Source organism: Halichoerus grypus, chromosome 7 (genome assembly GCF_964656455.1).
Source record: "Halichoerus grypus chromosome 7, mHalGry1.hap1.1, whole genome shotgun sequence".
Taxonomy (NCBI): domain Eukaryota; kingdom Metazoa; phylum Chordata; class Mammalia; order Carnivora; family Phocidae; genus Halichoerus; species Halichoerus grypus.
Window position 1 is genome coordinate 151,650,715 of NC_135718.1, and position 70,390 is coordinate 151,721,104.

The 70,390-nt window shown below is 51.1% G+C and overlaps 2 protein-coding genes across 3 annotated transcripts; both read right to left on the bottom strand.

Annotated features, from left to right (window-relative positions):
- Nucleotides 1-379: 379 nt before the first annotated feature.
- On the bottom strand, nucleotides 380-8,813 carry SLAMF8 (SLAM family member 8). Of its 2 annotated transcripts, XM_036091439.2 has the most exons (5): nucleotides 8,452-8,813; nucleotides 5,693-6,019; nucleotides 2,190-2,495; nucleotides 2,004-2,108; nucleotides 380-1,143 (listed from the first exon to the last, which is right to left on the bottom strand). In XM_036091439.2, exons 1-5 carry the CDS (start codon nucleotides 8,594-8,596, stop codon nucleotides 1,079-1,081), a joined length of 948 nt encoding a protein of 315 aa, XP_035947332.2. In that variant the 5' UTR covers nucleotides 8,597-8,813; the 3' UTR covers nucleotides 380-1,078. The 2 variants fall into 2 exon arrangements, with proteins under 2 accessions (XP_035947332.2, XP_035947333.1); XM_036091440.2 differs by lacking the exon at nucleotides 2,004-2,108 and having other exon boundaries at nucleotides 8,452-8,812.
- A 42,271-nt stretch (nucleotides 8,814-51,084) lies between these two features.
- Nucleotides 51,085-52,144, bottom strand: DUSP23 (dual specificity phosphatase 23). Its single transcript, XM_036091425.2, has 2 exons — nucleotides 51,824-52,144; nucleotides 51,085-51,493 (listed from the first exon to the last, which is right to left on the bottom strand). The coding sequence occupies exons 1-2, from the start codon at nucleotides 52,088-52,090 to the stop codon at nucleotides 51,308-51,310; spliced, it is 453 nt and encodes a 150-aa protein (XP_035947318.1). The 5' UTR covers nucleotides 52,091-52,144; the 3' UTR covers nucleotides 51,085-51,307.
- Nucleotides 52,145-70,390: the final 18,246 nt, after the last annotated feature.

The window sequence follows — 70,390 nt, forward strand, 5'->3', positions numbered from 1 at the left end:
GCCACCACTCGGATCCTCCCCATTCCATTCTCCCCCACCACACTCCCTCTGTTTTGAGCCAGCCAGCCATGAACTCAGATGACCTGACAGTCCTTCACGCTGGAAAGAGAATCCCCTGTCCCCCGTCTCTCACCTTCATCTGTTTCTAGATCTTTTCTTATGATAATGCCTCGGACATCAGGAAACATCAGGGTCTCAAACTACAGGGCCTGGGCTGGGGCCAGAGCTGGAAGTGCGTGATTCAGAGTTTCTCTGTTAGTTCAAATGTCTGATGTCTTTTACATTCTGGGACCCAGACTGGAGGCAATCCTTTGGTGCCAGTTAGTCGATACTTGCATTGGTCTGCTAGGGCTGCCATAACAAGACACCACAGAATGAGTGGCTTAAACAACAGAAATTTATTTTCTCATAGTCTTGGATGCTAAAAGCACAAGACCAAGGTGTCAGCAGGTTTAGTTTCTTCTGAGGCCTCTCTCCTTGGCTTGTAGATGTCTTCTCTCTCTCTGTGTCCTTCCATGACCTTTTCTCTGTGGGTGAATCCCTGGTGTCTCTCCCTCTTTTATAAGGACACAAGTCATATGGGATTAGGGCCCATCCCAATGACCTCATGTAATTTTAATTTTCTCTTTGAAGTCCTTTTTCCAAATACAGTCATATTCTGAGATATTGGGGGTTAGGACTTCAACCAATGGACTTGGAGGAGACAGATTCTGTCTACAACAATACTTCATGAGCAGTGGTGGGGGTGGTGGGGTTGGTGAATGCCCTGGACCATCAAAGTCCCTGTGGATCCTGGAGAACTTCCAGCATCTTTGAGGGGATGGTCTGTTATCTTGCCCCAAGCAGAGCCAGGAGCGGGGGAGGGGGAATGTGGAAGGTTGTGCTAGTGTTTTCTGTCTGGTGGCTCCCAGCACAACAGCTGTCTCGGCTGCTCCTGGAGGTGGGACAGGAGTCTCATGGGAAGTACGAGGGCTGTGGTGGTTTCCAGACACCAACTATGTTCCAGAGCATCATGTGCTTGGGCAGTGGGCTTCCTGATGGTCCAGGCAGCAGTTTATATCCTCCTCCATGGCAGACCCTACACAACGGGGTTCTCTGTCTCTGGAGCCACTCTGTCAATACAGACGTCCTTCTGCTTTTTCCCTGGCAAAGAGATCAGAAAGGTTACTCCTCTGATGTTTGGAATCTTAGCATCCTTGGCTAGACCTGAAGCCATCCCAGAAAGCCTGGGGTGGACATCCCCACAAAGCCCAGGTCTGTGGGGTGTTTCTATCAGGGGCAGGGCATCCTGGGGTCGAGGCAGGGGCTGAGCTAGAGGGATGGCCCAGAATCCAGCCACACCTCTGAGTTTCTCCTGCTCTCTTCTCCTTGAGAAGGAGGCCTTATCAGCCCCTAGCGAGAAAGGTGCTTCCCTCAGAGAGCATTTCCTAGGAATGCTAGGCAAGAAGGGGTTGGGATTCATCTAGACTTCCACTCAGCAAACGTTTATCCATACCAGTGCTGTCCCAGGAACCATTGCTAGATGCCCGGTGGTAAGGCAGTCTTTGCCTTAAGGGGCCGAGAATTCAGTGGGAGAGTAAGTGCAGTGAGCACCGTGACTAGGATAAGCAATGGAGATTAAAGGAAGTACACCCACCCCACCCAGGCCAGGGGAGGAGATCAGCAAGGCTTCCTGGAGCAGGTGCACCTGGGAGATTGTGGAGGAGATAGTCACACGAAGAAGGGGGACTGGGTGGGAAACCAAGGAAAGTGTGGTCCAGATAGGGAGAGTGGCACGTGCAAAGGACTGAAGAGTTATATAAGACAAGAGTTTGTTTGAAGAACTGCAAATGAAGCTTCACATAGTTCAGTCTGATTGGAGACCAGAGTATGAGTCAGGAGATGAGGTGCAGAGGTAAGGAGGGCAGACCATCCGAGGCCTAAAAGAGAGGAGGTCCAACCCTGCTCTCCTCCGCAGTAGGTCCCCCTCCTCCACACACCTCTGGCACCTGCAGGACTCCTACCTGAGCAGTAGTAGTGCCAGGTAGAGAGGAGACCAGCCAGGGTCAGGAGTAGGGAGATGGGCACGACCACCAGCAGCACATCTTTGTAGGAGGACTGTCCTGGGGCTGGACATGCAGGGGGCAGGGTCAGAGGGGGGTTTGATGCTTAACAATCCCTCAACCACTGACCCCTGGCCCTTGCCATACCTGCCTTGCGATGGCAGCTCTCCCAAGGGGTGACGGTGGCCAAGTCCCAGCTGACAGGGTTAGAGACAATGCAGGAATACGCCACACTCTTGTCTCCTGGTCCCAGTGAAACCCTCAGCACCTGTCCATCCGTGAACAGGCCGCTTGGTTCAATACCAAAGTCAATGGTCCCCTCCCGTCGCCAGCTATAGGTTATGTCACTGATGTTGGGGGCCCGACAGGACAGGAACACCTGGCAGGTCTTGGGTGGCTGAGCGTCCCCTGATACAGCGATGAATACTTGTACCACGGGTCTGGGCACTGCATCTAGGCAAGAACAGTAGAGCAGGCATGGGTTATAGTGATGCTGGGCAGGGCATACCGTGCCAGCCCTGGGATCCATGCAGGGTTAGAGGTCACCTCTGACTAGCCCACTCTTGCTCCAGAACCTAGTCTGGTTTCCCATTGCCCACAGGACAGAAGCTGAATTCCTTAGTCTGGTATTCAAAATCCTTCATGAAATAGTTGATGTCAACCTCTGTAATTGTAACCTCCTGCTGGTCTTACTCACCTACCCTCATTAATTTCCAGTTCTCCCAAGCATGTCATGCTTTTCCACATCCTGCATGCTTTCATATGGCCCAGCTGTGCATGTATGCCTTTCTCTTCTCTTCCTCCTAGGGAACTCCTACCAGCCCTTCAAGACCCAGCTTGAGCACATTGCTTACTGTTCTGATTATGAAGCCTTCCCTGACACTATAGGCTCTGAAGACTCCTCCTGTCTGTCCTTTGTCATAGCACTTTCCTCATGACATATCAGTCAGACAGGTGATAGGCTCCTATTAAATCAGGCAAGAAAACAAACACATTCTGGACTATTAGAGTTTATAGTTTGGTGAAGACAGGTACTGATAACTGACTGAATAATTAAGGAAATAATTACAAGGGTCCAAGCTCCTGTGGAGACCAGGGGGTGGGGGTTCTGTTCTGTTATCTTCATAACCTAGCTCTCTAGGTGCTCAGCCACTTGGACCAGTGAACACAGTGGAGTCCCGGCATCCCAGGCGGTGGCTCTCCTTTCTTGTATAGGTTGATGAGTCAATCCCGAGTCTCTGTGGCAATGGGGACCAGCAGGAGAGCATTCTGGTGACAACGGGAGGGCTCTGTCTCTGACAGCATTCCAGAGTCAAGCAGAGTAAAACCTCATTAATGCCAGCTCAGTCTGGTGGGATTTGTGATATGGAAAAGGAAAGATTTGCTGGGCACACTAATAGTATAAACAAAGATTACCGTGTGTGTATGTTGGGGGGGGGGGATATTTACACTACTTAAGAGGACAAGCTGCTTTCAAACACTATCAGGCACAGTAGAAACACCCATTGACATTTCTAGTAACTGATCTGCTAATTCAAATCATTCTTATCTATTGTCAAAGCAGAGCTCCCAAGGACGGCTGCTTGGCAGCGTTGTGCAATTAGTTCTAATCATGCTATGTATTTGGAAGCAATAAAACAGCAATTTCCTTAAAATCTGTAATTCAGATGCTGAGAACAAGGCATTTTAGAGCTTAGTGGTGTGGGTGCTGCGTGCATTATCACAGTCAATGTCCTCATTTCACATGTGCAGCAGCTGAGACTCAGAATAGGAAGAGGCTCCAGGGCTGCCTGTATGGTTGTGTAGGTTATTCACTGTGCAAGGGCCCTGGGCTAAGGGGACAACCAGTGAGGGTAGGGCTGCTGAAATCCAGCCCACACTCTGCCTGCCAAGCTGTGCAACTCGTTCAGGGCTGCGTGCATCCAGGACACACGTCTAATGGTGCACTGGCACCCCGAATGGCTCACAGACTGGCTGTCCCTGGGTTGGTGGTGGTGGTGGGAGGTCCCCTCTCCTTCCCAATTTATTGCCTTTCTCTCCCTCACTGTCTTCCTCTTCCCAGCTGTCACTCCTACTTTTCATTCTTAACATTGGACCTTTTTCTCCCCACTGCCCTATCAAATTTCTGAGGTTTTACTGAAATAGTGATTTGAGGTACCTCACATGCCTTTTCCAAGACATTAGGCAGATGAACGAGAGCTAAAAGGCTATTTTTTTTCCTAGATCAGCAGAAATATGGTGGAGGGGGAGGCAGTAGAGGTGGAGATAGAGGTGATGATGGTGGTAGAGGTGATTGTGGAGGCAACAATGGTTGAGGAGGTGATGGTGGAGGAGGTGGAGGTGGTGGTGGAGGTGATGGTGGACAAGGTGGAGCTGATGGTGGAGGAGGTAGAGGTGGTGGAGGTGATGGTGGAGGTGGTGACTGTCGAGAAGGTGGAGGTAGTGGAGGAGGTGGAGGTGATGGTGGAGAAGGTAAAGGTGATGGTGGAGGAGGTGGTGGTGGTGGAGGTGAAGGTGGTGGTAGTGATTGTGGAGGAGGTGGACGTGGTGGAGGTGAAGGTAGTGGTAGTGATTGTGGAGGAGATGGAGGTGGTAGTGGAGAAGGTGGAGGTGATGGTGGAGGAAGTGGAGGTGATGGTGGAGGTGGAGGTGGTGGTGGATGTGATGGTGGAGGTGATGATTGTGGAGGAGGTGATGGCGGAGGTGGTGGTGGAGGTGGTAGTGGAGGTGATGGTGGAGGTGGTGGTGGAGGTGATGGTGGAGGAGGTGGAGGTGGTGGTAGTGGAGGTGATGGTGGAGGTGGTGGTGGAGGTGAAGGTGGAGGAGGTGACTGGAGGGGGTGGAGGTGAAGTTACCAGAAAGAAGGGCCAGTGCCCAGTGAAGCCAGCCGCCCCAGCTGAGGTGCCGAGTGGGGCTGTGTGAATGATCTTGCCAAACCACGGGGAGCAGAAGACCTGCCCAGCTGAGCCCCACCACCCCGCAGGTGGTGAGAATTAAAATGGCTGTTTTCGGGCAGTAAGTTTTGGGGTGGTTTGTTTTGCAACAATGAATAATTGAGAGAACCCATGAATGTCATATAGTTAAAAATCTCTAAATACGTCTAAAAGAACTCTTTAAAACAATATGAAATCAACATTCCATGCTTCAATTATACTTCAATTTTTAATAAAAAAATTGTGTCATAGTTTGATTGGCAGTATTTTTTTCCTTGTTAATGTTTTGTCAAATAATGGCACATCTTATAATCTTAGAATTTTGGAGTGTGGGCCAGACCTCTGTCTCTGATGCTTTCCCAAACGCAGTGCATCTTGCCTCTGTGGGCAGCTACGTGTAATATTACTGACGATGCCCATTTTATAAATGAGAAAGGTGAGTGCTAGGGAGGCTTCGCATTGTGTCCAAGGCCACCGAGCCCAGAAAAGACCCCGCTGGCGTTCAGGCAAGGACTGTGGGGCGGCAAAGCCGGGCTGCCTCACACAGGAGCACACCTGCCTGGGAGCACCTGGGGAGCTTTCTCAGATGTGTCCCGAATCAGCTGCGAGGTCAGAGGCCAGAGGTCTCTGGAACCCTGTCCTCCCCAGCTCCTGGGACACAGGACCCCTTTCCAGCGCTTTGTGGGCAGCCGGAGAGCCGGTGTGGGGCGCACTCACCGTACACCTTGAGCTGCAGGAGCTGGGTCCGGGCCCGACCGCCCGTGTCCACCAGCAGCACAGAGAAGTTGCCGCTATCTCCGGGCTCCAGAGGCTGGAGCTCCAGGCTGAGGTTGCTGTGGAGCTGGGCTCGGCCCAGGAAGCGGGAGCGGTACAGAGTCTCTGTGGAGCCCCGGAAAAACGTGGCCAGGAGCTCCTCCGAAGGCCAGAGAGATCTCCAGATGGCCTCTCGGACTTGGAAGCCGGCAGGGCGCTCTGCTGCCAGCAGCACAGAGCCCCCGACCTGGCCGTGCACTTGGGCGCTGGAGGCTCTGGGGGGAAGCAGTGCTGCAAGAAGAGAACCCCATCACTGCCGGCCCCAAGCTCCTCGCCCGTCCCCCGCCACCGCTTACGCACCCAGCTAAGCTGCTGCGAAGCGCGCTGGGGCCCCTCTCCCCACACTCCCTCCACCCACGCTGAGCAAGGTGCACTGTGCAGGGGGCTGGGAATAAAAGCCTAAGGGGGAGAATCCTGTCTCTGCGCTCGGGAGCTCACAGAGGAAGTCCGACTCTAAGCAAGTGATTAAAGCATATTAAGTGAAGTGCCACGATGGTGAAAAAGATACCCTGGGAGAACACAGGTAGGGTGATGGCCTTGGGAGGCTCCGGGAAGAAATGGTTAAGCTGAGAGCAGAAGGAGGAGTGGGGATCGGCCAGGCCGGGTGGAGGAGGGCTGTGTGGAGCAGGGCTGGGGAAGTGGCACGGGCGAGGGAACACGGCGTTCGGAGGCCTGGGGGGCGGGCGGGAGCGCGTGGTTCTCGTGGTTCTCGGAACTGAAAGTCGCTCTCTACAGGGGAGTAAGAAACTGTACTGTGGAGCTGGTGGGAGCCCGGTCCTGCCGCCTGAAAGCACGCGTGGGCTTTACCCTTAGAGCTCTGGGAGGCCTCGCACAGGGTTCAGTAAGAGAGTAAGAGGATGAGATGCTGGTTAGAAAGACGTGCCGGCAGGGGTGTGGGGGATGCACTGGAGTGGGCAGGGCCCAGGCCTGCAGAGTGAGGGGGGGGAAGAAGGAGGAGTTGAGAGCGACTCCGGTGTGTAATCAGTGGGGTCGGTCCGAGGTGCAGTCTAGGGAGCGAAGGCGAAGGGCATCGAGGGTATCAGGGACCCACAGAGTGCCATTCTCCGTGATCCCGAGGAGCCCGGGGTGGGGAGAAGCAGGCTGGGAGGTGGGGAGATGCTGAGTTTGAGGGCTGTGGGCGGTACCTTAGCGGGAGGGAGCCCTGACTCCTTTGCTGGCTAATTGCTGCTCATCCTTGGAGACCCACTGCCTCCCCTGACCTCCCCCTCTGTCGGGGGGCGGGCGGTGTCCGCACTGTTTCTCCGTGTGGCCCAGCAGCCTGGGGTGCTTTGTTCCTCGGCCGGGATGGCCCGGGGATGAGTCAGGGGCTGCCACGCGAGACCACAAGTTCCTCTTGTGTTCTTCGTACCCCCACGCCCATGCTATATTTAGGAGGAGCATGGAGGAGAGGCTCAGCGCATTGTACTGAGTGAAGGGAGGCCCCGAGGACTCCCCTGGCACCTGGCACTGTGGGGCTCAGGGACACAGAGCAGCATAGCCTGTGTGGGACATGCCCGAGCGCCGGGCGTGGGCTTGACGAGCCCTGTTCTGGGGGGGTCACTCAGCCAGCCCCCTGCCCATCTCACTGCCGTCTGCAGCCCTAATCATCAGGCCTTGCTGCACAGCCTACTGCGGGTGGAGGCCCAGCCTACACAGAGGATGGCGCTGGATGCCAGTCAGGCCCCTCGGGTCTCTCCTGCCCCAACTCGGCCGCAAACCCAAGCTGTGACTTCAGCACAGCACCCTGGTCCCGTCCGTGGTCTTACCCCCAAAACAAGAGGGTGCACCCAATCGGTGGTACTCATCTGGTTTACCATTAAGGGGCCTTCAGAAAAATCCCTTTTTGCCTTCCACGTCCAGGGACTTGAAAGATTTGTGCACCACACAGATTCCTTTTTCTTTGGGAGGGATTTCCTGCCCGTGGTTAGACAGGTTAGAATCCTCAAGGCCTTTGGAGCCCTCGAGGCCAGGAGCCCAGGAGGGGCACACTGGATAAAGTCATCTCCAAGTCCCTCTGAGTTCCTGGTGGGAACCTAGGTGGCTTCGTCTTTGCCAGGCCCCGACTCCTGCCCCCTGGCCTTGCAGGGCTGACCCCGGGCATGTGGGCTGCCTGCTCACCACGGAGGGAAGTGTCGCCCTTCCCACAGCACACCCTTCCCACATGCCAAGTCCATGTGCTCTGTTTGGCTTGCTCCCCCCTCTCCACCCTCCCCAACATCCCCCTCCCTTACACACACCTGCAGGGAGCAGCCTCGGCTTCCCCCAGGCTGATGGAAAGGCCTCCTTCCTTGTACGAGCCTGCTCGCCCTGCCCTCCTTCTCCCCAGATTGTACTAGGATTCCCTCACCCTTCTCACAACCCTGTTTTTCCAAACCACAGGTACCACCAGCCTTTGTAACTGCCCGGGGCCATGGAACAGCTCGTGTGTCATAGACAGGGACGCTGCCACGGCTACCACTTCCTTCCTCCCAAGGACCCCGCAGAGCTTGGCTCTGTCCTGCCTTCAAGGTTGCCCGAGAACTTGCTTCAGTCTTCCCTGTCCCTCCTCAGACCCTGGGTTCTCCCTTGGGTTGCGGGCCCCTGCCCAGGCGGCTGGCGAGCGAGGGGCCCTGCAGAGGGACCTCCAGCTCTCTGAGGACGGGCCACACACCGGCCCCCCTTACCTTCCCAGAGAAGCAGGCTCCACAGGGACCACATGCCCATCCTTCTCCAGAGAGGCCAGCAGACTCCTTCAACAGCCCAAATCCAGAACATCTGGGGGCAAGTTGATACACGGGAGGAGCCTGTGGTACTTCTGGGAAGTCCCATGTTCAGAAGGAGGAATCTTGACTCAGAACAAGATGCCCCGAAAGTGAAAATATCCAGAGTAAAGTGGAAGTTGGCTCCCAGCCTGGCTGGGCTTTGTCAGGAGTGGCTTCTTGTAAGTCAGCCTCTTTCATGTGCCCGTGGTGGGCCAATGCCATCCGCCAGAGGCAGGTGCCCCAGCACAAGCCCACATCCTCCGGTTGGACCGGCCAGCCTTCCCCGTATCCCACCGCCCCACGGCTGGCTGCTCTTCCTGCTGTAGCCACGGGGAGCCCTCTAGACTGCGATTCCCTTTGTTACTTCTCTAAAATTCTTCCGCACCTCCTGCCGCCCTCGAAAAAGAGACAAAACGCTCAGCTTGGTGTACAAGGCACTCCTAAGTTCGACTCCAGGCTGCTGGTCCGAGCTGGCCTCCCCAGTCCGCTCTCTGGCCATGCCAAGCAGGACCGCCCCTCCGGGGAGCACCCCCTGCACCCCACGCGCTGTGCGGCAGGCACGCTGCTCCCATCGGCCCTCCGGACTGGGCGCGCTGCAGCCGGCCGGCTCCCCCTCAAGCCGTCCCGAGCCCAGTGCCGGCGGGCTCTCTGCCCTCAGCACGCTGTCTTGCCACGGTTTTCTCGTCTCCATGGACTGGTTGCCGGCAAGGTCTTCACCTACTCGTTTCTGTGCTCCCCTCGGTGCTCGGCACACCGTGGGTGTCTCCTAAACATTTGTAAATGAGGGCATGAATTCTAGACGTGCTCACAGCTCTTCTCCGCGAGGGTCTTATTGATTTGAACCCAGAGCAAGGTTAGCACCTTGCAGAGGTCACGAGTGAGAGCTGGGACTGGAGCCTCGCCCCGGGGAGCCTGGGCCACTTTGTCAGTGCTGCCCCTCCTCATCCTGAGTCTCTTCTCACTTCCAGTTACACGGGTTCTTGAGTCAGGGGAGGCCCTGCGGGAAGATGAAGAGAACCCCCGAGAGCCACGCCGGGCTCATGGTGTCTCATCCCGCAGAACTCCTGACCTCAGCTTGGGACTCGGCCAAGAGCGGGGCAGGCATGGCGGCAGGAGAGCAGGAGGGTTCTGGGACAGGGTTCCTGCCCTCCAGTGGCTTGCAGCCGAAGTGTAGAAACAGGAAATGCCCAGAACGAAGGTCCACTACAGACAGGCAGAGCTCTGTGCGATGGGCAGCGGGGCCTTCTCGCTGCAGAGGGTGTGGGGATCCACATCTGTGGATGTGGGTGGGGGACACTTCCCTAAAAGTGGGCTTTGAGCTGCACCTTGATGGTAGGCATGATTTGGATAGGCAGAGAAAAGGGGAGAGCCAGAGGCTGGGGGCAGGCTCTGAGCATGAAGTAGAGCCAAATGCGTAGAGCCAGATGGGGTGGGGGGGTCCCAGGTGGGCTCCCGGGATGATGAAGGAGCAAGGGGAGGAGCCTGTTAGGGCTGCAGTGGTAGGAATGGAAAGGGAGTGTGAGGGTCAGATCACAGAGGCCTTGAACACTGGCTTAGGGATTAGGCTTTTGTTCTGGGGGCAGCAGTTCTTGGCCTTGCTGGACTCAAAGCCTTGGAAACTCTGGTTCAGTGGGGCTGGGACGGGACCCGGGAATCTAGTTTGACCAGCACTCTGCTCCAGGTGATCTGCAGCTGGTGGGCCGAGGGAAGGCTCTGAGAAGGTCTGCTCGGAGGGAGGGGTTGTGGCCCGTCCTAAGCCCAGGGTAGCTGGCTGGTGGAAGGACAGCGTGTGGGGCAGGTTGGCAGAGAAAGAAGAGGCAGGAAAGCCTGGGTAGCAGCTGTTGGGATGGTCCTGACTGGAATAGGAAGGAAATATCCAGAGTAGAGAGGAAGGGACAGAGCAGAGTCAGGGGACAGAACTTGGGAGCCACCTGGCCTTACGGCAGAGAGGCCAAGGGAGGGGACTCATTTATGACTCCACTGTGAGTTCCGTCCTTCTTGCATCAGGGGTTTATTGAGCATCTACTTACGTGCCAGGGGCTGGGAACACAGAGATGAAAGGCTTGGCCCTGCCCTCAAGGAGGCTGCAGTTTGGGTGAGGAGACGGGATGTGTAACCCGATAATTACAGTCAGCGAGGCAAGAGCGGTGCGTGTAAGGGTTTATTTAGGATGGGGTCTGGCGCAGAGTCAGCATTAAAAAAACATCTTAACCGTTGCTCCTAAGTGGCCAGAGAGGGAAGAGAGGAGAGCAGGTCAACGCAGAGCAGGGGGGTCGGGTGTGAACAGCCCCCTCCATCTGTCCCAGACTGGCCCCTACACGTCTGCACCCTGCCTATAGCCAAGGACAGGCTTCCCAAGCGGGGGAGCCCTCCAAGCCCGCCTAGAGGTGGACAGTGTGGGACTGGGAGGGTGTGGGATGCAGGAGCTGGGCCCTTGTGGGAACGTGGGGGATAGAGACTCGGAATTCCCACCGAGCAGACTGTGGGCAGTCACACTCCCTCTTAGCAGATTGGACCTACGTAGGCGTCCATCCAAGCAGGAACCGAGTTGCCCTCTTCCCAGGCTCCCCACCCCGCCCCCCATGCCCTTTTGCTAGAGGGGAATTTCAGGGAAGCTGAGGAAGGGGGAGGAGGAGGTTGGTGAGGGTCAGCAGACGTCCCACCTCCCCAGAGGGAAGAACTCCAGGCTGTGTGGCAACTGGAGAGAGACAAGCGGGGGCAGCCCCGGATGGGTGAAGTCTGTAGAGGCGGGCTCCCCCCACTGCTGACCACTGGTTCGGACCAGGCTAATTAGCCCGCAGGGGACAGCGTGCTGGAGACACTGCGCTGGGAGTTCAAAGGCACCACGCCCACATTCCTTAATTAAGAGAGCAGAGGGGCCGCAGGAACCTCCTGGGAGCCAGGGAGTGGCTGTGGCTCGGGGCTGGCTGTAGCTCCGACCGCACCTCTCCCCCTCTCCCCTAGCCCACCGTCCCTGCGGGCAGGGGTGGGGGACAGATGTCCCCGGTGGCCACGCAGGCTGCCCCAGACCCATTCGGGGCCAGTGGAATCTGGGTGTCCTGCCCACTCACACTTGTCCTCGATTCTTGGACTGGCCTGGGGACAGAATAGGGCCACACCAGAAGAGAGGAGAGATGGAGGACAGAAAAAAGTGGGAAGGTGTTTGGGGGAGAGAAGGAAAGTGGGCGGAGCTCCCGACAGGAAGGAGGGGCGTTCAGCGGACTTTCTGGGAGGGAAGGGGGCACCTCTGAAGGGTGGTGTGGGATGCGGGCTGACAGGCCAGGTACAACCCCATCTAAGCCCCATCTTTTTTTTTTTTTTTTTTTTAAAGATTTTATTTATTTATTTGACAGAGAGAGACACAGCGAGAGAGGGAGCACAAGCAGGGGGAGTGAGAGAGGGAGAAGCAGGCTTCCCGCCGAGCAGGGAGCCCGATGCGGGGCTCGATCCCAGGACCCTGGGATCATGACCTGAGCCGAAGGCAGACGCTTAACGACTGAGCCACCCCGGCGCCCTCTAAGCCCCATCTTTATGTCTACCTTCACCTCCTTGGTTCGTGTAGAGTGGACCACCCACCTGCATGATCTGTCCGCTGACACCATGGCACCGGCTGGGCCCGGAGGCTGCCCTGGGTGGGGCAGTCCGTGCACAACCCCCGCCCCCCGTCAGTCAGCTCGGGCAGCAGAGGCAGTGCCCGACCTCCCCTGAGATGACACTCTCACGCCTGCACCCACGGCCCAGAGCATGAGGGCCCCTTTAATATTTGTGCCTACAGCAGCTGCCGTGCCCCGCCCTCGTTCTGGCTTTGCTGGGGACGTGGGGACCGAGTGGAATCTTTGATCTTTGATGCGCGAGAGCAAGGTGCACGCGGCAGGAGAGGGGAAGCAGGAGAGAAGAAAGAGCCCTGTAGAAACTGGCTGGGACGGTCGGAGCCTTCTTCTTTTTAGGGTCTGCTTTTGAGGCAAAGACATAGTTTCCCAGGGAGCTGAAGGCAGGCTGCAGAAAAAAGAGACAAAGCCGTGACCATGCGGAGGTAGCCAGGGAGGAACTGGAATCTCACTCACTCCCGCAGCCAGCATTTGCTGGATCCCCGTCCTGTGCACCTTCCCGCGGTGAGCAGGTGTAGTGAGCACTCAGCATGGGAAGCCTGCGAGCGCAGGGCTTGTGCTGGTGCCCATGACGCCGATCTGTACCCCAGGCAGAAAGAATTCCCAGACAAGTAGGAAGACGTAGGCTGATCTTTCAAAGGGCTTGACAGACGGACCCCTCTGAGGACGGCGCAGAGGGACGCGCGCTGAAGACGCAGGCAGGCAGACCGGCCTAGGCCCTGCCGGCCGCAGCCCCTTTCAGTGCGGGCCCGGATGGGAACCCGTGTTTGGGGCACGAAGCATCCCGGTATTGGATGAAAAGGCCTGGGTCTTCCCTGACCCGTGCGCCCCATCTGTCGTTCCTGTCATCGCAGTCCCGTACAAACACGAAGGACGCAGAGCTACTTAGCGGATGCTGGTTTAGGTAAAAATGTCAAAGACCTTATTTTATAGCCAAATCTAAAATAAACCTGGAATTGAAAGCAATCCCAGTATCCGTAAGCTGCCTGGCTCAGGGAAGGGTCACGCTCCATTTTTAGTGTTTGTCTCTAAAATGTTGAGCCACATATAAAGCAAGGATGGGCGTCCAGTGGCACCTCTGGATGCGGCTGTCCTACGGATGGTCAGACCCAAGGGGGTCAGCAGAGGGCAGCCGCGAGGCCCCGTTCCCACTCCCTCTCCCGGGAGGGACAGCCGCACGCGGCCTCAGCTCTCAACCGCGCATGGAGCCCTTTCCTCCCTGCTTACCCAGGAGGTGATGTGACCCCACAGAGCCCTGGTCCCTATGTCCCCAGGCCCTGGGCCCGACCCCATCCTAAGGAGTGTCTGCATTTAGCTCTGACTTGGAGAGAAAACTAACAGTGCAGAGCCTTGTGGGCCGTTCTGCAGACTTCCTTGGCGTCTGCAGGGTCTGTCCCTGGAGGCCCGGGAGAGTCCCAGTCTCCTCGCCACCAGCGTCCTCCAGGACCAGCAGCGGGTTCCTGCTCTGAGCACTGGCAGGGAGCCTGGGGGCCACCTGTGCTGCTGTCAGTCCAGCCAGGGAGAGTCTGGGGTCTCCTCTGAAGCCTCTGCTTTCTCTATGTGCTTTTCGGGGATTTTCTTTTTCTTCAATTTTCTTAGTAATTGTTCATTTTTAAAAATCCCAGCTCATTCTTCTCTAAACTAATGGGGAGGGATGTTTTCGGCTGTGCAAATAGAAGTGGGGGTGGGGAGGGATTCTGGGGAAGGAGCAAAGTACAGGAGAGAAGAGCCACAGGTGTGTGTGTGTGTGTGCGCGAGTGTGAGTGTGTGAGTGTGAGTGTGTGTGTGTAGGATAGGGCTTCTCACCTGTGTCAAAGGAAATGTTTCTCTTTATTTTGAATCCATTGTGGACTTATACTTCTGTAGAATACGATAAAAGCAATTTACTAAAAAAAGAAATAAAAGAGACATCCAAAATATAAGCCCTATTTTTTATGATTGTATTACTCTGTCAGATTGCTATAAAAGTTTCTAAGTTCTTGCTTTTCACCGTTCCACTTATCCTGCCCTGCACTGGTAAACACCATCCACAGACAGGCTCCAGTGTCACTGGTGTGGGGCAGGGGGCGGGTGGTGTGAATGCTCAGGGAGGAGCTGGTCCATGGGGATGACCGGCAGCGCCAGCTCCTTCCCGCTCCCCATCATCAGTGTCTCCTTCATGAGCTGTCCTGTCTTTGACTTGACTCTCTACAAGGGGCCAGACTGTTTATAGAGGGCGTGGCAAGGCTTGGCTTCTGCAGGTGCTTCCTGATTGACCAGCAAGGACCCTGGGCTTCTAGATGACCTGGCATGTGCTTCCCAGCCTGGCAGATGAAGAAGTGAAGGGGAGGGGCCCTGATGTCTTCTGGACACGGACTGGACCAGTGATGAGAGAGATGGGGAGGAAGCCGAAGAGGCTGGGGAAGAGGAAGGTCAGGTGGGGGATGGCCCGGAGGAGAGAAGGCCCCGGGGAAGCCGGGAAATGCTAGTGAGGGTTGTCTTAGCAGTTCTCTGGGCCCTCTGTCCTATCCAGTGATGTTCCCAAAGGCGAGTGGACGGAGGTACTCCCACGAAGTGTCTTTTGGAGGCAGACCAGGCTTTCTAAACTTTAATGTGCATACCAACAGCTTACAGATCTTACTTAAATGCAGATCAGGATTCAGCACGTCTGGGTCTGAGTCTGAGTGGATGCATTTCTATTAAGCTCAAGGATGAATGCTGGCTGTGGGCAGCTCAGGGGCACCTGGGCGGGAGCTCTGGGTGGGCAGGACGTGGGCCTCTTCCCAGGACAGGTGGGTGGGGTCGGTGACGTCCAGCAGCGTGACTGGGACCTCTCTCTGTGATTCAGGAGCAGGGGCCTGCAGGGAACCAGGGCTGGGAGGCAGAGCAGGGAGAACTAATCCTCGTAGTTACTAGGACTAAATCCTCAGCATCAAGGAGTATGGACTCAACAAACCAAACCAAACCAACCTTGAGGCACTCTGAGTCAGCAGCATTGGTGAATAGTATGAAACAAACTGATACGCTTCTATGAACAAATAGATTCTACAAGCGTGTATCTTGGTAAACACATGAGGGGTAACCGAGTCTTCTGATATACTCTACAAATGGGGTTTTTGGGCAAGCCTCAGTTTCAGCAACTTTGGTAACCTGGTCGCCGGAAGGGGTCTGAGCAGAAATGGGTTGCATAGAAGGCCGGGCTCTCAGTGCCTGGGAGGGGGGCTCTGGCTCTGGGGTTGAGAATTCTGTGCTATTATCTGGGCCAGGCCTTTCCCCCCAATTCTTGGTCTGCCCGAGCCACTGAGAGGTCCTTAGCCCTGTGGTCACTCAGCGGCCTCAGTGGCAGCTTGGAAGCTGGAAATGCTCTACCAGAGCTGCCCAGGGGCTAGCTCTCTCCTTCAGGGAGAGGCCAAGCCCATGCACGGGGACTGAGGGCCACCTTAGAAAGTCCTTACAAATGTTGGAGAGAAGGCGCTCCAACCCTTCCACTCATGTGCAAGAAAACATCTGTGGCTTCCGTGTCCGGCCCACTGCTTGGAACTCACGTGTGAACGGGGATGCCCCTGCCCACATGTTCCTGTTCTTCCACTCAGAGGGCAGCCCAGAGATCATTTAGGTGTTCCTCGAGTCTCCTCGGAACCCTGGCCGGGACGCCGGGCTCCCTCACTGCTGGGCTCAGGGATTGGGGACCTGCAGAAGGGACTGGGGTCTCTGCTAGCCTCCTGGGGAGCACTGGAGGCCTCGGGTGGGTGGTGTTGGGGGAATGCCCCAACACCTCCTCGAAGTTACCAAGGGGACTCTGTGGCTCCTGCTTCTTGTATTCGATCCCCTGGCTGGAACCTCACCAAGTTTTGAGTGTTTCACGTCGGTGTAGATGACAGAAGTGTCCTGTGGGAGAGTCAGGTCAGGATGAGGAGGCAGATGCAACACAGAGGGGGAGGGAAGAGCAGGGGTCCAACTCACCCAGGCCCCCGAGGCTGACTCAGCAGGCCCGGCTGTGGGGGAAAGAGAAACACTCGGGTCAGGCTGTCTGGCTCACCCGTGCACCTGCTGTCCCCCTCCCCCAGCCCAGGGAGCACTGTTCCCCCCTTCACTTCTCAGGACGCTCACCTGCCATCTGAACACAGGTGGGCCCAGGAACCAGGAGGCCTGGGTCTGCGCAGCTCAACCAGAGCCCAGCTGTGTGACTGCAGGCCTTTTAGCCCTGGGACCTCAGCTTCCCCAGCCAGGGAGAAAGGAGGCGGTGGTAACGGTGACTGCCTCACAGGGATGACGGTGAGAAGCAAGAGAAACGAACGTGTCCAAGACATCAGACAGCTACCATGCACCGGGCAGTCCTTCAGGTGCGAGGATTGTATTTATTATATTAGTCTCACACCAATCCTGCCAAGTAGGGACGACTAATTCCTTCTCAAATTGGGATGAGAAAACGGAAGCTCAGAGCGGCTAGTACTCCCGAGGGTCATATCCATAAGAAGGGGAACTGTAGGCAAATATCAAATCTTTGCAAACGTGAAGCATTCTCCCAAGGATAACAGATCCAGCATCCCCTTCCTGTGCATCTTGGAACACAATGGCCTCTCCTGCCTTTGGGTTTCAGACCCCTTCGCCCTCCCCTCAGTGAAAGCCTGCGTCTTGCAAGCAGGAGCTGGGAGCAGGCTGCCTCGCCCCGAATCATGCCTTTGCCTTGTTGCCGTGCTAGGATTAAAACAGCCACATTTCCTTATTTTGTCCAGGAAAACCACATATTTAGAGTTGGCTTCTTTTTTCTTTCTGGTGTTTAAGTTCTCATTGTAACTTTCCTCTGGAAGGAACCGTGCCTGGATGTGTTTTCCTACCTGCCCACCAATGCTTGGGTCCTGGGGAAAGTGGCCCTGAGCTCAGGAGACTCGCTGTTTGTCCACTTCCCGTATTGCCCTTCATGGCAGAAACCCCAGGCTGGTTCAAACCCATCTTACAGACCAGGAATAGAAATCTCAGCAAAACAAAAACAAAAAGCTTCCTGTTTGTGAACACCTATGACACAGCAGACAATCTTTAAGGTGTCTAGAACCTATGTTCTATCCCTAGTGACTTATGATAGTCTTGCAAAGTAGGCATTATCTGCACTTTATAGATTAGGCTCAGAGAGCTTAAATAACTTGCCCAGTCGCTCAGTGGGTATATAGAGTCAGGTTTTCAACTCAGGTCTGACTGACTCAGAAACTCATACTCTTCCCACGACGCCAGGTTGACCCCTCTCCGTGGGAGAGAGGACTAGCCTTTCCCCGTCCCTGCCATCTGATTCTGGTATCTGTGGTTGGAGCTCATGGTCTTCTTGGCTCCTCTCAGAGCTGGGACTGTCCTGCTGAGACTTATACTGTGGGACAAAGACAAACTGCATCATTCCTTTCTCTCTTTTCTTTGTTCCTCCACAGTGCTCAGAAAAAGGCAAAAAAACTCTCTAGGTAGGGTGGCAGCAGTGGTGGTGTGGTGGAGATGATGTTGAAGATAGTCATTATGGTGGAGATAGTGGTGGTGGTGGTGTTGATGTTGGTGTTGTTGTTGTTGCTGGTGGTGGTGGTGGTGGTGTTGGTATTGGTGGTATTGGTATTGTTGGTGGTGTTGGTGTTGTTGTTGTTGGTGGTGTTGGTGTTGGTGGTGTTGGTGGAGGTGGAGGTGTTGGTGGTGTTGGTGTTGGTGGTGTTGGTGGTATTGGTGTTGTTGATGTTGGTGTTGGTGTTGGTGGTGGAGGTGTTGGTGTTGGTGGTGGTGTTGGTGGTGTTGGTGGTGTTGGTATTGGTGGTATTGGTGTTGTTGATGTTGTTGTTGTTGGTGGTGTTGTGGTTGGTGGTGTTGGTATTGGTGGTATTGGTGTTGTTGTTGTTGTTGTTGTTGGTATTGGTGGTATTGTTGTTGTTGGTGGTGTTGGTGGTGGTGGTGTTGGTGGAGGTGGAGGTGGTGGTGGTGTTGGTGGTGTTGGTGTTGGTGGTGTTGGTGGTGTTGGTGGTATTGGTGTTGTTGATGTTGTTGGTGTTGGTGTTGGTGTTGGTGGTGGAGGTGGTGGTGTTGGTGTTGTTGGTGGTGTTGGTGGTGTTGGTATTGGTGGTATTGGTGTTGTTGATGTTGTTGTTGTTGTTGTTGGTGGTGGTGGTGGAGGTGATGGTGGTGGTGGTGTTGGTGGTGTTGGTGGTGGTGTTGGTGGTGTTGGTATTGGTGGTATTGGTGGTGTTGATGTTGTTGCTGTTGTTGTTGTTGTTGGTGGTGGTGGTGTTGGTGGTGGTGGTGGTGGTGGTGGAGGTGGTGGTGGTCATAGAGATGATAACAATAGTTGTTGTGGTAAAATGGTAATGTTAACGGTAGTCAACTACCTCAAGCCAGGCCCAAAACTTCCCTTTTACATTAGCAAACACGTCAAGTTTGGTTCGAGATCACTCACCTTCACTCTCCTTTGGGACTATATTCACTGAAGAGTAAATATCATCTTCCTCATTGTCATTCGGCTAAGTGACTGAAAAAAGGAATGAGGCTTGAATAGGACCCACCTGCTCTCCCACCTCAAGACATCAGTGTCCTGAAGACACCTCTGGAGGGAAGCCAATCAGGGGCTCTGTCATGGTGGTAACTGGGAGTGGGAGGCAGTCATTACTGTGGGATATCCATCTTGGTGGAAGCTGCCTGCCCCCATAGCAGATTCTAGCAGCTTCGCCAGCCCTGACTTTGTTTAAACTAGGGGTTGGCAAACTTCTTCTATAAAAAAAAAGTCAATATTTTAGGCTTTGCTGGCCATACGGTCTCAGCTCTGTAGCGCGAAAACAGCCATACACAATACATATATAATGTTCTTTACAAAAGTACTTGGTGGACTAGATTTGGCCCATGGGCCAGAGTTTGCCAACCGTTGGTCTAAACCCTCCTTACCCTCCCTCTGGAGGCCGGCCTTCCCTCCTACTTCCCTGTCCCTCCACCAGCTTCAGAATACTGGCCCCTCACACTCTCCCCAGAAGCCATCTACTTCCTTCCCCAATGACTGGTTCCCAAGACTTGGGGCTCACAGGGCTTCCTTCTCTTCGTTCCCCCTCAGACTCCTTTCTCGGTCTTCAGCGACAGGCCATACATGGTCCTGCTGCAAGTCCTTACCATTGCCATACAGTGGGTGCTGCTCTCCACCTGGGGCTGGGGCGGATTCTGGGTTGGAAGGGGCCCTAGGAAATACAAAGGCATCCTTCAGAGAGCAGGCTGGGCAGTGGGGGTAGAGAGTCTGAGAGAAAGAAAGTCAGTGGAGGCTGCTGGAGGTCTGAGGCTGGTTTGTTTATGAGGGCTAATTCACAAGTCTGGACACGGTTAATTTTTACAGGATGTTTCCTTTGAAAAATACCCTAGAGGGTAGAATGGCCCCATGGGAATCACAAACTAGGAGAAGCAGGGTCAGAAAGGAGGGGTCACACTCCTGCATGGAGAGGGCCCAGACTCACCAGTCAGGCTGCATTTCAGAAAAAGGAAAAGCTAATAACTTTGGCCACACACTATGTGCCAGACACTCAGGGAATTCAAATACAATGTCTACTTCACAGCTCAGTGCCTAACCCAGCGACCAGCACATAGCTGGATGGCAAAAAAAGCCTCTCTTCCTAACTCTTTGGTGTCTGATATTCTTTGCGATCATCTTGCAAAGGTTGATACTATGATACCATAGTATCATATGTAGATGAGGTGTCTGAGGCTGGGAGAGGGGACTTCTCCAAGGTCACACAAGGTAAGTGGTAGGGACAGACTTTTAATCCAGGTTTATGTGCTTTTTCTCCATTAGCATGCTGCCTCTGTGAAAGCAGGTGCTCCCAGAACTTTAAAATTTATCTCCTAGGATAGGGATTGGGTCACATGGATTTTAGAACACTTGGTTCATGCCTGGTGCCCAAGAAATGTTTATTATCTCTGATAGCAAGAAGGCACCAGAATCACTGGCAGGATTGGTGGAAATAGTGCTTCCTATAAAACCAAGAATGCATTTATGGAGACTCCAAGAGGCTCCCAGTTATTAAATATCCCCTAGTGCTCATTCGTCAGGGCTGTGTTTTTGAGTCTCCATTCACTGAAGAGCTCCGGGAATTTGACGGACCTCTGTTTTATGTGGGGTGTGAACACTGTTAAACAAACCACAGTGGGCACACCTAGGCAAGTGCTACTTTGGAAGCGGGCCCCTTGCATGACTAACATAGTGCCAGTGACACCATCCCTGGCCAAAATGGTTTGCAAATTGCCTTCAGAGATACAGCTGTCAAATACCTTTGGTGGTGGCACGTTTTTTGTTTGTTGAGGGAGTGGACATGCTATCTGGAGATGGTTAAGGGTCTTCCAGAGCTGGGTGTGAGGAACGAAGCTGTTGATCTACTGTTTTTCTTGTGAAGTTTTGGAATTAGGCCTGTGTGACATTCTCAAGGTTTTGCACCTCTGAGTTTCTGAGATAAGAGGACCAAGACCGCCACCAGGAGCCCTATTTTCCCAAGAGACAGGTTCCTTAATACAATGGAGCCCAGCTGTTCCCAGGTTGGCAGTGGTGGTTGGGTGGGGGGCGTGTGGGCTGCTCAGCGGCAGGGCCTCCACAAGAAGAGGGGTGTTCTTTCGTTCCCCGTGAGAGGTTTCTTCCTCTTGAGGATCCTTCACCAGCGGCTGCTCCTCCGCCATCTTGTCGGGGGCTGGGAGGGAGACAGCTGTGCTGTGTTGCTTTGTCTTTAATGCTCTGACCCAGAAGTGAGGGCCTATGTTACTGAGGCCAGGTAAATGGCTGGGCCGTTAGAAGGAAGCTTTATTGTAGATGCAGGGATGCTAGAAGTCACACATCTTCAGTTCCTGGTTTGCTACTCCAGCTGCCTCCCCATCTAGCTCTGGACCGGCCTCCATCTTTCTCCTACTGTACAGGTTACTTAAAGCAAGGTAGCCTGCATGGAACCTCGACTCGAGACTAGAGGGAAGATTTGTTGGACAAAGACTGCTAAAAAGGGAGAGGAAGTTGGAGGCTGGCCCAAGCCCTAGCTGGGGTGCTGGTAAGGCAGGGGAGTGGGTCCAGGGCTGGGGAGAGGCCCTTTCAGGTATCCTGGCTGGCGCTCAGGGAGGAACACTCTGATTGCATGACTGGGTGGGCTTTCTCACAGAGTAGTCTGGCCCAGCTCCCGAAAAACTCACCACAAATTCTTTAACAGAGGGTGGTGCCAACTTGAATTAGAAAACCTAGCTTTGGTGGTCTGTGAGAGCAATCAATTTTTCCCTTGGCAAGTGGAAAATAAGAATAATATTCTTATTTATAATGATATCTTATTCTTATTCCTCTCCCCCCTGGGGTGGGGGGAGGAGGTGGGGCTGATTTGAGTCTCTGTAGGTGGGTTTGAAGGACTAGGAATAAACTGGTACCAAAAAGCTTTGGCATGGGAAGCCCTTCTCTTAAATGTGGCCTGAGGTGAAGAAGGGTTAGAATAGGAGTAAGTGTGGAGCCACCCAAGGTAATTGCAGTGAGAGCCCCCATTCCTGCTTCATCGTTGTGACCGGACGGGAGAGGAGGAGGGTCTGGAATCTGCATAGACTAGAGGGAGAATGTACCGAGACCCCAGCAGATGCCAGCCCAACACGTTAGGTATCAGGTAGATGTCATCTCCTTAGCTGAAACCCTCACAATAACCCCAAGTGGGAGATACTTGATGACTCCTAGAGTGAACAGGCCCAAGGTCACAGAATTAGGAGACAGTGTTGGGAGCAGGCCATTGCTTGGTCATCTCCGCCATGTTTCCTTTCTGATGAGTGAGCCTCCACTGAGCACTCCCTCAGGCCCAGCACTGGACAAGACGGGTGCGTGCTCATGAGCACGCAGATGCTCACTGGGGTTCCCATTCCTTCTTTCTCCTCTGCTTAGCAGAGCTCTGGTCTGACAGAGTGTTGGCAGCTTGGGGTTTTCTTGGCATATTCATCAGCCAGATTGTCTTTCAAACACAAAGGACTCTGATGTGCATTGAGTTTGGCTGGTAAGAATTCCCCTGTTTGTGCCTCTGTTTAGGCCCAAGTGTGTGGTTGTGTGTTTGTGTGCATCTCCGGGCGACTATGGGCATATGAGACAGTGTGTGTGTGTGTGTGTGTGTGTGTGTGTGTGTGTGTGTGTTTTGGAAGCTGTAAGTGTCCCTCCATGGGCTCCTTTGTGTGACGTGTAAAGAGAAGTCCCTCCTCCCACCCAGACCCTGAAGAGGAGCAGCTGGTCCCCTCAGATGCTGGCTCTCCAAAGGCTGGGCAGTGCCTGGCATAGGGATTCGGCCACTAAGAAAGTCAAAAAGTTCACTGACCAGTTTTTTCCAGGGTCTGAAGTAAGCCGCAAGTGCAGTGGCGAAGATCAGCACACCAAGCAAGCTCGCAGATAGACAAGGAACCAGCCAGGGGCTGCTGGTGAGGGTAGGCAAGCCCCGAGGACCTAGGGGGTGAAGTAGGGGTGACCATGAGTGTTGAGGATGAAATTCAGAAATGTACCCCAGACGGGTACAGAGGAGGCAGAATGGCTGGCATCAGGGGGAACCATGTGGCCTAAAGGAGCCTTGTAGATGGAATCAGGGATGGTCCAGAAGATACCAGCACGGACGGGCAACACCACTGATGACCATGTACAGTACCCCCGCCCCCTATGGATCTCATGCTTTCCCTCCAGGTTCAGTGGGCAGATAGCCCAAGCAGGGTCCATCTCACTCATGCAGTGCAAGGTGTGGGTGGGGGGTACACAGAGGGGTGAGAGCTGACCCCTGCCAGCTTGCTGGGGCTCCGAGCCCATGTGGGGGACAAGACGTACCATCCAGGGACAGTGTCTTGGGCTCACTTGTCTCTTTGGAGACATTGTTCTTGGCCTGGCAGGAGTGGCTACCAGCATCCTGTTCTGACGTCACAGTGAAGGGGAAGGAGGCGGCTCTTCCATGGGGAGCACAGTGGTTCCCCAGGATCTTCTCGTCAGGTAGAATGAGTACAGGATTGGAGGGGAGCCATTCTGGGTCTCACAGAGGAGCTCCACCACATCCCCCACAGCAAGGCCAGTGGACCTGGGTCTCAGGGTGAGCAGAGGCTGGGACACAGGACCTGGGGCAGCACGTGGGGCGGGAGGCTCACCTACACCACCCAGGCTCCTGGCCCCTCCTCCCCTAGGGACCCCTCCCCACAGGCCCAGGGGTCCCATTACCTGAAGCCCATATCCCTGGGGAGTGTCTCCCCTTCTTCCCCACTTACCTTGCACCCTCACTTTCAGCTGGGGGCTCTGTTTCTGGACTCTGCTACCCTCAGGGGTGGCCTGGCACCAGTAAAGCCCAGCGGCTCCCACCCGGCTTCTGGGAGGCAGAGCTCTGAGTGGGGGCCCCAGTTCTGCAAGGTGCGGCCATCTTTGTGGAAGGAGAAGAGGAGCCTCGAGGCCGACCTCTGGGGGTGTAGCTCCGTCTGGCATCTCAGGGTCAGCGGGCTCCCCTCACGGAGCTCAGGAGAAGGGACAGCGCTCAGCACTGGAGGTGGGAACAGCTCTGGGGAGAAGCAGGCCCAGGCTCAGGGGCGACTCCTGAACCCTGAGTCCCCAGAGGCGGGGGTCTAAGCTAGGGCACATCCCAGGCCACAGCCCTGTGCCCCATGACAGACACTGTCATTGTCCCCCAGGACTCACCTCTCATCCCATGACTACACCCTAGCCCCTCTGGAATCCTGAGCCAGAGCCCGAGGGCCTTATAGGGCATCTGGTCCCCAGAAGGGAAGGGTCTGGCCCAGGGTCTCTGGGACTGAGTGGCCAGGCTGGTTCAGGGTAATTCCGCGGCCCAGGGCATCCCCCCTCCTTCCCCGGGCTCCGGATGTACCCCACGGGGGCAGGGCATTTGGACAGCATGGTGGACATCTCAGGGCTCTGTGGTCGGCCCGGCATCAGGGGCAGCGAGAGGGAGGGCTGCTGACCTCTAGAGACCAGATCCCTGAGCAGCACCGTAGTCCCCACCACCCCCCGACCCCCCGAAGCTGGTGACTCACCTTGGACTTGAACCGTGGTCATCTCTGACCTTTGTGCGCCCAGGTGCGGGATGAAGGTCACCTTCCCAGTGCAGCTGTACTGGCCGCTGCTTTCCAGTGTTGCTGTCCCCATGGGCAGAAACCATTTGGCCTTCGGGTCATGGAGTAATTTCCTGTCTTTGTAGAACTGGACCTGGGACAGGGCTGTGTTCTTCCATCCTTGGCACTGCAGAGTCAGGATGTCGCCCTCAAACACGGGGTCTGGCAAGGTTCGGAGGTACAACCAGCCTGTGAGACACAGGACCGGGGTCACCCTGGAGCCGCACGTCCCATCAGCCCATTTTCTCCCTCCGTCCCCCAGCCTCAGGCCTCCCCTGGGGATGGAGGCTCCTGGGCAGCACCTGCGTGGCCGCCCCGTCCCCCAGGCCTTCGTGCCAGACCAGGGCTGGTCCTATGCTTTCCTTTCCCCTCCTTCCTCTTCCCTGCCTCTTCTCTCTAGTCCACTCCCCTCCCCTCCCCTGCTCTCCTCATGCCTTCTCTCTGGTCTTCTCTTGTACCTCCTCCTCGGCTCCTTTCCAGCTGCCCTTCCAACATCGCCAAGCTTGGGTCGAGTTGAATTCCTTCCATCGTCGTTCTACCTCCTTCCCCTTGACCCAATTCTCACCCCCCAGATGGGCTACTTACCCCCTGCTCCCCCAGGGCAACTCTATGCAGCTTCCACATCTGAGGACAACTGCACGCGGCCTACCAGCCAGAAGCCGGGGGGAGGGTGTGGGGAGTGTCCCCCCCTTCCCCGGGCTCGCTCCTTCTGCTTTCCTTATCAACCTTCTCCTGGCCCAGCCCCCATTCCCACCCCCCTACAGGGAGTTTCATTCCCACCACCGTCCTGGGGAGGGATCTGTCCTGTCTGTCCTCATTCCTAAAATGCATTCTGTCTGTCCTCATTCCTAAAATGCACTCTACGGCCTGACGTGGACAAGAGACAAGCTCCTGGGGGCCCAGCACCATCTGCAGGGCAGTCCCAGGCTGGGCCTGTCCCCAGACCATACTTCTTTGACAAGCCAGACACCAGTGGTCCCAGACAGCCTCAGGAGCCAGGCCTGATAGCTGAGAGCAATGAGGAGGAATGGGTGGGGAGCCCCAGCATAGCCTGCCTTTGCCTGGGTCTCTCTGGATCCTTAGGACCCGCCCCCTCCCCTGGAGGCTCACGCAGAACTGAATGTTGAGCCTTGCTTTTACTGCTGCTCTTTCTGAGAGCATGAAGCGTGGGCTTGAATTCTGCCCAGCACCCCCTCATCCCACCCTGGCACCACAGAACATGTCCTTGGCGGTCAAGATGTTCATAGGCCAGCATTTTTCCTACTGGACAGAAAGCCCCATGAAGGTCAGGATGGGCTGGAAGGTAGAGGTAGTGGAGGGACAAAGCTGCCTTCTCTGAACATACAGGGGGCGGGAGGGAGTCCAGGGCCTTGGTCAGTGGGGAATATAGGAGCTTCAGAGACACTCTGAGAGGAGACAGAGGCTGGTGCCAGCTATGAGGGAATAAGATGAGGCCCAGAGCCATTTGCTGGGACTTGAATCACCTAGAAATAGCCTCAGCCTGAGCCCAGTGGGGTCCCAGGTCTCATTTCTGCCTGGGCATCAGCCAGGACTCCTGAGGAATGGACCTAGTCTGCGGCTCTGAAGATGTTTCCAGGGGACCCAACAGCCCATCAATCAATCTTTGGCCCAGAGACATATTTGGAATTGGAAAAGACATAGAAAAGACTCACCAGTTTGCCCAACACAGGGAACTGTAAGAGAACAGAGTGATAGAATTAGGGTAAGTAGCAGAAAGAACTTTTTCACAAGGAGGCCTGTCATCTCAGGAATGTGTGCTCATACCCATTCAATAAACCAACCACCCAACCCCCTGGGCACCTACTCATCCAGCCCCCCAGCCACTCAGCCACCCAACCACCTAGCCACATAACCACCCAGCTACCCAACCACCCAGCCACCCAGCCACTGAGCTACTCAACCAGCCACCTAGCCATCCAGCCCCCAGCCACCAAGCTACTCAGCCACTCAACCATCCAGCCACCAACCACCCAGCCACCCAGCCACCGAGCTACTCAGCCAGCTACCTAGCCACCCAGCTCCCCAGCCACCAAGCTACTCAGCCACTCAACCATCCAGCCACCCAACCACCCAGCCCCCCAGCCTCAGCCCCCCAGCCCCCTAGCCACCCAGCCCCTCAGCTCCCCAACTGCCAGCTCCTAGCCCCCCAGCCCCCCAGCCCCCCAGCCCCCCAGCCAGTCAGCCTCCTAGCCACCCAACCACCAAGCCACCAAGCTACTCAGCCACTCAACCATCCAGCTACCCAAATGCCCAGCCCCCCAGCCACTCAGCCCCCAGCCACTCAGCCCCTCAGCTCCCCAGCCCCCCAGTCGCCCCAGGCCCTCAGCACCCTCAGCCACTCAGCTTTTATGTTGGACCCACTGCCTAGAATACTCTGCCCTATCTCAGTTCAAATGTCACACCCTTAGGTCTTTCTGGGACCCCCAATTGAAATAATTCTCAATCACTATTACAACACCCCACTGTATTATCATCAGAACACTTGTCTCTATTTGAAGTTATCTTATTCTTTAAACTGCCTACTTGTTCTCACCTGTCTCCCTCTGTGTAGAATGTAAGCTCTGCAAGAGCGGGGACTCTGCTTGTCTTGTTCACGGTCACGTCACCTACGCCTAGGATCTGTGCCACGAACAGTCTGTGTTCAACAAGCCTCTGTTGAGTGAACACTTGCAGGCTTTCCTTTGTGCCCAGCCATGTGGGGCAGGGCACACGAAGTAGGAGACAGAAGAGTGGACCCTTGCACGGGTGGGTCCGAGCTCCTGTCTGCACCTGCAGAACTCAGAGAGCAAAGGGAGACCATGCAGTCTGGCAGCCCGATCTGTCTATAGAGCTCTGGAGGGTCCAGCATGGAAGTGACTGATGAAGGAGGTGAAGAATCACTAAAGGCTGAGGGACCTGGCCTGCCATTTCGATCGGTGAGGGGATGACAAACAGGCCAGTGCATCACACTGGTCTGTTTGCAGTACCTTTATATGCGCCCCTGATGCTCCTATCTATCATCTATCTATCTATCTGTCTATCTATCTATCTATCTATCTATCTATCTATCTATCATCTATCATCTATCTATCATCTATCTACCTATCATCATTTTATTATTATTTTTTAAGATTTTATTTTTAAGTAATCTCTATACCTAATGTGGGGCTTGAACTCACAACCCCGAGATCAAGAGTCACATGCTCTACTGACCGAGCCAGCCAGGTGCCCCAAAATATTTTTATGTAATTGACCTAATCATGCTTTTTGCTTTATTGCTTTTTTCTTTTTATTTAAGTAAGCTCTACACCTAAAATGGGGTTTGAACTCATGACCCTGAGATCAAGAGTCCACATGCTCTACTGACTGAGCCACGTTGGCTCAGAGCAGAATATTTATTTTTATTTAATCAAAAATAAAATTTTTAAGTAGACTTCATGCCCAGTGTGGGGCCTGAACTCATGACTGTGAGATTGAGAGTCACATGCTCCCCTGACTAAGCCAGCCAGGTGCTCTTAATGCTTTTTTTAAAAAAATTTTTAATTTTTTAAAAGATTTTATTTATTTATTTGAGAGAGAGAGAATGAGAAAGAGAGAGAGAGAGAGCACATGAGACGGGGGAGGGTCAGAGGGAGAAGCAGACTCCCCGCTGAGCAGGGAGCCCGATGTGGGGCTCGATCCCAGGACCCCGGGATCATGACCTGAGCCGAAGGTAGTTGCTTAAACAACTGAGCCACCCAGCTGCCTGCCCCTAATGCTTTTAAATGAATGAATGTTAGAGGAGCAAAAGTGGCCTGGGAAGAGAGGCCAAGCCACAATATGATGATAGATGAGGTTAGACAGGTATGAGTAGCCCAAGGGATGGAGGGGCACAGCCGGACACGAAGTGGTGGAGAGTGTTCTAGACCTTGGGACAAAGGGTGAAGCAATGAGTGTCATAGGGCCAAACACAGTTGGGCCAGCTGTCCTCAGGCCTTACTGTGTCCTTCACACTGACCGGTCCTAGGTGCTGTGCAGACATGGAGAAATGTGGGAGTGGCCTTGGGAGGGGTGGGTGAAGACCCTCTCACCAGGGGCTTGAGATGCGGCTGTTTGACATGTTGATTCACATGCTGTCACCCTCGTTGTCCACACAGCCTGGGACCCAGACGGAGGCTTTCAGCTTCACTTCTCTGCTCAGCTTGGGCTAACTCAACCACAGGCTCTCAGTGTGTGCAGAATGATGAGTCTTTCTTGCCATTTCTCCATCTCCCCCTGCCCCATCTAAACACATCTTCTCCTCTGAGCTTGGTGTAGTGGGAAGCATGCAGGGTTTGGAATCACATGACCTGACCTTGACTCATGAATCCGTCTCTTTGTGTGAACTTGGATATACTGTTTGAATCCCAATAGCCTTCAATTCCTGATTCTGCCTATACAATAAGAAGCGTGACAGTCATTTCTTCCTTACAGAGCGGTTGCGTATAGCGACCCACTCCCTGGAAATGTGGTTACTGCATTCACTGAAAGGAGAAAGAAGGCCTGACCTCAGGGTGACTAAAACCTTGCAACGTAGTGATGCCCTTCTTCCTTTCCCCTGTTTACCGGAAAAACACCTCTGCAGCTTCAAAGTGGTGAGTCTGCAGGGCTGAGGGCACAGAAGCCTACGAGAGAGAAGGCATCCAGAGAGCAGGGGGACACTTCAGATGAGCTCGTGTCCCCAGGCCCCGATGACCTGCTGTCCAGCACTGTGACACCTGGGAGCTGTGCCTGCAGAAGCAGTGTCTGTGATGAAGCCGGCTGGCCGCGGGGGGTGCAGCGGGGCGGGGGCTGCGTTACAGCCCTTCCTACAAAGGGGACCGTGGACCCCAGTTTGCTACAGGCTGAAGATGAGCTGGTGACACAGCCATTGCATAAGCCACACAACAGAGTCCCGGACAATGGAGGCGGCAGCCCGGTCGACCTTGGTGCTGGTCAGGCCGTGGTGGGGGGGAGGGGAAGGCCCAGCTTCTGGCCCACTGACCAGGTGCATCGAGACCAAGCAGACCAGGATGACGAACAGGGCCGAGAAACCATTCCCCACCCGAGGCGTCAGGGGATACTTATCTGAGAAAGACACAGCAAAGTAGGGACCCAGTGGTCTTCAAATATTCAGTGGGTGGAGCTTAAAAGAGGGGGAGAGACTTCAGGCAGAAGTGGGACTATTTCATGGGAATGAGAGAGACCAGGGAGGCAGGTTTCAGCAAAGCATGAAGGACTAGCTCATAACTGAGCTCTAGCACATTGGAGCATGCTGCTTTGCCAAGCTGTGCCTTCCATGGTGCTAGGGAGTGGTGGTGTTGTGGGAGCTCTGAGATACTTGTCATAGGCGGTGTGTATGTCTACAGAAGTTGGGTTCCAGTCCTGGCACAGAAGAAAATTAAGGTTCATCTCCTAAACTTCAAATACACCTTTAGTGTATAGCCGTGTACCAGCATGTTCAGCGTCAGGGCCCCTGGCCTCTTGAATCTCTGATAGTCAATAATAGTAATAGGCACCATTTGTTGTGTGAACATACCCCACCAGGAACTTGAAATGAATTTTATTTTCCAGTCTTACTTGATTAGAACCCAACCACAGCCCTGCTGGAGGTATTGTGGTGGGATGGAGAAAGCACCAATGGACTTGGGTTTGCACCTCCGTTTTGCTCTTGCTAGCAGGGTAATTCTATGCAAGTTTCATAACCTTTTTGAACCTCAGTATCCTCAATTGTTTAATAGGGATAGAAAAATACCCACCCTATGATTCTAAAGGTTAGATGAGATATATTACGCACTACAAAGCAGGCCTCCAGTGCTTTCTTCTTTGTCTCTGCCCACATCTAAGAGGAAATACCCTAACTCTGCACTTAGGGTAACTGTTCCTCCACATCTAGCCTCCACATCTGGTTTTCTGGGGTCCCCAAGCATCAAGTGTGACTCTGCCCAGACTTGTTCCTTCTAAGTGTAAAAAGTAATAGTGGCTGAGACTGAGTTGAGTCTGGGGCATCTAGTGACCCTCTCCCCACTCCCATAATTCTCTACTATTGAAGGAGCAGGCTTTCCATCGCTGGCATGGGTGACTGGCCCCTGGGGAGGTGGGTCAAGGAGAGAGATATAGATCAGGGAGAATGGATTTGATCCTTCAGACCTTCCCCAAGGACCAGTCAGACCCAAAACAGACCCTCCTCCTCCTTCCTGACAGAGAAAGGATGTAGGCAGAAGGGGGATGGCCAGTTTGTAAAGGGCTTTGGACACTCAGAGCAAAGCCTCTTGACCAGATGAGAAGCCTGGTCATGGTTGACTGCTTCTAAGAAAACACTGAGGCTTCATGACAATATATCTTTTTGTAAAAGCCCATTTCCTATTGCTGAGCAAAATGCACAGAACTGCCTTTTTCCATTTCCCTGATCCCTCCAGCCCACCCCCTACCCAAAGCCTTCTTTCCTTCTATAACTTCATTTTCCTTTTGAGACAGCCTGATGAGTAATTTAATCTTATTTGACAGGGTAAACATGTCATTGGGCCTCACAATGTGATTTTCTGCCTCCCTAATTTAGCTCTGATACATTGAAAGCCTGCACTTCCAAGGACCAAGGAAAATGGGATGGGAAACATCAGGGAGGCCCCCCACCACACCACATCTCTGTCAAGCACACCCATGTGCACACACTCATTTCAAGCTCTAGCCATAAAACCCACTTGAATCCAGAAAGGTGAAATTAGAAGTCCCATAAATGACTTACAGTCTTTGGTACCCAAGAGGGAAAGCTCACGCTCGGTGACTTACCGAAGAACAGCACAATCCTGCAGAGCAGCATGGGGCCTGGCCTGGCACAGAGGAGGGACATAGGTCCAGATAAAGGCAGATGCAAAGTCAGGGTGGAGGGAAGAGCATCTAAGCCACAGGCCCAGGTGTGGGTGAGTGACCCCTATGACGTAGGTGGTGTTACTGCTTCATACACTAAATAGAGGAAGTAGGGAAGAAACTTTAAAAGTTTAAATAATATTTCCTCTTTGGTGGAAGGGGTATTACATAAGTGAACTTTCTTCACCATGATGCCCGAAGGAGTCAGATAATTTACTAGTAAGCACTTTTGAACGTTCTCCGTGGCTTTGAAAAGCTCATGCTAATGAACCAAGATGGGACAAGGCTATGGAAAGATACAGAGGCTGCCAGAATTTGTGTGATTTCAGCATCATTTAGCTTGGAAGGCAGCACAGTTCTGAAAACACTAAGATCATCCATCCCCCACCCTGAGTGACCTCCAGTTATCCAAATTTGCCTCCTATCCAAGAAGAAATGTGTCTGTACACTGCAATGAGGTGGAAAAGTGGAATCCTGAAAATGGCCCATAGGACCATCAGTTCAGGAGGCACTCAGGGATTGATGAGGTCGGAGTAGAATGGGCTGGAAGTTCTGAATCTGAGGTTTTAAGACTGTCAGGTTATTATTTTGAGAACTATTCCTTAAAACACCCAGTAAGAGAGTAAACAGGTAAGCCACAGGGTGACAAGATAGTTTCCATACACATGGCTGAGAAAGGACCCATATCCAGAATATAAGACTTTCTAGAAGTCCGTAAGAAAAAGACAGACAACCCATTGGAAAAATGGGCAAAATAATTGAATAGGTAATTTACAAAAGCAGATATCCAAGTGCCAAATGAACATAGAAAAAGAAGCTTGACTTCATAAATCCCTGTGGAAATGCAAATTTAAACTAAATGAAACTCCACTACCTCCCCCATGAGAATGACTAAAACTATCAAAGTAGACAGGCAAGTGCTGGCGAGGATGTAAAGCAGCTAGAACTCTTGTACACCTCCAGTGGGAGTGTAAATTGGTACAACCACTTTGGAAAACTGCATGACAAAATCTAAATGAATCATAAAGATACCCGATGACCCAGGATTTTCACTCCTAGGTACACACCAAGCAGAAATACATTTATATTGACACCAAAAGACATATACAAGAATGTTCATAGCAGCATCACTTTTAACAGATAGAATCTGGAAACTACTTAATGAGCCCTCAACAGAGAAGGAGGCCACACATTTTCACCTTCTTTGAGGACAGAACATGGGAGTTTAAACTGAAGCATGGAGGGTTCGGTAAAATACCAGCATACACTTTCTGACAGTAAGGTTTTTCCTGGAAGACTTTAAGTGAGAAGTTCCACACAGTCTGGGAAGAATTCAATGTGCTTATTGCCAAAGACAGGAATGGAGAGTGTGAACTTTCTAACTTTTTGTGCTCTAGATTCTCTGATTCACTGGAAGTGGGAAAACAATCTGACACTGGCAGGCACTTCTAATGTGACTCTGTTGATTGGGAGAGGTGGACATGGTGAGGAAGTAAAATAGGAAATGGATATTTTATCCACTCACCTTAAGATGTTAACATTTGTACATTTTCCCTTATTGTTTTCTTTCCAACAGATCTCCTGACTTGAGTTGTCTATGCCTTTGCTCAGCTGCAAGTCCAGAGTGTGGGGCAGCAGCTCTGCAGGGCTGCAGCTAAGGTAGGCACGGGGCAACCGCAAATGGTCTAGGTTGCAAGCACTTATTGTGCTTTGCGCGCAGAACAGTTGAAGCCTCTACCCTAGCTGCTTCTACTTTCACCAGGTTCTAGCTGCTTGGGTGTGTGAACTCTTCCTGACTTCTCACTCTACCCCTGAACTGTGAGATGTTGCTGCATTTTTAAAGGCGTTAGTGGAATTGGCTCTCTGAGCTGAGATGGCTGCATACCATTCCCCTGGGGAGGAAGGTGACCTTAGGGGCTGCTGCTAGGTTAGGAATCTTCCAGGACCCAGGCTGATCTTGAACTGAGATGGAGACGGGTTGGGAAAGGAATCAAACCCATAATACTAAAACCCAAAGGAAAATTCAGGGCTAAAAGGAGGTGGGGAGGATAATGGGGGGAGAATTCTCATCTGGATGGGGTTTGTAGACTTTATAGATACATATAGAGCATTCCATCCCCAAATAGCAGAATACATATTCTTTTCAAGTGCACATGAAACATTTTCCAGGATAGATCACATGTTAGGCCACAAAATGAATCTCAACAAATTTAAGAAGATCGAAATCATATCAAGAATCTTTTTTGATACTAGAAATCAATTCCAAGAAGAAAACTAGAAAAAAACACAAACATGGAGGCTAAACAACATGCTACTAAACAATCAATGGGTCAATGAAGAAATTAAAGAGGAAATCAAAAAATACCTTGAGACAAATGAAAATGAAAGCACAACATCCCCAAATATATAGGATGCAGCAAAAGCAGTCCTAAGAGGGAAGTTCATAGCCATACAGGGGTACCTCAAGAAACAAGAAAAATCTTAAATAAACAATCTAAACTTAACCCAAAGGAACTAGAAAAAGAATGAACAAAGCTCAAAGTTAGTAGAAGGATGGAAATAATAAAGATCAGAGTCAAAATAAATGAAATAGAGACAGAAAAATAGAAAAGATCAATGAAACTAAGAGCTGGTTCTTTGAAAAGAAAACAAAGTAGATAAATCTTTGGCCAGACTCATTAAGAAAAAAATAAAATAAAATCAGAAATCAAAGAGAAGTTACAACTGACGCCACAGAAATACAAAGGATTGTAAGAAACTACTACGAAAAATTATATGCCAACAAATGGGACAATCTAGAAGAGATGGATAAATTCCTAGAAAAATATAATCTTCTAAGACCGAATCATGAAGAAATAGAAAATCTGAACAGACTGATTACTAGTAAGGAGATTGAGTCAGTAATCAAAAAACTTCCAACAAATAAAAGTCCAGAACAAGATGGCTTCACGGGTGAATTCTACTGAACATTTAAAGAAGAATTAATACCTATTTTTCTCAAACTATTCCAAAAAGTTGAAGAGGAAGGAAGACTTCCAAACTCATTTTATGAGGTCAGCATTACCTTGATACCAAAATCAGAGGAAGGCACCACACGCACACACACAAATTACAGACCAATATCCCCGATGAACACTGATACAAAAATTCTCAACAAAATATTAGCAAACCAAATTTGACAATAAAGTAAAAGGATAACACACCATGATCAAGTGGGACTTATTCCAGGGATGCAAGGATGTTTCAATATACACAAATCAATCAACATGATACACCACATTAATAAAATGAAAGATAAAAGTCATTATCATCTCAATAGATGCAGAAAAAGCATTTGATAATATTCAACATCCTTTTATGATAAAAAAATCTCAACAAGGGGGGCATAGAGGGAAAATACCTCAAAATAATAAAAGCCATTTATAATAACTAACCCACAGCTAACATTATACTCAATAGTAAAAAGCTGAAAGTTTTTCCTCTAAGATCAGGAACAAGACAAGGATGCCCATTCTCACCATTTTTTTCCCCTAAGACTTATTTATTTATTTATTTATTTATTTATTTATTTATTTATTTGAGAGAGTGGTGAAGGGGGAGACAGGGAGAGGGAGAGAAAGTTTTAAGTAGACTCTGCACTGAGTGTGGAGCTTGAGGTAGGGCTCGATCGCATGACCCTGAGATCACGACTTGAGCCGAAACCAAGTGTCGGATGCTTAACTGACTGCACCACCCAGACACTACCATTCTCACCATTTTTATTCAACATATTATTGGAAGTCCTAGCAACAGCTATCAGACAAGATAAAGAGATAAAAGGCATCCAAGTCAGAAAAGAAGTAAAACTGTCACTATTTGCAGACATGATACTATATAGAAAACCCTAAAGACTCCACCAAAAAACTATTAGAACTAATGAGGGAATTCAGTAAAGTTGCAGAATACAGAAATAATATACACAAATCTGTTGCATTTCTATACACTAATCATGAACTATCAGAAAGAGAAATTAAGAAAATAATCCCATTTACAATTGAATTAAAAAGAATAAAATACATAGGAATAAATTTAACCAAGGAGAACTTTACACTGCAGACTATAAGACATTGATGAAGGAAACTGAAAAAGGCACAAATAAATGGAAAGGTATATCATGCTCATGGATTAGAAGGATTAATATTGTTAAAATGTCTATACCCCCTAAAGCAATCTACAGATTCAATGCAATCTCTATCAAAATACCAATGGCATTTTTCATAGAACTAGAAAAAATAATCCTAAAAATTGTATAGAGCCACAAAAGTCCCTGAGTAGCCAAAGCAATCTTGAGGAAGAACAAAGTGGGAGACATTATGCTCACTGACTTCAAGTGATACTACAAAGCTATAGTAATCAAAACAGTATAGTGCTGGCAGAAAAATAGACTTGGATCAGTGGAACAGAATAGACAACCCAGAAATAAGCCCATACTTACGTGGTCAATTAATCTTTGACAAAGGAGGCAAGAACATACAATGGGGAAAAGACAGTCTCTTCAATAAATGGCGTTGGGAAAACCTGATAGCTACATGAGAAAGAATGAAACTGTACCACTTTCTTACACCATACACAAAAATAAACTCAAAATGGATTAAAGACTTAGATGTAAGACCAGAAACCATGAAACTCCTAGAGGAAAACATAGGTAGTAAGCTCTGGGACATTGGTCTTAGCAATATATTTTTTTAAGATTTATTTATTTATTTATTTGAGAGAGAGAGAGAGAGAGAGAGAGAAGAGAGGGGCAGAGGATGAGGAACAAGGACAGATGCAGATTCTCTGCTGAGCAGGGACCCCAATGCAGGGCTCGATCCCAGGACCCTGAGATCATGACCTGTGGTGAAACAAAGGGTTGGACACTTAACTGACTGAGCCACCCAGGTGCCCCTTATCCATATATTTTTGGATGTGTCTCCTCAGGCCAGGGAAACAAAAACAAAACAAATGGGACATCGAACTAAAAAGCTTCTGCACAGCAAAGGAAACCATCAGCAAAACGAAAAGGCAACCTACTGGGAGATGATACTTTCAAATGATATAACTGATAAGTGGTTAATATGCAACATATATAAAGAACTCATACAACTCAATATATAAAAGATACGAACAATCTTATTAAAAAATGGACAGAGGTTCTGAACAGATGTTTCTTCAAAGAAGACATACAGGTGGCTAACAGACACAGGAAAAGATGCTCAACATCACTAATTATCAGGGAAATGTAAATCAGAACCATAATGAGATATCACCTCACACCTGGCTGGAAGGGCCTTATTCAAAGGACACATGTTGGCAAGGATGTGGAGAAAAGGGAACCTTCGTGCACTGTTGGTGAGAACGCAAAGTGGCGCATATGGAAAACAGTATGGAAGCTCCTCAAAAAATTAAAAATAGAAATACCATACAATCTAGCAATTCCACTTCTGGGTATTTATCTGAAGAATACGAACACATTAATTTGAGAAGATATATGTTACCCCTATGTTCATTGCAGCATTATTTACAATAGCCAAACTATGGAAGCAACCTAAGTGTCCATTGATAGATAAATGGATAAAAAAGATGTGGTATATATACACAATGGAATATTATTCAGCCATAAAAATAATGAAATCTTGCCATTTTTGACAATCACGGATGGACCCAGAGGGTATCATGCTAAGTGAAATAAGTCAGAGAGAGAAAAAGACAAATACAGCATGATTTCACTTATATGTGAAATCTAAAAACCAAAACAAATGAACAACAACAACAAATTCAAAAACAGAAAAAACTCATAAATACAGAGATCAATCTGGTGGTTGCCAGAGGAAGAGGGTGGGGGGAAGGGCAAGATAGGGGAAGGAGATTAAAAGGTACAAACTTGCAGTTGTGAATAAATATGACGGGGGACAATGTACAGCATAGGGAATATAGTTAATAATACATAACCACTTGGTATGGTGACCACAGATGGTAGCCGCATTGATCCTGGTGATCGCTTCATAATGTACGGAGCTGGTGACTCTGTCGTACAGCAGAAACTAATATAACACTGCATGACAACTACACTTTAATTTAAAAAAAGGGGGGGTGCTTAAATCCCAGGTGTTCCCATCAGTCAGGGTCAGCCCTGAGGGACAGAGGCTGTTGAGCACCGGGAAGTCAGTCCCACTCACGAGAGGGAGGGGAGAGCACAGCAGCTGGGATTAGGGGCAGCTCTGGGCATAGGGACAGCGCGGTGGAGCCTGGAGCTGTCCCTCTGAGCTTCAGTCCTCGCTCCAGACCCGAACCTGCTGAGACCTTAGGGTGCTCGTGTCTAAGGTGGATAAATGATTACCTTTGCGTCATCGGGTTGTTGTGAAGGTTCAGTGAGACCAAATGTGAGTGGCGCTACCAGAGCTTCCTGCGGGCAGGTGGAGATGTTCTCTGACCACCCGGTCCCGTCTGCGAGCCCCACGTAGCCACCCGACACTTGAGACGGCCAGTGAGGGGCGCCTGGGTGGCTCAGTCGTTAAGCATCTGCCTTCGGCTCAGGTCACGATCCCAGGGTCCTGGGATCGAGCCCCGCATCGAGCCCCGCATCGGGCTCCCTGCTCAGCGGGAAGCCTGCTTCTCCCTCTCCCACTCCCCCTGCTTGTGCTCCCTCTCTCGCTGTGTCTCTCTGTCAAGTGAGTAAATAAAATCTTAAAAAAAAAAAAAAAAAAGAAACGAAACGGCCGGGGAGAGTGAGGAACTGATATTCAGTTGTTCTTAATTTTACTTAATTTAAAAAGCATTGGAGTAGGAAGTGCTTGATGGGGGTCGGCTGCGGAGAGCGAGCCAGCCAGGAAGCCTGGAGCCCGCGGAGCCTGCCCCCCACCCCGGCTTTTACTAGCCTCCTCCTTAGGACAGATGCCGAAGAGGGGCGTCGGTGGGGGTGGAGCCAGATTGGGGGCGGAGGTCTGGGCCGCCTGCAGGGGGAGGGCTCACTGGGAGGCATCTGCGCACCACACTCTCCCTCCCGCCTTCCCCACCTTCCTTCTAGAAGCATCTGGAGGGAGCCTGAAGGGCCAGTGGGGGGGGGGGGGGAGAGAGAGAGAGAGAGAGAGAGAGAGAGAGAGAGAGAGAGAGAGAGAGAGAGTGTGTGTGTGTGTGTGTGTGTGTGTGTGTGTGTGTGTGTGAGGTCTGCAGCGACCCCTTGTGGCCACACGGACAGCCACCGCGCTAGGGAGCCCATTAATACCGGAAGGTCATTCTCTACCCGCCCACCTCCCAGCTTTCTTTTTTTAGCTCCTGCTTATACTCAGTACAATCTTTGTGACTCTTACAGTATTTTTTAAATGCCTCCATTATTCTATTTTGCCACATCGCGATTATTTTATTGTCTTTCTCGATTTCCAGTCTGTAACCTCCCAAACGCAGGGGCCAAGTCTAATTCCTGTCTGTGTCTCCAGGCCTCGCACACTCTGAGCTTCGAGATGCACCAGAGCATAACTGTTAGGAGTTCCGGAGTGGGCTCTAATCCAGATTCTGCTGCTTACTAAGTGGAGGACCTGGGGCAGTGGCTTAATCTCACTGAACTCAGGTGGACAACCTGTGACCAGGTAATGATGACCTCTGATTTCTAGCATCATGTAGATGATTACACTGTTGGACACACAGCATGCGTACACCCAGCTCTCCTCCTCAAAGTGAATCCTAGCCTCCATCTTCTTAGGAGCCGCGTACTCCCAGGGTCATACTAACTTTTCTGTCTGCACATCCGGCAGACAGCTGTTCGTTCTCGCTCTGTTTGCCCCCATCGTTCCTGCGGACCACCCCGTCCTTCCTTAAACACCGGGCACCAGGGCACCGGGACGCCGCTTCTGGTTTCGTCCCCGCTCTCTGGCCACTCCTTCCCGCTCTCTCAGCCTCCCTCCTCTGGTAGCTTTGAATGAGTTCTGCGGACCCTGGCCCCAGGCCCTTTCTGTTTGTACTCTACACTCTCACGAACTATTCTCATCTGTGGCCGTGGTCTAAGTGGTGGCCTCCAAGGCAACGAGTCCCAAGCGTGTCTTTCTAACACAGGCTGTAACCCCGTGTTTGGAGTGTGAAACGACTTACCTGGGGGGTAAAATGTAATGGGCGTGCATGATGTGAAAAGTAAGGACATGGGGGGGTGGGCTCGGGACTCAAAGGAGCAGCACAGATGAAGTGGCAGCCCCCGCCCCCGAAACTGACCACCTCCCCCTGCCACGAAGGAAGGAATAAAGGTGCTGAGTTATTTGGATGCTTGGCTAACTCAGAGTCAACCAAGCGCCTTCATGTTGGGGAATCTGACCTAAAATCCACTGATTTAGGAATACCCACCATGCTTCCCAATCTGTTTGGCTTTGGGGCACATAGAGAAAGTTCTATTTAAACAGAACACTGGGCAATGGGATAAAATGCATGGGGTCTCAGAGGCTCCTTAAACTCAGCACGTCAAGCCTGGACCCAGCCTCTGCCTCCCAACCTGGTCCTTTTCTGATGTTGCCTGTGTTGGTTGGCAGCACCAGTCACCACCCTGCTGTGCAGGTCTGACGTGGTGTCCTGACTCTGGTCTGCCCCAGAGCGCACACGAGCTCAGCAAAAATGTTCTGAATATGACCCGTTCGGATGACAGCCATTGTGCATGTCTGTGCGTGCGTACGCACAATCTGTATTTCTGTTGTGTGTAATTTCCCCGCTGTCCGCCCCCATTGCCAGTCTGGCGAAAGCTGGATCATGCCCCAGATTTCAGTTTATATAACATTCCTGACCACTGTGCTCCCCCCCCCCCAGGCTGGGTCAGGTGCCACACATCCTGTCCCCACAAGGAGCATGTCCATCCGTCCACCCATCCATCTGTCCATCGGCATTGATCGCCTCTCTTATGCAACCCCCCGGGACTGCCGGCTTGCTGAGGGCACCGGCCACGCTTGTCTTGTTCTTTGCTGTACCTTCGGTGCCTGGCACAGAGGGTGGGTGTGGGGTGGAGACTGACGGAAAGCGGATCCTACGTCGGCCCTGCTCCCGTGTGGGAGCAGTGGGAGGTCTGCTGAACTGGGGTCTCATGTGCCCTCCTTCAGCCCTCCCACCCTCTCATTCTCTTCTTCCTAAATCGGTGCATTTTAGGTGGTATTTCCTGACCTAAAGGTGCTGAGTTACTTGGATGCTAGGCTAGCTTCATCTGTGCTGCTCCTTTGAATCACGAGTCCACCCCCATCACCGTGTCCTTACTTTTCACATCCACACGCCCATTACTTTCCTCCCTGCGTGCACCATCCCAAGCAGCGTACTACACATTTCTCAGCTCCAGATAGGGCAGCCTTGGCCAGAAGCCTGCAGTCCCCGGAGGCAGGCTTAGGAAGTAGGGAACAGCTCTGCAGAAGGGGCTGGAAGTGGATGCAGGCACATTCTTCCCTGGAGATCGAGGAAGAAAAGCATATATAATTAAAGTGATAAATTGGATTTTTTTGGGTTCTCTGTTTACCACTGTCAAACATAATCTATTTCATGCATTTATACAGAATGCATATAATAGGTCAGATTTCATTTTCTGCAGTTTGCTCATTTTCTCCTCCAGCTCCCTGGGTAGACATGGAGCCCGAATGGAAGCGGAGAGGCTGTGAGACATGTATTTAGGGGAGGTGGCCATAAAGGGTTTCGCATGCTGGGCCCCGGGAGCCAAATGCCCGGGAGCAAGAACAAACTAAGAAGAGGCAGTGAGATGTTTGGGCCAAGAGCGTGGCACTTGCAGTCAGACAGGAACCCTGGCTCAGCTGCATCTGTCCTGGGGCTTGGGTTTTGCTCTGCCTCCCTCCTCCCAGCGCTCTTCCCTGCCTTCCTTACCCTCTCATCCCCCCAACAGTCCTACTCTGTGCTCCTGTCCTCATCTGCACAGGGACACGCAGATGTCATCCCCAACAAGACAGACCTCTCCCTCGGCCTTGCTCGCCCCCTTCCGGCTCCCACCCCACCGTTCTCCTCCCTTTGCTGCCCAGTCTCTCAAGGGTCGCGGCGTCGTGGATGGTCTGGCTTTGACCGCCACACCCCTGAACCGCCTGGGTCAGCATCACAATGGCTCAGTTGTGGTGGCTCGGAGCGGCAGAGCTCCGCCCTCTGATGACCCGGCTGCGCGGCAGCATTTTCAACGTTGAACCCTGCTTCCCTCGCCAATGGCTTTTCTTCCCTGGCGTCCATCCTACCTGCTCCTGACTTTCTCCCACCTCCAGCTCCTTCTCAGTCTGTTAGCCAGATCCTCCTCTTCTTGACACTGCATGGTGGGGGGACGGGTCCTCCGAGTTCAGTCCTGGGCGCCCTCCTCACCCCTCCGCTTCCCTTCGGTCCACTGCCCACTGTGCCCTAGTCCGGTGGCTTTAAACCCCAAATTCCTATGTCCTGACATGACCGACCTCTCCTGTGGACTTCAGACTGGAACATACAGGTAGGCTCTCCTCCAGCCCTTGGGTAGCAGCATTTCCCAAATAAAACCCTGCAGTCTCCTCCTCACTGGGGGTGAACAAATACACAGACGGCCCATTCCAGCGCCCTCCTCTGCCCCGCTGCCCTCCTCCTCTGCCAGCCGTGAGTCCAACAGAAACTCCAGAGTCACCCTCACCAGGATCTCTCCCCCAGCTCTATAGGCTCCTCTCCGAAGTGTGCCTCAGATCCCCCTCACTCTCCCCATCTTCACTGCCCCCGCCTCTGGGGAGCCCTCACAGCTTTCGCCAGTGCTGCTGGGAGAGCCTCTTTCCTTCCTTTCCCAGCCCCTGGTCTTGCTCCCATACATTTCCCACACGGAAGAAAGAAGTGACCCACTCAGAATATAAACAGGCCCAACGCAAATACCCCTCTGCTTAAAACTCCCACCGTCTCTCCATCACCAGAGAGTAAAACACGTCCCTTTGTATCCTGCGGGGCAGGCTGGGCCGTGTCTCCCTCTCCAGCCTTATGGGAGGCCACGGCCTTCTCCCTCTGTGCCAGGAGGCCCCTTGGTTCTGCTAGCAACCGCAGCTCCTCCCTCCTCTGGGCCCTCACTGGCTCTGCCCTCCGCCTCTGGGCTCTGCCCGTGTGTGTGCAATGGTATTCAACATTCTGGAAATCAAAGCGGATAACACAAACACCTGGGTACCCACCCTCCAGCTCTATTTAATTCCAAAATGTCACATTTGCTTTAGATTTTTGTTTTCTTAAATAAAGTGGTATGGAATCAGCTGAAGTCCTGCCCCCCTCCTGTCTCCCTTCCAGAAGTAACCCCTGAACTTGGTATCCGTCATTGCCATGTCTGTTTCTACACTTTCACTACACGTGTGTGTCCGTCAACAATAGATAGTATTTGGGGGCATGTTTAAAGTTTACGTAAATGGTATTTTATTGTGGGAGGATGGGGCATGGCTTGGGTGATGGGTCCGGGCTGACCCACGGGGCTCTAGCTGTCGCTCCCACCGCCACCAGCCTTTCATCGGATGCATGCCTCTAACTATCGATTCTCCTAATGATGGATAGTGGTGCCGTTTTCGATTTTTGGCCTAAACGCCGCTGCAAAAAACATTTGTACACGTCTCCTTTGGCACGTATTTGTTTCTCCAGGGTAGACCCTTAAGAGCAGCATTTCGGAAGCAGAGCGTTCGCGCCTCTCCAGCCTTGCGAGCGGGCGCCGAGTGCTCTCCCGGGGTGCACCTGCCACCTGCGGGGGACTGGGGGCCGTCGGGGCTGCCGCGCTCGGCCTCGCCGCCAGGGGGCCACGCCGCTCGCCGCGACCCGGGCCGCGCCTGCACGCGCCGGGTGCCCTGGAGGGCCGGACCCCAGAGACGCTGTGCGGAGGCGCTCCAGCCCTGGGTCGCTGGGGGATGTGGCCTCAGTCCTTCTCTCAACCAACTCTTTTCTAAATAGTGAAAGCAATAGAAAACAACAACTTGCCCGCCTTGCGCTCAAACTGAAAAGGACCCAGGATGCGAAAACAGACACCGATGTGCGTAACGCGCAGAAAGCACAATGCTGCTAGCATTTTAGCGTGTATATTTGCTTCAGATTTTTCTTTTGAGGAAATAAGACATTCCAGAGTTTGCTTGAAGTTCTCCTCCCTATTCCTTCACTAACTCTTCCCCACCCCCAACCCTCCAGCAGGCCCCTGAGTTTGGGTTTGGTGGGTAGCCGAAGCATTAATTTTATAAGCTATGTAAGCATCTTAAGCAATTTACAATAGTGTTTGTTTTTATGCACACGAATGGTTCTGTAGTACGTACCCTGCGAGTTTCTTTCTTAAGTGCCCAGCACTGTTTCCGAGATATATCCTATCTACCCAGTTCAGCGTCCATCCATTCTCCTAGCAGCATATTTTAAAATTGTTTGCAGGTTTTGGCCATTTAAACAGCGCTGTATATACCCTTCATGAGGGCAGAGGTTTTTACATTTTGTTCATGCTCAGTTTTGAGCTCCTAGAAGTGTGCCTGGCACACAGTAGGTGTTCAATACATTATGTTGAGTTTAATGAATAAGTGAACAGCCTCCTCATACGTGGTTCTAGGCTGCTCACATGCAGAATTTCTCCAGAATATACGTATAGACGTGGAGTGACTGGAATTTTCCGGTGAGCTGGCCACATCGCTCTCCAGAGCTATTGCATCTATTTATATATCCTCCGGCAACGTGAGAGTTCCCTTTCCTCCAGCCTTGCCAACTTTGGTGTTTTGAGACTTGGTATGTGTGTGTCCAACCGGATGTATATAAAATCATATCTTACTGCTATTTTAATTTGCATTTCCCTAATTCCTTTCTGACCACCCCCCATGATTTCCTTTGCGGCTTCTGGGTTATCAGATGAGCAGAAGTGGATTGGGGCGGGTTGAAGGTCACCCTTAAGCTCTCAAGGGTGCAGCCTGACACCTGCATGGGCCTAGAGCTCTCCATGCATTCCCAGCCTCCTTCCCTTCCTGGAGGGTTTTGAGCACACATGCCAGGCCAGATCCAGGATCCAAAGGACTGAGGAGCAAAGTGTGGAGGCTGCCCACCGTCACCGTCCCTGCCTAGCTCCATCTTGAGCTCTTCAGGCTCCCGTGAGGGGCAGGAGAGGGCTCCCTGGGTGCTCAGGCTGGCCTGTTATTCTCCAGGTCTCCAGCTGGGGGCAGGCAGCCGAGGGTGCTCTGGGGCTCAGGGTGCTTTGGCGTTCACAGCTGCCTTGATTCCTCTGAGGACCTGCGTGTTCTCGTGGTGGGAGCAGCCTTTGGAGTCCCCGGCACCGCTCCTCCTTGGCACACACCATACCCGGCGCCTGCTGGAGAACATACCATCCGGTCCGCTTGGCTCCTCTGTACTTGACAAACTGACCACAACTGGGCCAAAAGAAGACAAGTTTGCAGGTCAGGGGACAGACATAATGGGAGGGTGGGGTGGGGGCAAGAGGTACAACTGAGGTAGAAAGTTTGAGCTCACAAGGCGCCCTTGGCCTTGGGACAATAGGAACAAATACCAGGGCACTGGACTGAATGCAGCATCGGGGCCACCACCCCTTTCGACCTCTGAATCGGGTCAGCTGGGATACGGCAGCAGCCCAAGCCTTGAGATGTGACGCCAGCGAATGAGGCAGGGTGGTGGGTGTTTGGGAGCCGTGCTGGCTGCCACCCGAAAGATACATTTCCAGCACGTAGGGATGACACTCGCTTGAGATCCTTTCCCATTTGAAAAGTATTAAAAAATCATAACCTGCAAGCCCAGAGGGCGAGCACTCTGACTTAACAACCCTTTTACCTTCTTTGGCAAAGCTTTAAAGTCATTAACTTTCAGCAAGCAGGGAAAGCAGGTTCTTACTTAACTCGTATCTTCTGAAAAGTCTTAAAAATTAGCAGCGGTGAGACCTTGTCTCTCTTTGGCAGTGTTAAATCATAAAGCACCATCCTGTCGCTCATGACGGGGCCATTCTGTCAGGGTGGAACTTAAGACAAATGGAGCCTAGTGAGGTGTCCTCTGCTCAGAGGCCCGTGGCACCTCCATGCTGGTGATCAGATACAACCCTGACCCTTGGGCACGAGCTTCTGTGGCCCCCACCGCCATCTGAATCCAACCCTGTGTCTTCTGCTGCTCCCTGGGAGAGGTTTTTAGCTCTTCCATGCCAATGGACACCCAGCATCCCCGTCACCCCGCCCCGCGTGGCCACCCACTGACCTTGCCCACCTCTCTAAGCCTCCCTGTACGGACTCTGCACCTGACACAGACCACCAGTGGTTTCAATAACACCCACCGTTGGTACATTTCCCTGAGGCTCTCTGACTCTGCTGTCTGCCTCCTACGGAAGGAGCAACTTCCTGAATCTGACCAGACACACTCCTCTTATCTCTTTAATCACGCCAGCAGTGCTTAAGCACTTACGCACCGCATCTTCGCGACACACTTAGGCGTGTGCACGTGTCACGTATCCCCCACTAGATGATGCACCCCCTAGATTTATCCTGCCCAGTTCTTTGTCTCTGGGCAGATGGTCGGTCCATTGTCACGTGTTTACCGAGCGCCCATGTGCCAGGCATCGTGCTGGGTGCTAGCAGCCTGGCCGGGGTCTTTAGACTCTGGTAGGAGAGAAAGACATTAAACGATGAGATGAATCATAGGTGAGCCAGGGCCCGTGAGGTAGAATGACAGATGCTTTGGGACTATGTGTGAGTATATGTGGGGGCCGTTGGAAACCTTTCCCCGGGAAATGGTGTTAAACTGAGACCAGTGGGGAGTGGGAGTTGGGAGCTGGGCAGAGTTGGGGACAAATGCCTCCCACGCAGTCTGCCCTGACTGTCGTGTGGAGAGAGCGCAGAATGCCTAGCCATGTGCGGGACCAGGTCCGCTCAGCAGGCTGGCTGGCCCAAACCTTACACATGCCCAAGGTTGTCAGGCCTTCCCCTCAACCAGCTCCTGCGAGGTGATGGCTGAACTCTTGGGACAGCCTGCCTGAGAAGAAGGTCTCTGTGGACCTTAGATCTTGGGTCCGGCAGATGGTCTGTCCTCACTGTGTGGTTGTGTACGTGCCAGGCTGTCTGGGCCAGACAGTGTCAAGGCTGACCTCTGGGGCTGCAGCCTGAGTGGCCAAGGTCAGTCTTGCAGGGGCTGCGTGCCCACGGGACCTGCCCCCAACAACAACCCGGGGCACCCAGGCTCGGGGGAACTGCATCATCGGGCAATATTTATATGTTTCCACAATCGCTGGGAGAGCTGTATGTCCATGTGATGCCCCTGGAAGCCCGTTCCTGCTTGCTTGGACTCTGCCCCGTCTGCCCTTCCCCTTTGCTGATCATCATTGTATCCTCTCACCGAAATGAGCCATCATTGAGAGTATGACAGCTTTTCTGTGAGTCCTTCTAGTGAGGGTGGTCTTGGGGACCCCAAAACAGGTAGAGCAGGGAGAACAAGGGCTATAGGGGAGGGAGGAAGGAGATGGAAGAAGGGACTGGATTCCTTGGGGCCTCACAGGTCATGGTCAAAAATGGCATAGTTCTCTCTGCTGGCTTGATCCCAGTGTGGTTACTTTATTTAATTGTATTTCATGGCCCGAGGCTGCACCCAGCCCCAACTCAGCCTCACAAAGGTGCCTACAGAAAACGTGCAAATTGGCGAATTTGCTTGCAGTAGGCTTGGGGAGCCAAAGGGCACAGTAGAACCCACTGCAGGAGGTGAGGAGTGCCACCCACCTGTGGGACAGCCACACCGAGTACTGTCTGTACGTCCCACCTTGGTTTTAGAGCAGAGTCCCTACTCCATATATATAAGTAAGGAAGAGACAGCGGCATCTTTAGTATAAAAGGTAGGGGGAGAATCCCAGAACCGTTTGCCATACTGAATCCCACATATTGAAAGCTCCGAGGTGACATCACCAATCTGTTTCATGATCACATAACCATGGTGACAGAATAAGTCAAGGGAAAAATAGGGTGAGAGAGTGGTTGAAGCAATTTAAGGAATTTATTGGCACAAAGGATTCGGTTATCAAGGTTGCAAATAAGTCATCAACTTCAGGTGTGGACGTGCACCAAGTGTTTCTCAAATTTCTGCTTGCTTGGACAAGCATGCTGCCTTCTCAAGAGTATGCCTTGAATCCATAATAGCTGGGGAAAAATTTAAAAGTAACGGAAGAAGTGCTCATATAACTCATTTCTCAGTCGATAGGGGACTATAGTTTTGATGGAGGGAGGCTTGAAGCGGAAGCCTGTTGGGGTGGTGGCCGGCCTGGCAGGTCAGCACTCAGCACTCCCAGGTCAGAGCGGCACTGCCCCAGTCTGGTGTGGGGTGGTGATCCCAGATCCCACTGATGGCCTGTGAGTCCCAGTGCCTCGCTTCTGGGGGACACAGATGCTGCTGCGTGCTTTCTCATGACAGCGAAGTCTCCTCTCCACTCCCAAGAGACAAGACATTTTGTACTTAGATAAACCCAGGTTTGAATCCTGCTCTAGCTATGTGACTGGGTGTGCTGCTCAAACCCTCCGGACGTCAGTTTACTCATATGTGCCCTGGGCATTATAATAAGACCTGTCCGTAGGGTTGTTTTGAGGATTAAGTGAGATAATGAATGTCTATAGAGCACTTGGCATGGAGCCTGGCGCGCATTAAGGGCTCAAATAGCAACAACAAAAACAGAAAGGATATTGGAGTTTTTAATAAATCACCAGACACAAAAAGACATTTGCAAGGGCTTAGTGCCGTTCACGTGTACCTCAAGATTGTCGTGCTGGGTGAGGACAACGCCTGTTCTGAGTGGTGGACGTGACAGAGTCACCTCACTATTCAGGACGTAAATGCTTGGGCTGCATCTTAAAGCACCGCCCAGAGCTCAGATGTGTTGGCCTCAGTCAGATGTTTATTCTCTGGCCTCCTAGGAGGATGGAGAGAGGGGACATCGGAGGCTGAGTTGATAAGATGGCCCTCGACGCCAAGCTCTGACTGTGAAGACAGACTGCCCCGTGTCGCTGGGGCTGGGGTTGGTCCTGGCAGATGGGACGTCTGCATTTGACCCCAGGTCCTTCACTGCAGTTGTGAGGTACTGGGCAACTCAGCCAGCTCGATGAACCTCAGTTTATCTATAAAAAGGGAAAAATACCTGATTTGCAGAGCGGTTGTAAGGATAAAATGATATAACGCGATGCACGTAAGAACACCTGCTACATGGTAGGCGCTTCATAAATATGACGATTGTAACCATATAACTAAACAAAGTAGTCACGACCAAGTGTGAAAGGCATTAGTGGTCACTGGCATTGTTTCGTGACAAAACGATCCTGTGAGACCAAATTAGTGTCCTTCTTGGAAAGAATGGCAACACTGTCGGCAGAAGTTTTGACTGGAGGCTTGGCAAATGAGTGCAGTTCATTCTGGGAAATAGTTCATGATCTGGATCAAATCCCGGCCCCCGTGACGTGCTCATCAGTTCCCTGGGAAGATCTGGAGGGGTCTTGGGGGGCAAGTGGGGGCACCGTGCATGAGGAGTGGGCTTCCTTCCCCTGGGGAGGACAGGTGATGAGCCGCCCCGTGGGACAGGTCCCTACGTGTTAGGGATGGCAGTAGGGTGCTGAGGAATGCGAGCTCCAAGGGAGATTTGGGGAGTGGGCAGGATGCAGGCTGATCTCTGCAGCAGGAGGCCGTGTGCTGGGACACAGGCCTGGGAGGTGGCCACGGAACCCAGGACCCGCAGAGCAGAACCCGTGTGTGTGTGGGCTTGCTGGGGGTGAAGTGGAGGCGGGAGGACCAGGCCAGGGAGGACCGGTCTCAGAGTGGCTGGTGCCCCTCCTGTCCTGATGCCAGTTGCTTGTGCATCAGAACAATCCTCTGGGAGAGGAGCCAAGGAGGTGCCGGCTGCAGAACCCGAATGACATGGAGGGATGTCTTCCCCATCTAACAGCCTCCATCCAGCAGGGAACTCAAGCCATATTGCAGAGAATGAACATGAATGGAACTTTAAAGACATGGGGGTGCGAGTCCATATGACCGCAGCTGTGCCCCCCAGCCGCTCATGGAGAATAAAACCCTCCTGAATGTCGGAAGTTAATGCTGTCACCGTCTTGAAAACCCGCCCTGGTTAGAGGGGACGGGCTGGGGCTGGGTACCGGGCACGGCTCGAGAAGGCGAGAGCGTTGGATGGTGTTTGGTCCTCTCTCCCCTCTCAAGACGTGTGCATCCACGGGAGAAATCCCAAGCACTTTCCCATAGGAGACGAAAGCTCACCGTTGCAGCCGGTGCTTGTTGCTTTGGTGCAGTGCTTCTCGACTGGGACCGATTTTGTCCTCCCGGAGGACATCTGGCGATGTCTGGGAACATTCTTGCTGTCACATTTTTTGGGAGCCATGCTACTGGCGTCTAGTGAGCAGAGGCGAGATGTTGCTAAACACCACACGGCGCACAGGACGGCCCCGCAACAAAGAAGTCTCCGGCCCCAAATGTCAGCGGTGTGAGGCTGACAGACTCCGGTGTGAGGTGGCGCGAAGGTTGTGTCGGCGGAGGCGGCTCGTTCCTCACACCCACCCGTCGGTGAAGTAGCCTGGGGGAGGGTCGCGGCCAGCCTGCAACCCGTCGTTGGTGGCCACACACAGAAGAGGGGGTGGTGAGCCCGCGAAGCATCTGGGGGGGGGATGAGCCCAGAAGGAGCTCAGGCCAACCTCCCAAGGTGGAAGAAGGGGAAGGGCAGGGTTTTTCATTTCAAGTCAACTCTTACTTATTTAAAAACCGATTTCCTTAAGCACATAATTATATGTTTATTTCCCGGAGGAACTCTTGAGGCAGCGGAGATCTGCTTAAATTATGGGGACGGAGACTGCACACAGGGCTCTAATGGGGTTAGAAAGATGTTCTGTCTCCTTTGAAGGAGCCTGGGGAGGAAGGGAAGGGCAGGTTCCTGTCCTGCAGTGCAGAAGATGTGGGGAGGAGGGAGCGCGGGAGGAGGGCAGGGCAGCGAGGGTGAGGACCGGTTGTCCCACCCGGTGGGGCGGTATCAGAGCGGACGTGCACCCCGGGGCGCAGCTTCAAGCCTCCCTGGTAGGCGGAGGGAAGGGATTCAGGGAGCGCGCCTTCCGCACGCATCCTGCCTTCACGTGCGCACACACACTCACACACACTCCCCTTTGGACGGGGCTCTGGTTTGCACCAACAGCCTGGGATGCTGCCGGGGAGCAGCAGGTGGGGTGGGGGGGCTTCCGTGCCTGGAATTGGGGGTTCCTCACACCCCCCGCCCGGCTTGGTGGTGGGGACCAAGGGAATAGGATGGAGTATGGAGTCCTCAGCTCTGACACACCTCAGAGGAAAGGGGGAGACGTCTTACGGCCCGTCTCCCCCTCCCGGAGACAAATGGCGAGACTGGCTGATGGGATAGCGTGTGAGAGAGTGTTGGGTGGGGGTTGAGTTGGGTGGGCGGCTGTGGAAAGGAGAAAGATGTGTCAGGAGCAGGTGCCTTAGGCCTGCCTCCGGCCTAGGCTACGCAGGATGGGGGCCTCAGGGGGACCCTGGCCTCCTCCCTCCGTCTCCACTGCATCTGGAATGCGTGTCTGTCATAGCATCATGAGGCTGTGGGGCAGCACAAGGGGGCCGCTGCTCACAGGGGAGCTGAGCAGCCCAAGGCTGGTGAGGGGTGTCCAGCCCTTGGGAGTTGGAGATGGTGGTTATCTGTGAGGACAACATGCAGGCCTTCTCTGTCTCGAGACGATGACACACGAGGGGCAGGGGGGCCTGGACTGGGGGGCTGTGTCCACAGGGGCTCTCCTGGCCTGTGAGCATCAGACACCCAGGGCTGCTGGGGATTTGTGCCCTCTTCGTTGACCAGCTCCCCCGGAGACACATCAAAGGTCAGCAGAGAACACGAGAGTCTCAGCATCTTAGAGAGGCTGAAGGCCTGGCCCACCCTCCCACTTCCTAGAAGGGTGGCCTTGGGCCTGAGCCTCAGCTACCTCACCCAAAGAGCAGGGGCGGTCTTGCTGCCATCCCAGGTCACAGGGCTCTGGTGAGGCTCAAATCTGTTGACGTGTGGGCCTGCCTGGTAAACTGCAAGGTGCTATGCACTGTGGGCTGGTTCTTAGAAGTTATTTATTCAGGGAAGCAGCGGAGGGACCCCCCAACCCCCCAGTGCGGCTGCACCCAGCTCCTCAGTCGGGACCGGCCTGCGGGGAACGGCTACTCAGTCTCCCGAGTCCGCAGGAGCCAGAGGGCTTAGCTTTCAGTGCATGTCCGTGTCTCTGGCCCCACTGAACACATGGGTCAGGGCCCGGGACGCAGACGGGAGCTGAGGCCCCTCACTTGGTGCGCTGGTAGAACTGGAAGACGGCTTTCTCCTGCTCGTACGTCTCGATGGAGCCGGGTCGAAGGCGCCGGATTTCAGCGACGGCATCCCCGGCAGCCAGGCCCCGCTCCTTCACCAGGTAGCAGGCCAGCATGGTGCCCGTGCGGCCGAAGCCCAGGGCGCAGTGCACCCCCACGGCCTGGGAAGAGGGAGCTTGATGGGGTGGCGCCTGATGCCCTCCCCACCCCTTGGGCCCGTCCCAGTCTTCCTGCAGGCCCAGGCCTTCGCAGGGTTCTCAGGCTCAGGGGCGAGAGGTGACATCACGAGAGCGCTCAACGGCCTCTGCTTTCCACCCTTCTCCCTCCAGCTCACACCCCTCGCCGCTTCCCCGTGGCCTCCCCCTCCGCCCCCGGCTTCACGTCCTGTCCCCGCAGGCCCCGCTCCCGGAGCCCGGCCAGGTCCCTTCCGGGCCCGGCCCGCCCGTCCCCGCCCTGTCCCCCGCTGGCCCCGGCAGGCCCCGCCCGCTGACCTCCCCGCGCGCGGTGGCCTCGTCCACTATCCGCACGAAGCGGTCGATCTGCTCGGGGGCCGGCGGGCAGAAGTCCGGGATGCGCAGCCGGTGCAGCGTGAGGCCGGGGCAGCTGTCGCTGTGCGGGGGCCCGCGCTCCGTCAGGGACACCAGGTGCCGCACGCCCTGGTCCCACAGGAACTGGTAGTGCGCGGGGAGCCGCGGCAGCGCCAGCCCCGCCAGCCGGCCCGGGAGCACCCACGAGAAGTTGGGGGGCTGCACGCCCATGGCGGCGGCAGGACACACCCCCGCCCGCCCCCTCGTGCCCCGCGCCACCCACCGGCGCCCGCGCCCTGCGACCACGTGGGCTCCGCGCCCCGTCCGGCGACGCCCCGCTCCGCCGCGGGGATTGGTTGAGCCGCCTCGGGGGCGGGGCTGAAGCGCCGGGCCCCGGGGCTCTGAGTGACAGGACGGGCGCCGCGATCCGGCCCCGGTCCGGAGCAGCGCCCTCGTTGATTGGTTAGATTTCAGTACTGGGCGGGACTACCGCAGCGGAGCGCACGGAGATTGGTGGAGCTACCCAAACAGCCGGGAGGCAAACCCAGAGAGAACGCTGAATTGCCTGGTGCGGACGAGGCAACCCGGGGTCGGGCTCTGCTGCTCCCTGACGGCTGGTGGCAGTTATTACACCAGTGTCCACTGCCCCTGCTGTCCCAGGGCCTGGCCTCCTGGGGTCTGACTTTCTTCACCGGGGACGCCCAAGGGTTCCTCCTCGGGCGAGGAACCTCCTCTACGGTGACTGACTGGCCCTTATCAGTGACTTGCTGAACCTGTCCAGTGAGGGCGATCGCCGCTGTGCGGAGGACTATTCTCATTTTCCATTGCTGGGATTATTAAAAAATACTGGGCTGTCATCTGCCGCCCTGAAGTCCTATCCGCGATAGTAATTATAGTCCAGTGATAATAACCCACGACATAAGAATGAACGTTTATTGAGCATTCGCTATATGCCAGACACTATTCTTAGCACTTTACCTGTGTTAACTCATTTAATTGCCACAATAATCTTATGAGGCAGGTAATCTAATTAACCCTACTTTACAGATGAGGAAACTGAGGCTCCAGAGAGGTTCAGGAACTTGAGTGAGGTGACTAATGGTCTGGGTATTTGAAACCAGACAGCCTGGCTCCGGCATTTTTAACGCCCGGTATTATTTCCTAAAGTTAAATGGAAGGATGCCGCCTCTTCACGTGGCCATCCTCACACTCCCAAATATCATCTGTGTTAAACAACTGCAGGATTTCTCTTAATATTTTATGACTTCCAGGCTCTCTGAGTCACCCTCTCGTGGGGAGACCAGAGTTCATTGGTGTTGTTCGTAGAGGCAGAGACCTAGCTCTGAACACTGCGTCTTGGCTGTGATCTGACCCATCTGTATCCTCATTTGAACAAAGTGCTTCTAGTGATGCAGACTAATTATAATTATGAAAATAGTTAACCCTTGTTGAATTTGCTTGTGTACCAGGCCCTGCGCCAAAGGCTTTCTGGAAGAACAACACGTGGACCATATTTTTGTGTCTTTTTTGTACACACGTAATCTGAGGCTTAGACAAGTTGGTTAACTTGGCCAAGGACACGCAACTAGTTTGTGGCTGGGCTGGCAAGCCAAGGCCTCTCTGAATCCAAGCCCAGGGCACTTAGCCATAAAGATGTACTTCCCTTCCCCGTCCCCACCTGCCACTGACACGCATTTGACCATTTAAAGCTCTGGTTCCAGTAAAATGGAAAGGAATTTTTCTTCCCCTAAGTTCAGAGGCTCCCCTGACCCTGTGGAAAATCCACTTACCAGTTAACGAGACAAGGCTGAAGCGCTGCCTCCACCTACCCTCGCCAGGTGCCAGGAGCTGCATGATCCCCCCTTGCCTCCCCTTCCCTGCGATCTGAGTCTTGAGGAGGCCCTTCCTGTTGCCAGTCCCATTTCCCACCAACTCCTGATCAATCTTCTTGCCCATCCGCATCCGTTCCTTACCCTCCTTGCCTGCTGTGGCTCCCCAGGGTTTCTGGCTGCCCTGACTTTGGAGACAAGACTCTGGCATGTGCTTCTTCCAAGCTGAACCTTTCTTGGTCCCTTTGTCTTGCTCTCCTTTCTTTGCTGCCTTCATTCATTAGAGAAAAACTTCCCACATCACTCCCCACACCCCATGCGCTTCCTTGCCTTCTTACCTCAAGGCCTATCTTTTTCAGAGGGAAGACATTTCTGGGGCTGGGGCAGAGATTCTCTTCTCTCCTGAGCCCCTAACTGTGACTTTCCGCTTGTGCAGGTCTCTGCAGGGGCAGGAGAGCATCCTTCCACCTGCCTGGACCTCCTTTAGAGAAAGGTTAGCTGGCTCATTCTGTAGGAGTTTCCTTCTTCTCTACAGCTGTGCCCCTCCCTTCCAACAGAGCCTGGGTGAAAAGGGCCCAGTGTCCTTGCCTTGGGCTGTGTCCCATGGTCAAGGGTGCTATTTAATTTTTTGTCTTGGGCCTGGGAGTCTCGAACTGAAAGGAAAACCACTCTGTGATGGTTTTTTGGCTCAGACCTCTGTAACTTAACTGTGTCAGCGCCCGGCACGCTGCCCCCCCACCCCGCCCCCCAGCCAATTCAACACTGATCATCCTTTCCTTTCTCCTCTATAAAGTGTTACCTGACTCTCAGGAAGATTTTGCCTTGTTCTGTGCTCACTTCTCACCTTGTATAAATATGTACTCCCAGTTACTTTATTGGATTGGGGTTACCTCTTAGTGTAGGAGTAATACACAGTGCTCAAAAATGTTAAAAGAGTCAATGAAGGAAAAAAAAAAAGGAATGCATAGGCGAGACTGTGAATGCAAATTTCTGGGGGTGTATGCGAGTCTTCAGGACTATGGGACAATGCACGATGTGTCTCTTCTTCAGTGCATGAGTTTGTGGACCATAGAGGGTATCATGTAGCACCTTCTCAAGGTGCACTTTTTACGTGTCTGTGCTTTTAAGGAAATAATGACTGTATCAGTATGATCCTGGCTAAGTCTAATTACTATTTTTGTAATAAGGGATAAATAAGCCTTGCTCTTTGTCGAGCTCCTCTTCTGTGGTCTGTGTGTGTGGGATTGCGGGTGTACGTGAATGCCCGTATGTGAGTATGTTGAGGGGGACACATTCCTGGAGAACGGTCTGTTGACACTGATGGTGAGCTGAGTAATAAGCTTAATTTCCCCGACTTGAAGGAATTTACAACATACTTGAGAGGATTTAGACTCCAATGTAATTGTTCTCATAACATATAATAAAACACTAAATTACTCATCAAAGACAATCAGATGATATATATTAAAAAGTTAATTGTGCAATAAAAATAATAAGCACTAAAGAAGTAGGTGGGGGAAAGATAAGCTTGGGTAAGAACCACCAGAAAAGTCGTATGAAGACAGGAGTCTTCCTGTCTTCTGTTTTGTTCTCTCCGTCGTGATACAGTAGAAGTAACTTTCCTTGACAAGCTCAACAGAACAGTTTTGGGACATCCTAGCTTCCCCTTCCCCAGTCCATAAAAACGTTTTGACCTATTTCTGTTTCCAGTTCCCAGACTGGCTTGATGCCAGTAGCAGTTAGAGGTGAAGCCAGAGTCAGAGAATTCCTTGCTCCAAGCCGGCCTCTGTGTCCCATCAAGGAAAAGGATTGCTTGCGGTTGGTTTCCTGGGGCCCTTGGACTGCAGTCAGAATTCTCAGTGTCTTAAGTAGGCTGATCTTCCTTTGTGTAAACACATTTCACACTTGGAACCTGATGATTTGGAAATTGGATATAGGAAGGGGGGTGGTGTGATGCCCCACCTCCAAGATGGTCCCAGTGAACCACCTCCTGCCTTGTCTGGTCCTTTCCCACACTGATAGAAGTGTAACTGGTAGGATATGGTGGAAGTGATGGCATGTGACTTCTTAAGTCATAAAAGACCTTGTGGTTTTTGCCTTGGAGAAGCCAGCCACCATGTTGTCAGGACACTCAAGGAGCCTTGTGGAGAGATTTATGTGGTGGGGAACTGAGCCTTCGTGCCAGTGTCACATGAGGGAGCTAGCTATTTTGGAAGTGGATCCTCCAGCCCCATCGAGACTTTAGATGGACAGCATCTTGACAGTAACTTCATGGATTCCCTGAGCCAGAACCACCCAGCTAAGCTGCTCTTGAATTCCTAACCTACAGAAACTATGAGATAATAATTATTTATTATTTTAAGCCATCAAATTTGGGGTAATTTTTATGCAACAACAGGTAACTAATATGAGGATAATATTCAGATAGAATAAAGGAGGAGAAATAATTTCTAATCAACTCAAGAAGTGAAATAAAATCAACCTTGTTTTTGCAAGAGAAAGTTATACCATAAGCAGCTGTGGTCCACATACGTTTACATTTGTTGGGGATGAGGTGCTGGGATAGGTCAATGTAAGGTTCCCACATTTGGAGAGTCATGTTGTATAGAGGATTGAGGCAGACAGCTTGACTGTGGGTTGTGTGTGTGTGTGTGTGTGTGTGTGTGTGTGTGTGTGTGTGTGTGTGTGGTGTTGGAGCTATGGGGGTTTCTGTGGTATTCGTATAGTGAGGGATGCTATATAAATTATTTAATAACTGCCATAGCACAAGAAGTAGGCAATCAGAATGGACCATCCACCAATCAGCTCCATTGCTGTAAACGAAGAGTGGAGCCATCCTGCCGTCCCTTGGATGCACATCATCAGCATTGAGTGGAGGTTTCGACATGATCTGGGTGTGGCCAGATTACCTTGGACATTTTAATATAGGTCTTTCCACAAGATGGCACTGATAGCTTTTCCTTATTTCTCTTTGTCGTCTTGTTGAAAAATTTGTGATTTGTACCCTGTTACGGAACATTCCATGACTGAAATCTCACAATTTACCCGTTGATGTCTTGTATTTCTGACAATTCTATCACCTTCATGGCACTTTGATTTTTCCCTTTAGAGCATTCCAGGAGCACACGGAGACTCCATGTTGGGATGCTGGGGGGTGGCACCTTAGAGCAGAAGCTGTTATTAGGGGAGCTGGAGATGGGGAAGGACACGTGGCCGGGCTTTGGTTTGTGCAAAGCTGTCAACCCCGGGCAGGGGAGAGCAGAGTCAGAGAAGAGGGAGCACTCAGGTAGCTGAGAGCCCCCTGTGTGATGGAACCCTTCAGGTGAGCTCTCTCATGTCCACTCTTCATGCTGCTACAGCCTTGGCTTTGCCTGGAATCCAAAAGGAAGAAATTACCGAACATCTCAACATGCAGTTTTCATGGAGTAATTGTCAAAATTGGAAGGAACCTCGGAGATCTCCTGGCTTCACCTCTCTGTTTCTAGGTGAGGAAATTAATGGTCACTCTGGTGGTCCAGACTGGGACCCAATCCATTCTATAAAAAGTCACTGGGTCACTAAACTGTGTCGCTAGACCAAGTTACTTAGAAGTTCTAGGTCTCCTAGAACAAATATAGATGTCTACAATAATATAGATCATTAAGGGCTGAGAGGGCTGAATACGCTAGAAATGTGTAAAGTCCCTAGCGAAGTGCTGGCACATCAGTGGTGCTCACAACACGGAGGCTCCTTCTACCACCATTGTCACAGGACGATTTGGAGCCTGATGAGAACAAATGAAGGGATTACACTTATGTTGAAATATCTCCAGGGTGAGATGGGCACTCACAGGTTGCTGTGGTTGGCAGAATTCTAAGACGACTCCAAAGGCCAACACCCTTTCGTGCAAGGATATGGCTCTCATGATTATGTTATGTTACTTGGCCAAAGGGGACCACATGGTGAGGTGGCCTCCAGGAGCTAAAGTGGTCCCCAGCTGACAGTTACCAAGAAAGCTGGGACTTCAGTCCTACAACTGCAAGGAAGTGAATTCTGTGTCTGAACGAGCTTGGAAAAGGACCCGGAGCCTCCAATGATAGTTGTAGCCACCCGTCTGGTGTCTTGATTTCAGCCTGATGAGACCCTGAGCAGAGGATCTAGCTAAACTGTAGTCGGACTTCTGACCTACAGAACTCTGAGATAATAAATGGATATTTCTTTACTAAGTTTGTGGCAATTTGTGATGTAGCAATAGACAAGGAATGCAGAGGCCCTCTTTTCTTTCTTTTCTTATCCTTAACATGGTGGTTGCAATACTAGATCTTTGAGGTTTCTCAATTGCTGTCTTATTTCTTGTGTCTTTCCCCCTTGTTTTAAGTCTTCCAGTGCCCCAAACTGTAGACTGCACAGGTCCATTTTCCAGTGCAGAGGCAGCAAATACAGTGAATCAAGGGAGCTCAGGAATGGTCAACATCTTATTCCCTCTGGTCACCTAACCAATCGCCTGGCTGTTCTTCTGACTGCTTTTGGACCCGTCTTTCTCAAACTATAGCCCACAGTTGAGCAGCCTTGGCATCACCTGGGGGCTTTGAGAAATGCAGGATCTCAGGCCCGCCCCAGACCTGTGGGATCCCCAGGTGGTTCATTTGCACACCTATGCCTGAGAAGCCCTGGTGTAAGACCCCTTTGTCCTGCAGCTCTGTGCCCCCTTCTGCTTGACAGCCCTTGGTGGCACCTACAACATGACCACAAGAGGCCATGTCTAGGTGTCTCCTCTCTGGAGCCGAGGAGCTTTGGCTGAGCAGGGTGGTGGTCAGAGGAACCACCCAGCACAGGCAGAGGCCTAACTGGCCTGGGTCGAAGCTCGAGGTCATTTAGAAACACCCAACAGTCCCTGATTGAGACAGTTTATTGCTTTATCTACACGTTAGGAAGATGTCCAAGAAAAATATGCTTAGATGTACATTGTGACTTTCCTGTTTTTGTTCTAAGGAAGGGCTTGGTTCTCAGATTTCCTTTCTGGAGGAATTCTTGAAACATCATTTTCCACTCTCTCCACCTATGAAGCACGTTCCGGGCATGCCAGAAATTGCCTGATGTCTCATCCTTCAATTTAAGTGCCCCCAGCCTCCCTGCAGTTTGGGGGAAAGGGGAAGGAGCCATGGACCACCCCCTGTCCCACCCCCCAGCACCGCAGCAGAACTTCTTCCCACCCAGACCGCATCTCTGCGGCATCTTCTTAGGGCCCGTCACCTCCATGGCTGTCTGGACCGGCCCCCACGATCCCAGCCCCTACACATTTCCCCTCTGGACTGGCCTCCACCATCCCAGCCTCTGCACATTCCCCCTCTGCGCAGTTGTGGTGACTCTCACAGAACACAGATCCCACTTCCAGTTCCCCAGGAATTCCTTACTGCCTTCAAGACAAAACATTCCAACATTTGTAGACTGGCGTAGAAAGCTCTCCGGGATGAGGCCTCTTGCTAATATATATATACACAAAAAAGGAAAAATGATTACCTATCACCTAATTATATTAGTTGGTATTCAAAGAGAAGCCACTCTATGTTTTCCAAATATAAAGAGAAGCAATATAAGGGCATTAGAGGTTTGCATACCTGTGGGATGGTCCATGGTAGCAAAGGTCCCAGATGACTGATCTTAGCTCGTGACATCTAAGTGAGAGGCTCTCAAACACCTTGCCTGCAAGCCACTCTACTATAAAGCTCAAGAACATCTGGAAAATTCCCACCAGTTGTCTCGGTCTGCAGCACTAATGTGGGGAGTGTCAAGAGATTTACCAGGATGCTGTGTGGAACCTCTCTATGCATTTGTCCAACTCTGGAAAATAATGGCCTCTTCCCGCTTTTGGAAATGTCGTTCCCAGAATCTCCTCTGTGGTGCGGAGGCTTTAATAATGAGGGGGCATTGGTGCTAAATTTACAACAGACAGTTCGTCTAAAGATAACCACATTTTGGTGCACCACCTTTCATAGGTATTTGTGTGTGTATGTGTATATAAGTGAGTAATAGACATATAAAACTCCCTCTTTACTGTGCTCGATCTGTATATCTATATACATTTCTCCCCTCTGGCTCCTTGAAGGTTTAATGAGCTTGCTTCTCTACTTTTTAGAGCAAGGATTCCCAGCACTGGTTTGATGACACCCTGGAGTGTCTTCATTTATCTCAGGGGGTGCCTTGAAATTCACAAAACAAGATTAATTTAAATTCATTTTCATTTAAAAAAGTAAACAGACATTATATAGTAATTACAGGTACAAGTGTGTGTGTTGAAATCAAACTAATAAATGCTTGCCTTAGAGAGAAATCAGCAGGATGGGGGTGGCATTGGAAGGGACCATAAAGGTGGTTTAGTTTGAATCTTTTAAAAACATCCCCTCTCATTACTTCCAGGTTGGTATTTCCCCAAATTAATCATGTTTCTCCAATTGGGCGTCAGGGCTGTTGGGGGCCGAAAGCTGCCAGGATGCAGGTCTATCTCCTGTGCTTGCTCTGGGGCCTGGCATATAGTAGGCCCTCAGGAAACACGTTGGGATTGACTGGTTGGGGGGGCACAGTGGTGGCGGCTGAGGAGGGTGGATGGCACGAGGGTCCCAGCTCTGGGTAGCAGCTCCATCCAAGTTCCAGGAGAATGTAGATGTCCAGACAGTCCAAGAGAACAGGACATAGCCTGAGGTTCACTGCCTAATGGGACCAGCCAGAGCTTCTGTAATTGCCTTTCTGTTAACCATTTGTGCGAACCCTCAGAAAGTTAGGCCTGCTAACATCCCATGTGTACGAATGTCAGTGACCTGCTGCTGAAGGCACAGTCCCCAAGGTCATAGACGCAGGAAGGAATTTTGAATTCTTCACAAGACTAGTATCTTTGAAGGAACAGAGCTGGTGGTGGGTTCAAATCCTAGCTCTGCCTTTTAGAGCTAAACAAACAAATTGCTTTACCCCTCAGTGCCGTCCTCTATCAAGTGGAGATAATCATAGCACCTACCTCACAGGATGGTGAGGATTAAATGCGTTAATCCATGTGAAGTGCTTTGAACAGTGCTCGGCACAGCGAGAGATCAATAAACGCTGGCTCTGGTTATCATCATCGTCAAAGGAGGCTCCAGGTACTTATCAGGACTAATTGGTGTAGGCATCTCAGTGAGAGAGCAACTGTGATGTCCATTACCCCTGCCCTCGGCTTGCAGTGTGTTAGTGACCCCATCTGGTCCCAAAGAACAGGTTCGGGAACTCTTCCTGTTGTTCCCCGCCCCCCCCGTTGGGGGTCAGAACATCATTAGCCATTTGAAGGCTGGAAATTGAGGCAGAAAGTTAATTGTATAACAAGGAAGCAAACAAACAGAACAGAAAACCACCGCACGCGAGTCCAGCTCTCAGTGAATCCCCTTGTCGCCCTTGGAAGGGATGTTCTGCTTCGTGGGGGAAAAACGGGGCAAACATACCTGGATCCTTAGAATCACAACCAGTAGCAAGGGAAGAACGTGTCTTTTAGCAGAGAGTTTTATGGCCTATCAATCCTTGAAGGCAAGACATCATTAATCAAGAGACAGTTTCAAAATGTGTTCATCATTACCCACTGCTGTTGATGAAAAACCCCAACCTCTTCTGGAGAAAATGATTGATGGAAAGAGAGTCTTCGAGGCCATTAAAACACATTCATGATTCTCTTTATTTTAGTGAAAAACTAAGTATACCTTTTCCGTCAATGAGAAAGACAAATCAAGTCTCATGTCTGATCTTAGCAAAATTCAAATACTGGCTTTGAAATGCCAGTAATTCTATTCAATTTCTTTTCTCTTGTGCAAATACTGAGGAATAGACATTATGTGATTGTTCAGATGTTCAAACAGCTATTTAGGATCAGGGGTTTCTCAAATTCACACAGAATTTATTTCTAGAATTGCCTCTGACCATAGCAGAAACAATTGATGTGTTAGAGCTATTTATTTGAAATTCGTGATACCCTAAAGACCTTCAACCAGAAAAGATACCTGGTTCACAAGAACTTTGGAAAGTTGGTGGGGAAAAAGTTTTTGTAATGGTTACCTTTGTTTTATAGTGTTTGGGATCTCCAAGGCTATAGTAGCTTTCAGCCTTTTTGGTCCTTGCATTTCCAAAATCCTGTGCCTCTTCAGTTCAGTTACACAGATGTGTACACCGAAGATGCCCAAGTGCACAAGATATTGGGCTATATACTTGAATGAAGATACAGGGCAAAACCCACAAAACTTACATTTTGGTGCTGCAGGAGTTTGTTACAGCCACAGCCCCAGAGAATTGCACCTCCCAGTAGCCACACCCTTACAGAGTCCTCTTCCACGATGATGCTGGGCTCAGCCGCATGACTTGTTTGGCCAATGAGGCACCCACAGATGTGATGGAGGTGGAGGCTTAAAAAACACTTGCACCCTCAGTGAGCCTTGTCCTCCAGGAACCCTGAGATCACTGGGCTATGAGGAAGCCCAGAAGTCAATACCATGCAGCAGGAAAGGGCTGTTGAGTCTGTCCCCAAGGGTCCCTCAGGTGAATGCAGCTGCACAAGTGATCCAAGACATGACCTGCCAAAGAGGGACCCAGCTAACCCACAGAATCGTGACAAGTAATAAATGGTTAGGTCACTAAGTTTTGGGGAGGTTTATTACACAGAGATACCCAGAAGTGACATGTTGCTGTAATAAAATCCTATACTATGTGGGAGTGGCTCTGGGACTGAGAGGCTGGAGAGGCTGTGGGGACAGCAAGCAGACTTCTGGTGGAGCCCGGAGACCTGAGAGGAGGCTGGGACTGGAGGGATCCCGGGAAACCCATGTCACATAGCAGAGCCCCACCCAGCAGCACTGCCCCCTCCAGGGACCTGGAAGATAGAAAATGCACCTAACGAAGTTGTGGGCTTGGCTTAAGGTTTCCATCTGGGATGCTGGAGGGGTCAATTACCTTAAAAAGTTGTATTTAATAGGGTATGAGGAGAGAGGGATGCATTCCAGAAACAATTGCTCTGTTCGGAAGCAGAATTTAAGTTGATATGCAGGGTCCAGGGTATGCTGGGCTGGGAAAGAAAACCACTTCACATTTTCAGTCTCTCCAAATGGCAAAAGATTCTCAAAATAAGAAATGACCTCAGGATCCAGATTGAATCAAGAGTGGCTGTAAGATTTTGTGAGGACCACAGAAAGATCTCAAATGGTGTCTACTGGATTCTCTTAGCTAGACAAAAGGGCTTCTAAGAATTTTAAGGGCATTTTTTTTTTTTTAATAGCACCTTGACATGCTGACCAAAGTAGAGGCGTGTCTCAAAAATAATTGTTGGTATAGCTTATGTGTAATGAAATGGACCATAGCCTGGTATGTAGAAAGCCCACAAGGTTTATAAGAGAATCTGACCAGTTTAGACTGAATGGCGCAGGAAGCAAGCAGAGAAAAATCACTTAGTGGCAAACATAGGCTATTTGTTTTGGCAAAGGAAGACCATTTCAGAGGGGCAGGGCCAGGCACCTCCAGGGAGTAAAGCCAGCTCTATGCAAGAACCATTTCCTGCACTCAGAGTCGGAGGCCCTGCAACTTTGGTCCAGCTGGATTTCAAAATCGCTATGGACCAATGACAGCTATGTGGCTCCCTGTTCCTCCCCCTTTAAAGTGGGAGTATCTATTGGGTATGTCCTCTCAAAATTGTGTGCTCAATATGTCCGGAGCAGATAACATTTTTTTTTTAGTCCATGGGTCTTGAATGATGAAAAGCCACACCTGAGAAGCTGCATGACGAAATTCACCTCAGCAGCCTCAGCCCACATCTGGACCTGAGACAGATCAGGAGGTCCTGGACTGGAAGTTTGGCACCATGACTGGCTGAGATCTTTGGTGGTTTGGGAGGGGTAGTGCATTTTTCAAATGGAAGAAATGTGAATCATTGGGCCACAAGGGGAGACTATGGTACATTGTTAAAGTAATAACCCTCAATGAATTACACCTTGTGGTATCAATGCCTTGAGTAGCCTCCTCCCACAATGACTTCTGGCCACGGCTACAAGATTTGCTTTGTCAATGGGACGTCGGCACCTGTGGTACAAGCAGAGGCTTGAAAACTGCTTTCACTCTGGCTTTGTCCTCTTGGAAGCCGCCCTGAGACAACCATGCTGTGAGGAAGTCTGCTGAAATACCACATGGGGAGAGAGGCCCTGTCACCCCAAACAGTCCTAGTGTAGCCCTGTATCTGGCTAACACTTCAGCTAAATATGGCTTTTTGGGGGGCGGGTGCTTCAGGCAAGACCAATGGAGAATGGCCCAAATGACTCACAGCCACATGAGATATAATATATCATTGTTTTAAGCCTCTAACTTTGGGATGGTTTACCATGCAGCAATAGATGAATGATACAGGTGTCCCTTATTAAGCACCCAGTTACATCAGGTAAATTGTAGAGTAGGAGGAGGCTGTATACTTGGGATATATGACTTTCTGAAAGCATTGGCAGCATTGTGTACAGAATGAAGGACTGATGATGGAGCGAGGATAGGTGTTAAAAGTCTCAGCTGCAGGGAAAGATGCTGAATAATGGGGTGGAGTCCTGATGAACATGGAGCAGAAGGGAAAGAGAATGGGCTAGGAAACGGGGAGGCCCAGTGCCATGGTAGTTCTGCAAGTTAACTTTGGGAAGGTTACTGAACTTCTGAGTCTTTGCTTCTGTGCTTGTGAAATAGGAATTACATTGTCTATTTATGAGATTACTATCAGGATTAACTATGATAACATTTATAGAAATGTGCTGTGTAATGCCTTGCACATGGCAGGTGTGCACTGCATGTTGATCTCTTCTTGAGTTTGCTTTGCTCACCAAACAGCATTTCATTGAGGAGTCCACTGGGACCTTGTCCTTGAGGGTCATGGAATGACAAACCCAGGAGGAGGAAAGCTGGGGCAACTGGGCCAAGATTGCAGAATTGGGGATCTGTTAGCTAACTCCAGGGATAGAGGAGAATTTCTGAATTGGCGTTAGGATTCTCTCATATGTGATTTCCTTGGTCTTCTCAACATAGTGCATTGGTTCAGTCCCTGGAACACTCTTCCTCTCACTTGTCAAAATACTCTGTCCTCAGTCCCACTTCCTTAGGGTCCTGCTGAAGTACCTCCTTATCTTATAAATTGCTGTCAAAATATGAATTCCATCTAGAAGTAGAGTCAGTAATGTGTCTCTGACATAACCCATGACATACAAAGGAAGGTAATCCTTCTGTGAGAAAATGATGATCTTACTTCTGGGATGTGGCCAACCCAGGCAAAGGCAATGTTTCACCACTCAGATGAGATGGTCCCAAAAAACCAAGTAAAGGATGCAGTTGGGCACATATTCAGGACATTTCTGGAATAAGGTGCCAGGGGAACTCCTGGCCAACTGGAAGGGCACCATGGTTGCCAATAGTTGTCTAGTTTAGTCTAATTCCCCTTTCACCTCTGCTGGCCTCCAGGATAGTTTGTGACAGCAAGAAATGACCACCATAGTGCAGTGGGGAAAAAGTATCAATTAACCTCAAAACACAAGATGGTGGAAGAAGAAAAGTGTTGAAGCTCTTCCAGGGCAGATTATGAGAAAATTCCCTTAGGTGACTATTCCTTATGGTCTCTTTGGGAAGGGAATCCATCTATTATGAAGGTCCTCAAGATGTACATGACCAATGGTAGACCAGGGATACTTCATCAGCCTATTCCTTCCCATCTTTTTTTTCCTGATCGTGCTGATTTTCAGACTGGTGTTGGGTATAACTCTTTGGTTTCCTTTTTGGATTTCCATTTGTTGAACAGACTTTAATGTATTAAAGATTGTACTTGGTATTTTACATGCATTTTTCTATTTAATTCTCATGCCTACCCTACACTGAAGATATCACTTTCTCTACTTTATAGAAGATTTTGATTTGGAGAGATGGGAAAGCAGATCTGCCTGACTTTCATTCCCCGCCCCACGGTGGTGGAGGGTAGGGCAACTGCAATGCCCTTTTTTATTTTATTTTTTTTATTTTTTATTTTTTTTAAAGATTTTATTTATTTGCGAGAGAGAGAATGAGAGACAGAGAGCATGAGAGGGAGGAGGGTCAGAGGGAGAAGCAGACTCCCTGCTGAGCAGGGAGCCCGATGTGGGACTCGATCCCGGGACTCCAGGATCATGACCTGAGCCGAAGGCAGTCGCTTAACCAACTGAGCCACCCAGGCGCCCTGCAATGCCCTTTTTTAAAAGTCTTTTATTTTAATTCCAGTATAGTTAACATAAATGTTATATTAGTTTCAGGTGCACTGTCTTTAACTCAAGGATGACTGCACTTCTCTTTGGGAGAACGAATCTCTTCACTGATTAGATTCTGGTTTTGCTTCCTCATGTAAGTCCTGTTGATTACAAAGTGCCTTCTGAAGACTTCTCATAACCAGAACTGCTCAAGTTCTGCTCCAATTGAGAGCTGATTTGTTTACTCTTATTAATTTTATCTGGTTGAAGTCTTCCTTGCCCTGCTTTTTTTTAAAAGGACAGTATTGTTCTATCAAATCATAGAACCATTATTTTGGTGGACTCTTCCCTTAAATGTTGTGTTGGTTTTGTGTTTCATAAATTACAGTTCTGGATTTCTTAGATTTTTTCTGACTGATATTTTCTATGAGGAACAGGTTGGACTTAGGTATGATATTTCATCATTAACCATGTTACACTATTATGTGTTGGAAAATTTTGTCAGGAGTAGCTTTAAGATTTCTTATAAATGAATCGATCTTGCTTTGGTCTCTGTACATAAAGCGAGTAATGGGCTAGCATATCAGGGCTTGTCAGAAACAGCCCACACAAACTGAAAAACTGAAAAGAGGTTAATAAAAGGAATTATACACAAAGGTAAAAACGAGGTTGAGAAAAGCCTACAAGCATTCATACAGGACCTTGGGAGCCATTGCAGCTCCCAGGGCTGAAGAATCCTGGCATTGGAGAGGGCAACTCTATGGAGACAAGAACTGTAGCCTTTGCTTGGGAAATAGAGCCAACCCATGGTGGCCTGGCAGGGAGGGAGCTGGGGGCACAAAGAGCCTAGCCTTTCTATCTTCCCATCCTCTAACCTCCTGTTAATGCCATCTATTGGCTGAGTTTCAGAAACAAAGGGGCAAGGGAGCCTACTTATGCAGTCCACAGGGCCAGTCTCCTGGGGCACAGAGCAGGGGGCGGAGGTGGCCACAGGGGATGGGGAGGCCAGACAGAAGACATTCAGCACAGCTGGGATTCAGGATCCAGTAACTAATGCTTCCATTCAACCTGAGCTTTAGACCATGGAAAGCCTTCATGAGAATGGTCTCCTAACAGATCAGATAGTAATTCCAGTCTTTAAAAAATGGGACAGTGTTCTGCTTCTGCTTCCTCCAGTGCTTCTTTTTAATTCGTTTCTTAATGATTTGCAACAATTTATGCATGATCTAGCTGCACATGCCCCTATTATGAAAAGTATAAAAATAACTATTCTCTATGCTGGTGAAATAATTTTGTTTTCACTAACCAGAAATGGCCTCTCTGTCTTACTGGAAAACAGAGTGGCTTGACTTGGACTTTTCTAAATCCCAAATCATCATTTTTGGCAGATAGTATTTTCAATTTAATTGGCTTGTAGCTGATGATTATGTATAGCTGGACAATCTTTCAGCTACTAAGGGGTATATTTTGCAACCATTTTTCTCTGGTGGCTTCATGAGAAAATTATGCCATTTTAAAGTAGATATTTCTTGGGTGCATTATTGACATTTGTTTGTTTGTTTGTGGGGCCTAGGAGATTAGTAAAATCTATTTTGGAAATGTTCTCAAGTGTACAGAGTAGCATCCAGGCCTGCTCAGTAAACACTGGTTGAATGAAGGAGTGAGGAGATTTACTTTGTAGCTTAGATTTTATCTTTCTTTCTTAACTGTTTGTAGGAGACAGTTTCTGGAAACCCCCACATGGAGGTGGGGTGGCCAGCAATCTGGGTCTTGGTTAGGGCCTTCATTTACTTTAAAGGAAGTGAAGCTATCTTTCATCCTATTGATTTTCAAGCTCTATGGGCCTCTCCTTCATTAACAATACAGATTTCATGCAGTTCATACTCTTGTCAAATGTTGAAATTCAGACATTTCTGCTGCCCAATGCCTACCAGCACTTTAATAAGAAGCATGAGCATGACAGCTAAAGGATATACAGTCCTCTCATTATTCCAGATCAGTAATGGCCAATAGAACTTGCTACAATAATGGGAATGCTCTATAAATGTGCTATAAAGTATGATAGCACTAGCCACCGGTGGTTACTGAATATTCGAAATGTGGCTATTAAGACTGAAGAATAGCATTTATACCTTTTTGTTTTATCTTAAATAATTTAAAATAGCTGTGCATGCCAGTGCTTACCTGCCACATTGTGCAGCACAGCCCTAGATGTGGTAGATTTTAATCCCTCGGTTAAGTCAGACTATCTCTTCTGCAGCTTTCAAAAGAAGAGCATTTATTGGGCTGCAGATTTCTATTGTGTAATTTACGATGGCTTTAAAACATGTTCTCATACTCTTGGACAGTCTTCCATCGAACTATGGAGGCTCATCTCCCTGCCCTTGAGTGTGGGTTGGCCCTAGTGACTTGTGTCTGGTAAACAGATTGAGGAAGAAGTGATGCCACGTGAGTTTCGAGACGGCTCCCGAGAGGTGGGAAAGCCTGCCTGGCCCTCTCCCTTTCCACCTGAGCTTCCACATAAGAACTCTGGCTGCTCTAAGACTCCCATGCTGAAGTTTCGTGGAGAGAGCACCTACAGGTATCCGAAGGGGCCCGGCTGTTCTAGCCTTCAGCTACTTCTAGGCTCCAGATGATTCCAGACCCAGCCACTGTCTGATTGCAGCTCTCTAAGAGTACTTGAGCCAGAACTGCTTGGCTGAACCCAGGCAGTCCCCAGTGAGATAATACTAAAGAATTGCTATCATTTGAAACCACGATTTTGGGGTCGTAGTAGAGCGCTAGATCACCGGAACATTCTTGTATGCAAGGATGAAGCAGGAAACCGTTCTATGAAACTCTCTGGTGTATTCATTGTTGGGCAATGCCTACTACATCACTTTCTCTGAGATCTTAATATCAGGAAGAGTTGCCCTTTCTTGGACAACTAATGTACTTTTACTTTCATATCTTTTTGCTTTGGTTGCTGGGAAGCTCAAAGGTGAATTCTTGCCCCACCTTTATAACTCAATAGGACTATAGAGAATTTATTTCTGTGTGTTTACTCTTCCTTTGGCCTCATTTTATTATTCTCTTTACCTTTTTTTCTTTTTAAAAACTTCACTGCAGTGTGGACATTGTCAAGCCACTTCCAACAATGGATGCGGGTCATGTTGAGCATTTGCTGAACCGATGTGTGCTGTAAATTCAGCCAGTGGGTTAGTGATGACGGCTGGGAGAACTCTGGCATTTTAGAACTCTCAGGTGGCCTTAGTTCATAGGAAGGAAATGAAACTTTGAGAAGCAGAGTGACAGTTGAGGGGGATGTGGAGCTGGTGGACAAGAAAACCTCAGCCCAGGTGAAGCTGGCTTACCACCCACTCACCACATGGCGTCCACGGGTCAGATTCTGGTTCCTCACAAGGGACCTGCTCTGGGGATGGGACAGTGGTGCCAAGATAAATAAGACCTCGATGAGGGATTGACCCTCAAGATTGTGCCCAGTGGGAAACAGCACACCTGTGTAAACATGAAGTCATATGTATCATAAACGATGCACGAATTCAGAATAGTGAGGGATCACTTGCAAATGGAGGATCATGGGAGGCTTCACGAAAGAGTGCTACTGAGCCAGGCCTGGATGGGGGGCTGTGATTCACATGTGTGGACACCCAGGGAGAGGATGAGGTGAAAGGCAGGTAGGACTAGCTGCAGTGGGTTTCATGCTGGGAATTCTAGGCACTGTGGCATTTGGCCGGGAAGATATTTTGGGCAGCAGAGATTGTGACAGGTCTCAAGTTATACTATGCGAGTACTTGCTTACTCTTCTGTTTATGAAACCAGCTCTGTCCAAGGGCATGCGACCTGCACATGTGGACGGGATGGACTCAGAGAGAGAGACAGATGCTAATTAAGGCTTCCACAGAGCTGACTGCTCAGAAAACCCAACACATGGGGCTATGTTCTGAGGTAACTGCTTAAAAGCTTTTATCAACAAATAGCACTTCGGCTTCCATGTGGAGAGAATGCTGGAAGAGATTCTACAGCCTTGAGCAGCCCTGCAAACAGAGGACATCTCAGGACATGTCTGAGGAGCCCAACAGTGTGCTCATCTGCTTCTGAGTGCCTTTTCTTTCTCGTAGCCTCCTTGTGACCATGGGAGCCTGGTGTTCCCTGGACAGGATGCCCAGCAGAGCTGAAGAGTGGGGCTTTGTGGGGACAGCTCTGCAGTTCCTTCCTGTGCTTGATTGATTGGTTACAACTTGTAATAGGTGGTTTTCCTGAAAGTCCACAGTTGCTTCTTGAAATAGGAAAACCCCAGGTCAGTTGGGTAGGATATTGCTAATGGTGTGAAAACCTTTCCGGGCCATTAAAACAAGATCCTTCCCCTTGCCTACAAGTGAAAGTTTAAACAAACTTCCTTTCTTGGTTAGGAAGACAAAAAAACAATGTCTGATTACAGCAAAATCCAATGCCATTCTGCCAGATTCTTCTGGGCACACCTAACC

Coding starts and splice junctions, on each gene's coding strand:
- SLAMF8 (XM_036091439.2), bottom strand. CDS start 8,596: ATGGGACTTCCCAGAAGTACCACAGGCTCCTCCCGTGTATCAACTTGC. Junction 2,496..5,692: donor CCTGCAGCTCAAGGTGTACG/GTGAGTGCGCCC, acceptor GTTCTTGCCTAG/ATGCAGTGCCCAGACCCGTG. Junction 1,144..2,003: donor CTGGCACTACTACTGCTCAG/GTAGGAGTCCTG, acceptor TCTCTTTGCCAG/GGAAAAAGCAGAAGGACGTC.
- DUSP23 (XM_036091425.2), bottom strand. CDS start 52,090: ATGGGCGTGCAGCCCCCCAACTTCTCGTGGGTGCTCCCGGGCCGGCTG. Junction 51,494..51,823: donor AGGCCACCGCGCGCGGGGAG/GTCAGCGGGCGG, acceptor CCCTCTTCCCAG/GCCGTGGGGGTGCACTGCGC.